Raw genomic sequence first — 72,089 nt, 5'->3', positions numbered from 1 at the left:
TGGGGTGTGGATTACCTAGCGTTTAACAAGCGTTTACCCTGCGGAAATTCCGCAGCATAAACGCTTGAAAAACGCTACGTGGGCACCCAGCCGAAATGTATGTCGCATGATATATGTTTCTTGCAGTGGTCCTCTGATAACAAAAGCGCAGTCTGCTGTGTGTTCATATGCAGTTAAACAAACATTAGGCAGACGCATGCCAGTCAGATGGAGGCCAAAAGCACATACTTTCGGCCTCTATTTCGTGAATGGTCACCTATGACAACATTACAGTATACATTGGGAAAGACTCCCAACGTATACTGTAGGTTAGGTGCACAGTCACAGTGTGCATCTAACCAAAATACTGAATTTACAGTGTATGTCCAGCAATTATATCTCTGTGACACATCCTCACCATGCTCTGTTCAAACTGCACATATATAATCAATCACAGGACACTTGGGGATCAGAAGTATTTAACATATTAACTACTTACGCATAAGGAAGGGGGGGGTGTCCCAGCAAAATGTGTGATGGAGCCAGGGTCTCGGTGCATGAGGCAGCAGTGCTTCAGTGATACTAAACTAAGCTCAGTTTGTTTGCTTACAGTTATATGAAAAAGTTTGGGCACCCCTATTAATCTTAAGCTTAATGTTTTATAAAAATTGGTGTTTTTGCAACAGCTATTTCAGTTTGATATATGTAATAACTGTTGGACACAGTAATGTTTCTGCCTTGAAATGAGGTTTATTGTACTAACAGAAAATGTGCAATCTGCATTCAAACAAAATTTGACAGGTGCATAAGTATGGGCACCCTTATCATTTTCTTGTTTTAAATACTCCTACCTACTTTTTACTGACTTACTAAAGCACTTTTTTTGGTTTTGTAACCTCATTGAGCTTTGAACTTCATAGCCAGGTGTATGCAATCATGAGAAAAGCTACTTAAAGTGGCCACTTGCAAGTTGTTCTCCTGTTTGAATCTCCTCTGAAGAGTGGCATCATGGGCTCATCAAAACAACTGTCAAATGATCTGAAAACATAGATTATTCAACATAGTTGTTCAGGGGAAGGATACAAAAAGCTGTCTCAGAGATTTAACCTGTCAGTTTCCACTGCGAGGAACATAGTAAGGAAATGGAAGAACACAGGGACAGTTCTTGTTAAGGCCAGAAGTGGCAGGCCAAGAAAAACATCAGAAAGGCAGAGAAGTAGAATGGTGAGATCAGTCAAGGACAATCCTCAGACCACGTCCAGAGAGCTGCAGCATCAACTTGCTCCAGATGGTGTCACTGTGCATCGGTCAACTATACAACGCACTTTGCACAAGGAGAAGCTGTATGGGAGAGTGATGCGAAAGAAGCATTTTCTGCAAGCACGCCACAAACAGAGTCGGCTGAGGTATGCAAAAGCACATTTGGAGAAGCCAATTTCTTTTTGGAAGAAGGTCCTGTGGACTGATGAAACCAAGATTGAGTTGTTTGGTCATACAAAAAGGCATTATGCATGGTGGCAAAAAAACACAGCATTCCAAGAAAACACTTGCTACCCACAGTAAAATTTGGTGGAGGTTCCATCATGCTTTGGGGCTGTGTGGCCAATGCCGGCACCGGGAATCTTGTTAAAGTTGAGGGACGAATGGATTCCACTCAGTATCAGCAGATTCTTGACAATAGTGTTCAAGAATCAGTGATAAAGTTTCAGCAAGACAATGATCCAAAACACCGCTCCAAATCTACTCAGGCATTCATGCAGAGGAACAATTACAATGTTCTGGAATGGCCATCCCAGTCCCCAGACCTGAATATCATTGAACATCTGTGGGATCATTTGAAGAGGGCTGTCCATGCTCAGCGACCATCAAACTTAACTGAACTGGAATTGTTTTGTAAAGAGGAATGGTCAAAAATACCTTCATCCAGGATCCAGGAACTCATTAAAAGCTACAGGAAGCGACTAGAGGCTGTTATTTTTGCAAAAGGAGGATCTACTAAATATTAATGTCACTTTTCTGATGAGGTGCCCATACTTATGCACCTGTCAAATTTTGTTTGAATGCAGATTGCACATTTTCTGTTAGTACAATAAACCTCATTTCAAGGCAGAAACATTACAGTGTCCAACAGTTATTATATATATCAAACTGAAATAGCTGTTGCAAAAACATCAATTTTTATAAAACATTAAGCTTAAGATTAATAGGGGTGCCCAAACTTTTTCATATAACTGTATATAAATGTCCATTTATAATGTCATGTCTCTGCTCTTTTGTGTATACATTTGTGTTTCTTCAGATACTTTGTTATGCCATGCCTGATGAAGAGACCTAAAAAGTCTCAAAAGTTTGCTTTTTAACGCCACTTATATTATTTTTGTTAGCCATTAAAAGGTATCATAACTACAAGGTTATTATTTTGTTTTTCCCACTGAGTAATACTAAAGTTCTGTGAATATTGGATGTGGAATAAAGATAAACAAAGTCCTGTAATTTGACTACTTAAAAAGCACTCCTATCAAAGTTTTCATCCTCTTAACCCCTTCCCGACCCGTGTCACACCGTTTGTGACATGGAAAACAGTTCGTTCCCGACCCATGTCACAGCGTCTGTGACATGGAGGGAAAGAGCCCCTGCAGCGCCTGCGAGCGGGGTCGCTCAGGTGTCACAGTTGCTACTGCAACTGGACATCCTGAAGTCGACCCCCCGGGGGATGGATTAACCCCCCCGTGCCTGGGACCCCTCCGATTGGCTGTTTCATTTTCACTTTTAGTGAAACTGCCAATCGGTATGAATTAAATATTTCACCGATGAAAATTGGTGTAATATTTAAATCTGGGCATTGCCTCATGCTTACAGCATCAGCCATTGGCTGGGGGGAGTGTCACCTCTGTTCCCCCCCTCCCCCCAGATCTGATTGGGGGGCTAGCGTCACATGGATACTAGCCCCAATCAGATATGGAGGGATGGCTGAAACCTCCCAGCACCTACCCAACCCTAGATCGTCTGCTGTGGACCCCCTGCTGTGGACCCCCTGCTGTGGACCCCCTGCTGTGGACCCCCTGCTGCGGACCCCCTGCTGCGGACCCCCTGCTGTGGACCCTGTGGATCGCGTCTGCCGCCGCCACCGCTGATCAGCGGCAAGTATTGCCGCCACTCCCCCCGACCCCCCCCCTCCACCTCCCCCCCGTGACGCCCCCCTCTCCACCCCCCCCTCCACTTTCATACCTGCACCCCGACCTCCGCTCCCTCTCCCACGTCTTCATCCACCGGCTGCTGCTCTCCTTCTGACAGCCGGTGGACTGTGATCACAGCAGCAGCAGGCTCAGTGTAAATGCCCTGCTCCTGTGATCAAACCCACCATCCCCCAGTCCCAGTGATATCACCCCCCACCTCCCAATAATCACCCCCTCCCCCAGTGTTCACCCCCCCTGTCCCCAGTGTTCACCCCCCCCAGTATTCACCCCCCCCTGTTCCCAGTGTTCACCCCCCCTGTTCCCAGTGATCACCCCCCCCCGAAAACCCAGTAATCAGCCCCCTGCTCCTGCCAGCTCCTGCTCCCCTTTCTGCCCCAGTAATCACCCCCCGATGCTGCCGGCCTCCTACCCCCCCTTGCTGCTGCCGGCTCCTGCCCCAGTGATCACCCCCCTTGCTGCTGCTTCTGGCTCCTCCATCTCCTCAGCCCCCTCCTACGTCTGACCGCCCCCTACGTCTGACCGCCCCCTACGTCTGACCGCCCCCTACGCCTGACCGCCCCCTACGCCTGACCGCCCCTACGCCTGACCCCCCCCTACGCCTGACCCCCCCTACGCCTGACCGCCCCCTACGCCTGACCGCCCCCACACGTGACTGCAGAAGGTTACACCAAGCACACACACGTACACTCACACTATAATAAAGTTTTGATTTTTTTTTTTTTTTTTTTTTTACACACGCACAAAGCACACAAAATGTCCCGCCCGTCCCGCTCATCCAAGTCTAGGGCGTACTCAGCTGAGGAGGCTATGTCAGGTTGGTGTGTGTGTGTTGTAGTGTATGAGATTGTGTGTGTGTGTGTGTGTGTGTGTGTGTGTGTGTGTGTGTGTGTGTGGTGTATGCACTACAATATACCACACCGCACACCAACCTGACATGCACTACACAATGGTGTCCGCTAACAAATTGGAACCCTTTGCGTTTGGAGAGTCCCTGTGTGCCCAAACATTGGAGCTTACCAACAAGTGACCCCATTTTGGAAACTAGACCCCCCAAGGCACCTATATAGATGCATAGTGAGCACTTGGAACCCCCAGGTGCTTCACAAATTGATTGATAAAAATGAAAAAGTGAAAAAAAAAACACTTTTTTATTTTTACGGATTAATTTCCTAAGGACCTAGGGGTCCCAAGTGCTCACTATGCATCTAGATAAGTGCCTTGGGGGGTCTAGTTTCCAAAATGGGGTCACTTGTGGGGGAGCTCCAATGTTTGGGCACACAGCGGCTCTCCAAACGCAACATGGTGTCTTCTAACAATTTGAGCCGACAATTTGTTAGCGGACACCATGTTGCATTTGGAGAGCCGCTGTGTGCCCAAACATTGGAGCTCCCCCACAAGTGACCCCATTTTGGAAACTAGACCCCCCAAGGCACCTATCTAGATGCATAGTGAGCACTTGGAACCCCCAGGTGCTTCACAAATTGATTCATAAAAATGAAAAAGTGGAAAAAAAAACACTTTTTTATTTTTACGGATTAATTTGTGAAGGACCTGGGGGTTTCAAGTGCTCACTATGCATCTAGGTAAGTGCCTTGGGGGGTCTAGTTTCCAAAATGGGGTCACTTGTGGGGGAGCTCCAATGTTTGGGCACACAGCGGCTCTCCAAACGCAACATGGTGTCTTCTAACAATTTGAGTCGACAATTTGTTAGCGGACACCATGTTGCTTTTGGAGAGCCGCTGTGTGCCCAAACATTGGAGCTCCCCCACAAGTGACCCCATTTTGGAAACTAGACCCCCCAAGGCACCTATCTAGATGCATAGTGAGCACTTGGAACCCCCAGGTGCTTCACAAATTGATTCATAAAAATGAAAAAGTGGAAAAAAAAACACTTTTTTGATTTTTACGGATTAATTTGTGAAGGATCTGGGGGTTCCAAGTGCTCACTATGCATCTAGATAGGTGCCTTGGGGGGTATAGTTTCCAAAATGGGGTCACTTGTAGGTGAGCTCCAATGTTTGGGCACACAGCGGCTCTCCAAACGGGACATGGTGTCCGCAAACAAATTGAATGGAAAATCGGCTCAAATTGTTAGCGGACACCATGTTGCGTTTGGAGAGCCCCTAATGTGCCTAAAAAGTGGAGCTCCCCCACAAGTGACCCCATTTTGGAAACTAGACCCCCCAAGGCACCTATCTAGATGCATAGTGAGCACTTGGAACCCCCAGGTGCTTCACAAAATGATCTGTGAAAACAAAAAAGTACTTTTTTTTTCACAAAAATTTTCTTTTAGCCTAAATTTTTTAATTTTCACATGGGTAACAGGATAAAATGCATCATAAAATGTGTTGGTCAATTTCTCCTGAGTACACTGATACCTCATATGTGGTCATAAACCACTGTTTGGGCGCATGGCAGGGCTCAGAAGAGAAGGAGCGCAATTTGACTTTTGGAGCTAATTTTCCATTCAAAAAGTAAAATGGCGCTCCTTCCCTTCTGAGCCCTGCCGTGTGCCCAAACAGTGGTTTATGACCACATATGAGGTATCAGTGTACTCAGGAGAAATTGACCAACAAATTTTAGGATGCATTTTATCCTGTTACCCATGTGAAAATTAAAAAATTTAGGCTAAAAGAAAATTTTTGTTAGAAAAATAAAAATTCATTTTTTTCTTCCATGTGGCTTTAGTTCCTGTGATGCACCTGAAGGGTTAATAATCTTCTTGAATGTAGTTTTGAGTAGCTTGAGGGGTGCAGTTTTTGGAATGGTGTCACTTTTGGGTGTTTTCTGTCATGCACACCCCTCAAAGGGACTTCAAATGTGATGTGGTCACTAAAAAAAATGGATTTGCAAATTTTGCTGGAAAAAAGAAAATTTGCTGATGAACTTTGAACCCTTCTAACTTCCTACCAAAATTTTTTTTTTTTTTCCAAAATTGTGCTGATGTAAAGTAGACATGTGGGAAATGTTATTTATTAACTATTTTGTGTCACATCACTCTCTAGTTTAGCAGAATAAAAATTCAAAATTTGAAAATTGCAAAATTTTCAAAATTTTTCCCATATTTTTGATTTTTTCACAAATAAACGCAAATATTATCGACCTAAATTTAATACTAACATGAAGCCCAATATGTCACGAAAAAACAGTCTCAGAATCGCTAGGATCCGTTGAAGTGTTCCAGAGTTTTTACTTCGTAAAGGGACACTGGTCAGAATTGACAAAAATGCCAAGGTCTTTAGGGTCAAAATAGGCTGGGTCCTGAAGGGGTTAATATATTGCAATCATATTATATAGCACTGTGTACTTACAATTGCTCATTTTGCCCTTCTACCCATATAATTCATATCTTTTCTCTTCTGTAAAAACAGGAAGTCTCTTGTCCCTGCATTTATCATTCCCCTCTTCAACTCCTTACCCAGCTGCTCCGCTCCTCCCCCTGCCAGGGACTTTTGCAGTGACTCATGACTCATACAGGAAAAATTGACCTGTGTAACAACCCTGGCGGCGGGATGGCATGGCTTACCACCTCCCACCATGCAAGACCGCCATCTTACCTATCAGTCCAGGCTGCACACTTTGCTCCAGTACCTGCTGTGTGCATGTCTCTTGTCTGATTGCTTAGGGCGGCGGCGCGGTTACTGCCTGTTTCTCATAGTTACTATGTGCACAGTCCTAATGCGTCCCCAACCTATTGCTGTGAGTCATTGGATACTTAAACCCCCTCCACCCAGTAGGAGGTGCCTGAGCAACACTTTCTTTCAGTGTGTTCTGTGCAACTGAGTTGCCAGGTCCAGTCCTGTATCTTGTCTGTTTCCGCCACCCTGGGGGCTGTATACCCAGGCCTGTTACCTGTATCTGTGACTTCTAGTCTGTTCCGCCACCTTGGGGGCTGTATACCCAGGCCCGTTACCTGTATCTGTGACTTCTAGTCTGTTTCCGCCACCCTGGGGGCTGAGTTCCCAGGCTCGTTCCTGTATCTTGTTCCTGGTTCAGTTCCTGTCTGAACAGTGTCCTAGCCCGTTACTTTTTTGTCTCTATGTCCGTATCTTCCCTTTTCCTGCAGTGTCTGAACCTGCACCTAACTCCAACTCATTGTCTCTGTACTTCTGTTTGTGAGTTTAGCGTCCACTCGCTACTTCATTGTAAGTACCTTGTGTGTATTTGCACTGCTTGTCTACCGCACTTGCAGGTTTTGCTCTGCTCTGCTTGTCTACCGCACCTGCGGGTTTTGCTCTGCTCTGCTTGTCTACTGCACCTGCGGGTTTTGCTCTGCTCTGCTTGTTTACCGCACCTGCGGGTTTTGCTCTGCTCTGCTTGTCTACCGCACCTGTGAGTTTTGCTCTGCTCTGCTTGTCTACCGCACCTGCGTGTTTTGCTCTGCTCTGGTTGTCTACCGCACCTGCATGTTTTGCTCTGCTCTGCTTGTCTACCGCACCTGCGGGTTTTGCTCTGCTCTGCATGTCTACCGCACCTGCGGGTTTTGCTCTGCTCTGCTTGTCTACCACACCTGCGGGTTTTGCTCTGCTCTGCTTGTCTACCGCAGCTGCGGGTTTTGCTCTGCTCTGCTTGTCTACCGCACCTGCGGGTTTTGCTCTGCTCTGCTTGTCTACCGCACCTGAGGCTCTGTTCCTGTATCCCAGTCTGTACTGGTCCCTATCCTGCCTGCGTTCCTACCTGCCAGTACCCACCTGCCTACATACCAGCCGTGCCTGCCAGTACCCACCTGTCTGTATGCCAGCCTAACCTGCCTGTTCCTGCATTCCCTGGTGTGGGTCAACAGCTGTGACTGGGGTCTGACCTGAAGTAGCACCTGGTCCCTCTGCTCGGTTCCTCCCTGGTTCACGGAGTCGACTGAGCTGCCGTGCGAGTTGATACTTAGTCACGCCCCTCCAGGCACTCCTCGGTTCATGGTCCAGTGGGATCACTAACCACGCTCACACCAGTCAGTCCGGGCATGTGCGTAACAACCTTTTTCTACATAGAGCGTAGAAGGATTCAGCTAGTCAGTTTTTAATCATGTGATGACATAGACCGAATGGAAAAGAGAATAATTGGCTGGGTAGAAGGGGAAAATTATCAATTATAAGTAAACAGTGCTACATAATATGTTGATTGCAATATAAAAAACAATACAAACTTTGATGTGAGTGCTTCTTTAAAGGGAGCCTGACAGCTGATATATGCTGTCCGATCCATGGTCAGCTTGTATCAGGCACCGGCTGTATGAACTCAGCCAGGTATGTCTGACTCTGAAGCCGCTGGGGATCGAGCTGCATTATAGACTTCTCCCCACTTACTGCCCATCGAGGACCGAGCCGCGTTATAGTCTTATCCCTGCCCACTGCCCTAGATTGATAGGTCTCTGCCTATAGGCAGGAACCTGTCACTCTAGGGCAGCAGGTGGGGAGAAGCTGCCGGGGAACCACCTGTCCGACTAGAATACAGGGCTGTACTCAGCGGCTTTTGAAGCATGTTTTTCTCTGAAACATCATAGTGAGTAAGAGTCACACATATCCGGATTAGATCACACAGCCAGTGCCTGATACATGCTGTCCACAGATTAGGCATCATGTATCAGCTGTCAGGTTCCCTTTAAACCAGCTTCATGCTACTGTATTTTACAGTTTGTGTACGGACTGCGATTCTCTTGACCATAACTCAACAGCCTCATATATGCCTAATCATTTTGTTAAATACTAATGATCCCTAAAGTGTTCGGTGGATGACTATACAGTATATGTATTAAGCATACACATAAAAAAGCTCCCAGCTCTAAGGTATAGAAGTGTGTATTTTTGGTACATCAGGGAGGTATGCATTCAGTGTCGGACTGGGGGGCCAAGGGCCCACCAGTAACCAACTCCAGGGTCCCACTTTTCAGCCACATTTTAATGTAAAATTATCCTCAATCACAAATGTGTATAACAATGAACTGGGTAGATTGTTAAATGAATAATCTTCACTGTCCTTTTAAAGGAATAGAGGAATCCAAGTTATCAGTAAACAGAAAGATTGTGAGGGAATATTTAGCTAACATAAATGAGTTCAAGTCTCCAGGTCCAGATGAATTACACCCCAGAGTACTGAAGGAGATTGTAGAAGAAATTTTAGAACCACTCTCCATAATCTTTGAAAATTCTTGGAGAACAGAAGTCCCAGAAGACTGGAGAAGAGCAAATGTTGTTCCTATCTTCAAAAAGGGGAAGAAGGTGGACCCAGGGAACTATAGGCCGGTGAGTCTGACTTCTATACCAGGAAAGATCTTTGAACAAATTATTAAACAACATGTATGTAAGTACATGGATAAGAATGAAGTGATTAACCAGAGTCAGCATGGGTTTGTAACTAACAAGTCATGTCAGACTAACTTAATTTCCTTCTATGACAGAATCACTGACTGGGTGGATCAGGGAAATGCTGTAGATATAGTATATCTTGACTTCAGCAAAGCATTTGACAAAGTATCTCACATCATCCTTATTGAAAAAATGACCAAGTATGCAATGGACCAGGCAACTGTTAGGTGGATTCATAACTGGCTTAGTGATCGGACTCAAAGGGTTGTTGTAAATGGCTTCACATCCAGCTGGATGAATGTCTCAAGTGGGGTACCACAGGGCTCCGTCCTGGGACCTGTATTGTTCAACATCTTTATCAATGATTTAGATGAAGGAATTGAGGGTAAACTGATTAAATTTGCTGATGATACAAAGCTACGAGGGATAGCTAATACTAGAGAAGAGAGAGAGAGGATTCAAAAAGACCTAAATAAACTGGAGCAGTGGGCAGCAACCAACAGAATGGTTTTTAACAGGGAAAAATGCAAAGTACTACATCTGGGCAATAAAAATGAAAAAAGCATATAGAGAATGGGAGGAATAGAGCTAAGCAACAGTACATGTGAAAAAGACTTAGGTATACTAATAGATCATAGACTGAACATGAGTCAACAGTGTGATGCAGCAGCAAAAAAGGCAAATACAATTCTGGGATGTATTAACAGAAGCATACAGTCTAGATCACGTGAAGTCATTATCGGTCTTTACTACTCTTTGGTCAGACCTCATCTGGAATACTGTGTACAGTTTTGGGCACCACATTTTAAAAAAGACATAGACAAACTGGAGCAAGTTCAGAGAAGAGCGACCAGAATGGTGACTGGTCTGCAAACCATGTCCTATGAGGAACGGTTGCAGGATTTGGGAATGTTTAGCTTGCAAAAAAGAAGACTGAGAGGAGACTTAATAGCTGTCTACAAATATGTCAAGGGCTGTCACATTGTAGAAGGATCATCTTTATTCTCATTTGCACAAGGAAAGACTAGAAGCAATGGGATGAAACTAAATGGGAGGAGACACAGATTAGATATTAGAAAAAACTTTTTGACAGTTAGGGTGATTAATGAGTGGAACAGGCTGCCACGAGAGGTGGTGAGTTCCCCTTCAATGGACGTCTTCAAACAGAGGCTGGACAGACATCTGTCTGAGATGATCTAGTGAATCCTGCTTTGAGCAGGGGGTTGGACCAGATGACCCAGGAGGTCCCTTCCAACTCTACCATTCTATGATTCTATGAATAAGATGCTGCTTTTGTCTTTACATAGTGAATCAAGTATATAGTGCCAAGAACTGCTCATATAAGAGGGTGGTGGTCCACTCCTGCACAGGGGCCCACCGGAGGATTCTCATGTTCGCCAGTGGGCCAGTCCAAGCTTGTATGCATTTCTATATCTTCTTTCTAACTGTATAGGCTAGCATAGTGCTATTCTATACAAAAGCATTTCACAAAAATGTATAGAGGGAATCAGGGCCGGCATCAGCACCCGGCGCACCCGAGCAAGTGGCGGGGCCCTGATCAGGCGGTGGGGGCACATTCGCCGTCTGGGACACTGCCGCGCTATGGGGCCCGTGATTGGAGGAGTCCGGGCACAGCGCCGTGAGTGGGTTCCCCCTGCTTGCTCACGGCCCCGGCACAATATTTACCTCTCTTCCACGTCTCCTAACTGTGACGTCTCAGGTAAGAGAGCGCGTTGACGTATTTCGAGTGCACCCTCTGCTGAGCAGTCACGGCGCAGAGAGCAGGAAGACGGCGACACTGAGGAATTCGGAGCAGAGCAGCGGCAGCAAGGAGAGGCGAGTATTTTATTTTTTTATGTATGGAGGCATGGAGCATTATATAGGGCCCATTATGTAGGGAGCATTATATGGGGCCCATACAGCATGGAGCATTAATATGGGGCTCATATAGCATGGAGCATTATATGGGGCCCATACAGCATGGAGCATTATATGGGAGCCAGTATTCTGCATGGAGCATTATATGGGGGCCAGTATTCGGTAGGGAGCATTATATGTGGGCCAGTATTCTGCATGGAGCATTATATGGGGCCAGTATTCTGCATGGAGCATTATATGGGGGCCAGTATTCTGCATGGAGCATTATATGTGGGCCAGTATTCTGCATGGAGCATTATTTGGGGGCCAGTATTCTGCATGGAGCATTATATGTGGGCCAGTATTCTGCATGGAGCATTATATGGGGCCAGTATTCTGCATGAAGCATTATATGTGGGCCAGTATTCTGCATGGAGCATTATTTAGGGGGCCAGTATTCTGCATGGAGCATTATATGGGGGCCAGTATTCTGCATGGAGCAATATATGGGCTCCATTATTCTGTATGGAGCATTATATGAGGTCCATTATTCTGTATGGAGCATTATATGGGTTCATTATTCTGTATGGAGCAATATATGGGGCCCATAATACTGGATAGATGACTATGTGGTACCCATAATACTGTATGGAGGAATATGTGGGGTCATTATACTATATGGATGAATATGTGGGGCCATTATACTGTATGGAGAAATATGTCGGGCCATTATACTGTATGGAGGACTATACTGTCCGGTCTGCATTGTGCGCTGAAAGGATTCGCCGGTTTCTGAGCTATTGTAGAATTTACAATAGATATCACTCATGTAATGTAAGAAGTGAAATCTTCGGCATTGTACTATATATATATTTCTAGGCGGTATCTGTGCATCATGAATCGTGGTATGTGTTAAAGGGGCCCACTGAGACTCTTTCGCCCAGGGCCCACAAAAACCTGGAGCCGACCCTGGAGGGAATGTAAGCAGAATATGTGGCATTCTTCAGATGCTTTCACCAGTGGTATATATCAAGCATGTTTCCTGACATATTGCCTACATACCTTGCAAGCCTACAGCTACTAGACCCTGTTGTGGCACACGGAAAATGGAGGTCATATTACATTTCACATTGAGGCCTGGAGCCTTTAGTTACCACTTTGACTACATCATTGATAATATCCTGCAGTTGAAGCAGAAGCAATAAAAAGTTGCAGCATTCATTTATTGTTTGAGAATTCGCAATGTTTCCCCTCATGTGCATCCGTCTTTTACCTAACAAATGTGCTAACAGATGGCTTTCATTCCAAACAACTAAAGAGCATACTGATAACATATGATGGTTTTAAATACTTTCTTTGTCCCCAGAAATCTAAGACAACTGTTTGGTTGTTTACTGAAACAAATTGGAGCAAGTAGACTATTTATATTGCGGGTTGTGAAAGGAACATAACATGCAGGTCCATCTGTATGGTGGCTAATGTCAGACGTATCCGGGTGTTTGGTGGGTGACCCCAGGACTTGATTATACTGCTTGAATGTTTAATGTATATTGGTCTCTATTTTTTATGCATGAGTGTTTTGTGTTACGACTGGTGATTTTTATCTATTAAGTTGTGTATTTTTCTATATTTGCACTTTAATTATTAATTATTATTTATTGACGTTTTTAATTCTGTCTGGTTCACCCATTGTTTACTTGTATCTAGTTTGTTGCAGGGTTTTTAGCTAAGGATTTTAATTTTTTTGTACAGATATTGTTGATTTTCAATCTGTCCAGCACTTGATCAGTTGAACTTGAAAAACTATCATATTAGATGACTGATGTGATGACCCACCATTAATGTTTGGAATCAAGTCGGCCGTGTCATTGAACAATTATGGCCAGATTGAACAGCAGTGCCCAACATGGAGTAAAATGTGTACAGCTGAAGTAAAGAAAACTAAGCAGCGTGAAAGGAGTTGTCCACTACTCGGACAACACCTCCTCATTCACTGTTTTCCCCCAGTAAAATAATAGCACATATATTCTCCTCCGGTGCCGGCACTGTTCCAGCGGTGTTGGTACCGGCTCTCCCTGAGCTTGCGTGACATAATGTCATCACTGTGGCCAGTCAGCGCTGGCTTTACTCTTTCCTCCTACGGATGTACTTGACATTCGGAGCAAGTAAGAGCTGTGGCTGCTCACTTCCTCTGGATATCTGATTTGTCAGACAAAGGGGAGAGTGAAGGCAGTGCTGCTTGGCCACAGGGACTGCGTGACATTATTATGCCCCAGAAGAGGCAATGCTGACATTGCTGGAACAGCAGTGGCACTGGATGAAAACATAGGTTTGAGAAGGGGTTGTCTGTGTAGTGGACTACCCTTGTAAGTAGAATCTGTTATCATGAAATCCCCTCTGAATTACTTTAATATGTGGAAAGTTGAAGAGACAGGTTTCAAAGTTGTAATTATTATCTCTATACTCGCTTTTACCTCCCTGTGCAAAATACAATGTAAGGCCTCATTCAGACATCTGTGAGTCACATATTGCTTCTATGCACATTTTGCACAGATAGAACACGTATCCATTATAGTCTGTGGGGCTATTAACATGTCCGAGTTTTTTTGCGAACCAAGTGCAAAAAATCTGGCCTCATGTTTGAACCATAGATCAAAATTACTCATATAAGTCTATGGGTCAGTGAAAATCACAGTCATTAAACGGATGATATGCATGTGCTGTCCATGATTAACACTGTAATGGATAGGAGAAGCTTTGTAATTATTTATCCACACTGTAGGTGAAAAACACTGATGGTGTAAACTGACACAGACCAAATGATGAAAATTGGATAAAAAATACTGAAGAACAAATGTCTGTGTTTTTACACACAAGAAAAAAAAATTATTAAGCCCTAAGAAACGTGTAGCCAATATATCCAGATATCATGATTTTACGTTGCATGACTAGAACATTGTGGGAGTTATTCATCGATGCAAACAGCAGCATAGATCTCACAGGAATCAATGCACTATGATAAACCCCAGGTATTAATAATGGTCTCCAGTCCGATTATTAGAGATTATTAGACTTTCCTGTATAATTTGCCCAACCTTCATAAATGCTATGTTAGGCTGTGTCAGGCACCATACATGTCCACACAGTACTGCAAGGATGAAAAAGTAGTTTCTCGCATAGAACAAAGCTCTTATGCCAGCTATCCTGCACAATGTGGTTGCATAACTCTGATTACAAGTGGTGTCATCCAAGCAGGAGTCATTTTAGCTGACAATCAATAGCACAGCAGCTCGGAGACAGGACTGAATGAAGGGAAACACAATAAGTGGCTATGTTCGCCCCACACGCTCCCCACGTTCAGGCTTCTTTTCCCATGTGTTGCTTTCTAAATATAGATGCAGTTCTCCTAATTGACAGGAGTCCATGCTGTGTGTGCCAATCTCCTAATCTCCATTTCACACATTCCTTGTAAGGCAGAGCGAGACAGCCAATTGGATCCAGATGATTATTACAGTATACTGAGAGAACAAGGGTTGTGATCCTCACCCTATATTTATTCTTCCCCCTTTGTCAGGCTAACCACTTTATATGAAGCAGTATCCATGGAGAGAAACAGATGAAGATCAGCGCTGACAGTTTACATAAGCATTCTTCATAAGTAAAGGATAAAATGAGAAACATTTAGCGGAGTAGAATTAACAGAAAAGAAGACATAGATTAGGAAGAAGCAATTGACACAAGAGCTGATGGGTAATTTTAGCCAAGTGGTTAAAGGGGTTGTCCACTACCTGAACAACACCTTTTTAAATGAAATAATTCCCCCTGGTAGATAGAAATATCATATGCTCCACCCCCCCACACACACCAGGTCTACCAGAGTTCGTGTGACATTGTTTTGCCACATGAGCTCAGCAACCACTGATTGACTGCAGAGCTCACGTGGCCTAATAATGTGATACAAGTCTCTGCACCTACATCGTTGGTACCGCGCCAGTCCGGGAGGTTAGTATCGGTTACTTCTATAAGGGGTTGTTCACGTAGTGGACAACTCCTTTAAGTAAAAAAAAAAAAAATAATAATAAATATATTACATCATATATCATACATCATTCTGCATCATATATTATATATATATATATATTATGATACAGAATGCAGATCAGCTGTTAGAGAATCAATTTGTGCCATTTGGAGCACTTCAATTCCACTGTTTTCTGCATGCGATTTGTAACATTCTTTATCCCGTATTAAAGGATATTTCCACAATTGTTTTTTGTATCTAAGCTGCTGAAGTTAAACAAACCGGTCTCTCTAAGGTACGTCCTGCAGCTACCTGGAGGAATATGGCAATGATGACTTCTGTTTTAAAACTGAATACCCATATGTGATTGCATGCCTGTGTACCCTCTTTATTTATCCTTAGCTGTACTGGCTGTAGGGTTATTAAAGATAAACAACACCTTTAAGAAGTATTGTCAAAGCAATGTCTAATTATAAGTCTATGAAGACGGCAATGTTGTTTGCAGAGTTTGTATCTTTAGAGGATTATATATGTGAAATACAGCATCCAAGCATGCAATAAAAACCAAAGGAAAGCTTCTTTATAAAATCTAGGACACAAAAACACAATATGGGCCCACAGCAGCTTATTGCCATTCCTCCAAATGTACCAGAAGCCGTTTTTCAATACAACACCAGGCTACAAATTAGTCGTCCCACTGTGAGCAGCCTTCATGGTCTAAATGTGCTGCTATATCCTGCGGCATCTCCAGATTTCTCTCCCATTTCTCTCCCATCAAGCATCTGGGATGTCATTGGTCGACAATTGCAAATGGAGATGCCAGCAGCGGATCTTGATGATTTGGGTGCCCAAGTGCATTCATCACGGCAGAACATTCCTCAGACAACCATTAAAACCCTCATTGATAGCATACAAAGGCTATAAGTGTGCATATTTCTGTGTGGCACGCTCATTCTCGACACTCAATAAATCAAGATGCTTTATAAATGTTGTTTCTATTTTTTCATCTATTTTTATTGTCTACTCATCCTGTAAATTCCATGATGCCACAACTTTTCCTTCTTGGTGTTGTAATTTCAATATCCATCTACTCCCACAAATATGGTCCATTGATTGCAAACAAGATTTTTTTTTTTGCACACCCCAAAAGTAATTTTCCTAACAAATTCATTCAAGACAATGTTGCAGAAATGAGTACACCCTAACGAAAGTCTTTGGCGCAAAGCTAAAATTTAGACTACAAATTAATTAACAATAATTAAGCCACTGGTAAGTCTAATTATTCATTAAACACATGTCCAGCAGACAGTTGACTATGAAAGGTCATTACTTAAAGGGGTATTCCCATCTCCAAGATCCTATCCCAATATGTAGTAGGTGTAATAATAATAATATTAGCAAATACCTCCAATTAGAAATGTAGTAAAGTATTTTTGATTCGCTGCTTGTGGTCGTAATCATGGATTCCTAAGGTCCTGCAATGCCTGCACATGAGGAAAGAGACATAGCAAATCAAAAATACTATACTACATTTCTAATTGGAGGTATTTGCTAATATTATTATTATTACACCTACTACATATTGGGATAGGATCTTGGAGATGGGAATACCCCTTTAAAGAAATCTCCTTCCTATTTCATGCTGTCAGCAATGGCACCACTTGGAAGAGAAATGTCACAAGACCTGAGAAAGAAAATAATTTCTTTATACAAGAAAGGTGAAGGCTATAAGATCAGCAAAGCTTTATCAGCCAGAATACTGAAGCAAAAGTGATCCAAAAATTTAACAAAGATGGAACACAAACTGAACTCATCATGGACAAAACTAAAATCATCATTTTTCCTTTGTCTCAATCAACCCTTACCAGACCTAACCATCATGGTAATTTACATCACACTCGCTCTCAAGCACGGATTATGGCACACACACTGCGCAAGCGTGGCTCAGACTAAACGGGATTTGAATACGAGGATTCAGGTGATGTCGCCACAAACACTGGGACAGAAGCAGTGAAGCTGTGTTTTAAACACTGGGACAGAATTCAAATTGAGTGGGTGGCAACCACCATGACTGAATACAGTAATGAACACCCCTATGACTGAACGAGCAAGTAAGATATATCTATATAAAGTGGTTTTGGCATATGATTATAGCATCGATTTTCATTAAAAAAAGGCATGTTAATGATGCACATTGCAGCACTAATTATGACCTGGGGACAGTTTACTTGAAACAAATGACATGACAGGTTCCCTTTAAACTGGATTTGCAGAATTCCCTTTAAATTACTAACCAATAACTTACAATGCCATCCATAATCTGTCTCCTCCATGCATCTCCAAACTACTCTCCTAATACTTCTCCTCATGTAATCTCCAATACTCACAAGATCTCCGTATTTCCTTCACATTCCTCACCAAACCATGTCCAAGTGTGACATGCAGAAGTAGGGCTGTTGCTTCCAAAGCATCCAGCAACTTTTACAAATAACACAAACACAGGAGACAGGAAGTGTTGTGCTTCAGAAGCATCAAGCAACTAGAGGGGTTAACACAGTCACAGGAGACAGGGAATGATTTAGCAGAACCCCAGGGGGATTGTGGGGAACTTGTTATTGTAGTCTGGCTAAAGCCAAAGAGAAAGGTGGTGTGTTATCTGGATCTGACAGAAGGCAACTGAACAGGATTCAGATCAGGAGAGAAACTAAATACAGGTCTGATAAACTCCCTGAACTAACAGTGCAGAGTATTATCGGGCAGGAAGATGAGGACTGGAAGGAATTGTGTCACAAGGATCATCTCCCACATCAAACCCTCCCCCCCTCCATCTCCATGCAGGATAAAGAATGCTGTGTACTATGGTGTCCTTGTGAAAGAAAAGCCTGTGGTTGTGTATGCACAGAAGTGTGCTGCTAAGAGATCTAATCTATGCTGATTATGCTACTGAGGAGACTGTAATACTGTGCCTTGTGAAAAAAACTACTGTATTGTTACTGGAGCCGGTTGCTCAAGAAACTCAAACTGTACTGTAATGAAGATTGTTCCTGTAATATCCCTGAATTGCACTGGCAGTGCTTCAGATTAAATTTTGTTGAAAAAGACTCTTGTCAGATGTGTCTGGTCAGCAATTGAATCTATCGTGTGCCTAAGAGAAGCTGGTCGTCCTGAGAAACGGTTCCCCCAGAATTCCAAAGAATTCATGAAACCTGTCTCGCCCTATCTGAACTTAGCGGCATGCGTCTAACACAAGATTTTTCCCAAGCATCCCCCATCTTCTGAAATTCAGCACCTTAGCACACCTGATTGCGTCTGAAGGTTTCAGTTGTGAGAGATAATCTATTCAGGTAAGCCTTCACCTTTGATGCCACTTCACTACCCCCAGGCTGATTTGGAGGCTCAGATGTAGCAATCTCTGCTGGCCATGAGATATTTACTATATATAAGTTTAACCTTGTCCATTTCTTATTAATATTAAATGTATAGGTGTAGAGGTTTAAAAATAAAATTCTATCTGGGTGTTTAATGTAGTCCTACTCCATTAATTGCTCTTAACGGAACACGCCGCAAAACATAAATATATATATATACATATATATATATATATATATATAAAGTACAGACCAAAAGTTTGGACACACCTTCTCATTTAAAGAAGGCATCAAAACTATGAATTAACACATGTGGAATTATATACTTAAAAAAAAAGTGTGAAACAACTGAAAATATGTCTTATATTCTAAGTTCTTCAAAGTATCCACCTTTTGCTTTGATGACTGCTTTGCACACTCTTGGCATTCTCTTGATGAGCTTCAAGAGGTAGTCACCGGAAATGGTCTTCCAACAATCTTGAAGTTGTTCCCAGAGATGCTTAGCACTTGTTGGCCCTTTTGCCTTCACTCTGCGGTCCAGCTCACCCCAAACCATCTCGATTGTGTTCAGGTCTGGTGACTGTGGAGGCCAGGTCATCTGGCGTAGCACCCCATCACTCTCCTTCTTGGTCAAATAGCCCTTACACAGCCTGGAGGTGTGTTTGGGGTCATTGTCCTGTTAAAAAATAAATGATGGTCCAACTAAACGCAAACCGGATGGAATAGCATGCCGCTGCAAGATGCTGTGGTAGCCATGCTGGTTCAGTATGCCTTCAATTTTGAATAAATCCCCAACAATGTCACCAGCAAAGCACCCCCACTCCATCACACCTCCTCCTCCATGCTTCGCGGTGGGAACCAGGCATGTAGAGTCCATCCGTTCACCTTTTCTGCGTTGCACAAAGACCCAGTGGTTGGAACCAAAGATCTCAAATTTGGACTCATCAGACCAAAGCACAGATTTCCACTGGTCTAATGTCCATTCCTTGTGTTCTTTAGCCCAAACAAGTCTCTTCTTCTTGTTGCCTGACCTTAGCAGTGGTTTCCTAGCTGCTATTTTACCATGAAGGCCTGCTGCACAAAGTCTCCTCTTAACAGTTGTTGAAGAGATGTGTCTGCTGCTAGAACTTTGTGTGACATTGACCTGGTCTCTAATCTGAGCTGCTGTTAACCTGCGATTTCTGAGGCTGATGACTCGGATAAACTTATCCTCAGAAGCAGAGGTGACTCTTGGTCTTCCTTTCCTGGGGCGGTCCTCATGTGAGCCAGTTTCTTTGTAGCGCTTGATGGTTTTTGCAACTGCACTTGGGGACACTTTCAAAGTTTGCCCAATTTTTCGGACTGACTGACCTTCATTTCTTAAAGTAATGATGGCCACTCATTTTTCTTTACTTAGCTGCTTTTTTCTTGCCATAATACACATTCTAACAGTCTATTCAGTAGGACTATCAGCTGTGTATCCACCAGACTTCTGCACAACACAACTGATGGTCCCAACCCCATTTATAAGGCAAGAAATCCCACTTATTAAACCTGACAGGGCACACCTGTGAAGTGAAAACCATTTCCGGTGACTACCTCTTGAAGCTCATCAAGAGAATGCCAAGAGTGTGCAAAGCAGTCATCAAAGCAAAAGGTGGCTACTTTGAAGAACCTAGAATATAAGACATATTTTCAGTTGTTTCACACTTTTTTGTTAAGTATATAATTCCACATGTGTTAATTCTTAGTTTTGATGCCTTCAGTGTGAATGTACAATTTTCAAAGTCATGAAAATACAGAAAAATCTTTAAATGAGAAGGTGTGTCCAAACTTTTGGTCTGTACTGTATGTGTGTATATATATATATATATATATATATATATATATATATATATATATATATATATAGTTCCAAAAAAAATTATATATTTCAGTATATATACTGAAAAAAAAGGCAAATTGGACATCATTTCACCGAAAACACCCAAAATGGGCAGGACAAAATTGTTGCCACCTTTCCAAAATGTGGGTAAACAACTTTGTTTCAACCATGTGATGCTCGTTCAAACTCACCTGTGGCAAGTAACAGGTGTGGGCAATATGAAAATCACACCTGAAACCAGATAAAAAGGGGAGAAGTTGACTTAATCTTTGCATTGTGTGTCTGTGTATGCCACACTAAGCATGGAGAACAGAAAGAGAAGAGAATAGTCTGAGGACTTGAGAATCAACTATCTCAAGGTTACAAAGACCATCTCCAGAGATCTTGATGTTCCTTTATCCACGGTGCGCAACATAATCAAGTTTACAACCCATGGCCCTGTAGCTAATCTCCCTGGACGTGGATGGCAGAGAAAAATTGATGAAAGGTTGCAACGCAGGATAGTCCAGATGGTGGATAAGAAGCCTCAATCAAATTCCAAAGAAATTCAAGCTGTCCTGCAGGCTCAGGGTGCATCAGTGTCAGAGCGAACTATCCATCGACATTTAAATGAAATTAAATGCTATGCAACAAGCCCCAGGAGGATCCCATTGACAGAGACAGACGAGAGTATGTCACGTATGCCAAACTGTACGTGAGTAAACCTAAATCCTTCTGGAAAAGAGTCTTCTGAACAGATGAGAGCAAGATAGAGCTTTTTGGTAAAGCACATCATTCTACTGTTTACCGAAACAGTTGTTTTGCTGCCTCTGGGACTGGGTGCCTTGAATGTGTGCAAGGCATCATGACATCTGAAGATTACCAAAAGATCCTGGGTCGCAATGTAGTTCCCAGTGTCAGAAAGCTGGGCTGGCGTCCTAGGTCATGGGTCTTCCAGTAGGACAATTACCCCAAACATACTTCAAGAAGCAACCCGAAATGGATGAAAACAAAGCACTGGAGAGTTCAATATGTCTGGATCTAAATCTCATTGAACACCTGTGGAGAGATCTTAAAATTGCTGTTGGGAGAAGGCACCCTTCAAATATGAGAGACCTGGAGCAGTTTGCAAAAGAAAAGTGGTCAAAAATCCCAGTGAGAGGTGTAAGAAGCTTGTTGATGCTTATAGGAAGTGATTGCAGTTATTTATTCCAAAGGGTGTTCAACCAAATAATAAGTTGAGGGTGCCAACAATTTTGTCCGGCGCATTTTGGGGGTTTTGTGTGAAATTATGTCCAATTTATTCTTTTGTTTTGTTCCAATACACACAAAGGAAATAAACACATTTATAACAAAACATGTGTAATTGCAATAATTTTCTGGGAGAAATACTTAATTTCCTGTTACAAATTCAAAGGTGCCAACACTTTTGTCCATGACTGCAATATATATATATATATATATATATATATATATATATATATATATATTGTAAGGTGGCTGCCGGACAGGTCGTGGATGGGAGGTATGTGTCCCCGAAGTGCCAGGCTTTGGTGATGTAGGACCCGGAGAAGCATGCTCCAGCACACATGGTGCTGAGAGGAATTTAATGGGCCCAGATTACAGGGCTGGGTTTTACGAGCAGCTGAAAGAGCTGGGGGGGACAGCTGCTCACTTACCTCCAGTCCAGGTCTTGGAAGGCTGATTTAAGACAGCTGCGCATGTCTCAGTTGGTCTGTGTGTGTTGGGCAAGTTGAGCAGACCTTGCATGTGCTGCTCAGACTCTGCTGGAGGCAGAGGAAGGCACTTTGTTTAAACGGCTGAGGCCGTGCTGCATGGACTTGTTATTTTGAGCTTTGTCCTGTTATTCCTGTTTGTGCCAGGAAAAGGCTGTTACTTTTGTTTCCTCACTGGTGTATGGACACTAAATAAACCACCAGTTTGTTTGAACCCGCGGACTGCATCACTGTGTGAACCTGTGCCTACCTCCAACGCGGCTCAGTGAGTACAAATCCCTACAATTGGTGGAGAATGCGGGCACAGATCCCAAGCAGCAGTGTGACTGCTACAAGAAGACGTATATGTCCTGGGTGAAGTCAGCCATAAGCCAGCAAGTGTCACTGGACAAAATGGAGGACCTGCTTAAATATCTGTTGCAGGCACAGCAGGCGCAACAAGCGCAGCGCCAGCAGCAACTTCAGCAACAGAAGGCCCAGCAGGTGCAGTTCCAGCAGCAGTACCTGCAGAGCCAGCAGAGCATGCAGCATTGCATGCAGCAGCAGCACCTACAGCAGCAACGGGAGCAGCAGCAGGAAACAATTAAACTTCTGATGCAGCAGATCCAGCAGCAGGAAAGACAAATGGAAATCCTGGCGGAGCAGATCTGTGGCAGGACAACCGCCACATCCTCAAATCCAGGTGATGACTCACACGTCAGGAAGACGGTAAGAAGAGCATTACAAAAGATGACCCCAGGTGATGACGTTGAGGCGTTCCTGACCGTCTTTGAGAGGGTGGCAGAGAAGGAGAAATTGCCTCCAGAGCAGTGGGCGGAGGTACTGGCGCCATATTTGACAGGCAAGCCGCAGAAGGCCTATTATGACTTGGCCTTGCAAGATGCGAAAGAGTACGCTAAGTTGAAAACTGAGATTTTGGCACGCTTGGGAGTGACTCTGACTGTCAGGGCGCAACGGGTGCACCATTGGGCCTATTGCAGTGATAAACCTCCCCGGTCCCAGATGTTCGACCTCCTATACCTGGTCCAAAAGTGGCTGCAACCTGAATCTTCCTCCCCAGTACAGATGGTGGAGAAGGTCGTTATAGACAGGTTTATACACTCTCTTCCGAAGTCGGTGCAATCCTGGGTTGCCCAGGGAGATCCCCATAATGCCGATAACTTGGGGTTGGTGGAAAGATACCAGGCGGTTGAGAGTTCGTTGGGAAAACAAGTGGTCGTAGCCTCTCATTACTGGGGTTCCCAAAAGGGGGTGGACACCCAAAAGAAGGGAGCTAGAGCCACACCTGGGGGGCGTCCTAGAGTTCAGGAGGGGTATGAGTTGCTGCCCAAGGTCCCACCCCATAATATAGTGTGTTGGAGATGTCATACCCCTGACCATATTGCCGCCTGGTGTCCCATAAACTCTGAGCCAATGGACTGCAACATGGGCTGGCATTGCTCCTATTTTGCCTACCCCACCTGCAGCGCGGTTCCTCAACATGGCGAGGGCCCTCAGGCATGCTCAGTGTCAGTAAACGTGGTACAAGTCTCTGGACTATTGGACTCAGGAAGTTTGGTGACCCTGATAAGGGCCACACTCCCTCATCGACTGGGTCCTGGGAAGGTGGTGGGTGTCCGGTGGCCCAGGTGGATGTAAACACGGACTGTGGCACCACATCTCATGAAGTGGCGGTCGTTAAGGACCTATTGCATCCCATAATAATTGGACGTGATTTTGCATTATTCTGGGAGATGTGGGGGAAAGCGGGGACACCTGGTTGCTCGGATGACAGCCAGATCGCCCCTAAGGAAACTTACCCGCAGAACATGGTAAATGAGTTTCCCATGTGTGTGTTTGTGGGCGATGAGGATGAGGCAATATCCCTTGAGGCCAATATCCCTGAGCTGGAGGTGTCCGAGGGAAACTTTGCAACTGCCCAACTCAGGAATTTAACTCTGAAAGGGGCCTTTGAAAATGTTACTGTGTTAAATGGGGTGCCTCAGGAATCGGGGGCTGACACTGGGTTCCCTCATTTTGCTGTGAATGGAGATTTGCTGTACAGAGTAACCAAGCCAAGGGGTGAGGTAATAGAACAGTTGCTGGTGCCAGGGCCCTATAGACGCAGGGTGTTAGACATGGCTCATTCTCATGTGTTGGGTGGTCACCTAGGTGCAGATAAGACTCAGGAACGGATCCTCCTGAGATTCTACTAGCCAGGTTGCTATAGAGAAATAAAGAGTTATTGTCGTTCCTGCCCCACATGCCAGATAACCTCCACAGTGGCCCACTTACGCTGTCCCCTAGTGCCTCTACCCGTCATCAAGGTTCCATTCGAACGCATAGCAATGGATCTAGTGGGGCCCCTGGTCAATTCCACCCGAGGGCATCAGTATATCCTGGTAGTATTAGATTATGCTACACGGTAAGCGGAGGCCGTACCACTACGAAACTCCGCCGTCAGGTGTATAGCCCGGGAGTTAGTCCACATGTTTTCAAGAATGGGGTTGCCTGAGGAGACCCTAACAGACCAAGGAACTCCATTTATGTCGAAGGTCATGAGGGAATTGTGCAAGACATTGCAGATTTCACAACTGAGAACCTCTGTGTACCATCCCCAGATGGACGGACGGACTGGTCGAGAGGTTTAACAAAACTTTGAAAGCAATGTTGAGGAAAGCAGTGGAAAAGGATGGCCGAGACTGGGACTGTCCGCTTCCCTATCTGTTGTTCGCCATCAGGGAAGTTCCCCAAGCTTCCACAGGTTTCTCCCCATTTGAACTACTCTATGGACGACACCCTCGAGAAATCCTGGATGTGGCGAAAGAGTCCTGGGAAGCTGAAACCACTCCCTATAGGAGCGTGCAGGAGCACATTGCCCAGATGCAAAAAAGGAATGCCCACGTGTTGCCCATTGTGAGAGAGCACCTCCTCAAGGCACAAGAGGCACAGTCCAGGGTGTATAATAGGTCGGCTAGTGTGAGGCCGTTCAACCCAGGAGATCGAGTGCTTGTGCTAGTGCCCACAGTGGAGAGCAAGTTCATGGCCAAGTGGCAGGGTCCCTATGAGGTGGTAGAGAAAGTGGGGGAAGTCAACTATAAAATCCACCAACCGGGGAAAAGGAAGCCCTACCAAATTTGCCATGTTAACTTGATTAAGCCATGGCAAGATAGAGAGCCCGTGGAAGCTCCCTGTTTAGTGGCTAAGGCTGATGCCGATGTGAAAGAGGTCAAGGTGGCAGAGTCACTATCGCGTGCCCAAAAGCAACAGTGCAAAGAGTTTCTACAGCAAAATAAAGACCTGTTTTAAGAGTTGCCAGGACTCACTCAGGTCATAGAGCACGAGGGACTCACAGAGTATCATGTTCAAGTCAATCTAAAACCATACAGGATCCCAGGGGCCCGCAGAGAGGTGATCTCAAAAGAAGTGAGGCGGATGCTTAACTTGGGAGTCATTGAAGAGTCCAAAAGTTGATGGTCCAGTCCTATTGTCTTAGTGCCGAAACCAGATGGGGAATGGCGGTTTTGCAACGACTATAGGAAGCTGAACGAGGTCTCAAAGTTCGACGCCTACCCAATACCTAGGGTAGATGAGCTTATTGAAAGGCTAGGACCCGCTCGGTAAATCACCACCCTGGACCTCACCAAAGGATATTGGCAAATTCCCCTGTCCAAAGAAGCCAAGGAGAAGACAGCCTTCTCGACGCCAGATGGATGTTATCAATACATCAGGATGCCGTTTGGGTTGCAGGGAGCTCCAGCCACCTTCCAGAGAGCCATGAACTGGATCTTAGCACCCCACAAAAAGTATGCAGCAGTCTATCTAGATGACATCGTCATATTCAGCCAGGACTGGGAAAGTCATCTGGACAAAGTTCAAGCCATACTTGATGCCCTAAGGGATGCGGGCTTTACCATCAACCCGAAGAAATGTGCCATGGGGATGGAGGAAGCCAAGTACCTAGGGTACGTGGTTGGTAGAGGGGAAATAAAACCACAAATAAATAAGGTCGAGGCGATTTTGAACTGGCCACAGCCCCTCTCGAAGAAGCAGGTCAGGGCGTTTCTAGGCATTGTGGGCTACTATCGAAGATTTGTCCCTAACTTTGCCCTGATAGCAGCCCCGCTATCTTCTGAAAGGGTCGGCTATGGCTCAGTGGTCCCCGGAAGCAGAAGCGGCCTTCCCGGAATTGAAACTGGTCCTCTGTAAACAGCCAGTCTTGGTGGCGCCCAACTTCTACAAAGAGATTGTGGTCCAGACGGATGCATCGGATGTTGGGCTGGGAGCAGTCTTGTCCCAGGAGATTAACGGAGAAGAACTCCCTGTAATATACATCAGTCGGAAGCTCTCCACTTGTGAGAAGAACTACTCCATTGTAGGAAAAGAATGTTTGGCCATTAAGTGGGCGTTAGACACTGAGGTATTACCTGTTAGGTAGAAGGTTCAAGTTAGTGTCAGACCATGCCCCACTGAGGTGGATGCGAGAAAAGAAGGGGAACAATGCCAGAGTGACTAGGTGGTTCCTGGCTCTACAAGATTTTAGTTTCCGGGTAGAGCATAGGCCTGGGAAACAACATCTGAATGCTGATGCCTTGTCAAGGGTTTATTTTATGGGGACAGAAGGTGCCCAGCCCCCCGGCTTTGGGCAGAGGGGGAATATGTAAGGTGGCTGCCAGACAGGTCGTGGACGGGAGGTATGTGTCCCCGAAGTGCCAGGCTTCGGTGATGTAGGACCCGGAGAAGCACGCTCCAGCACACATGAGGCTGAGAGGAATTTAATGGGCCCAGATTACAGGGCCGGGTATTACGAGCAGCTGAAAGAGCTGGGGGGGGGTTGGGGGGGGGACAGCTGCTCAATTACTTCCAGTCCAGGTCTTGATTGGAAAGCTGATTTAAGACAGCTGCACCTGTCTCAGTCGGTCTGTGTGTGTTGGGAAAGGTGAGCAGACCTTGCATGTGCTGCTCAGACTCTGCTGGAGGCAGAGAAAGGCACTTTGTTTAAATGGCTGCGGCCGTGCTGCAAGGACTTGTTATTTTGAGCTTTGTTCTGTTATTCCTTTTTGTGCCGGGAAAAGGCTGTCAATTTTGTTTCCTCACTGGTGTATGAACACTAAACAAACCACCAGTTTGTTTGAACCCAGGACTGCATCACTGTGTGAACCTGTGCCTACCTCCAACGCGGCTCAGTGAGCACAAATCCCTACTAAATATTCACTGCTCTCCAAAATTTTGGAGGAAAGTGAGTGGCGCATCTTATAGTCTGGATATACCTGCTGTGGCTGATTGGGGGAGCGGCGACGGGAGGAGCAGGTAACAGAGGCAGGAGCCGGCTGCTGTAGCTAACACTGTGCCTGCTGTTATAGAAAATTAATATTCACTGCTCCCCACACCTATGAGAGTGGAGAGTGTTGAATATTAATTTTCCTTAATTGCTGGCAAGGTGTTAGCCGCAGCTACCGGCTCCTGCAACTGCTGTGCGATCACGTGTGCCCGCTATTAAAGAAAGTGAATATTCACTACTCTCCACTCCCATGGGTGTGGTGAGCAATGAATATTCATTTTCTTTAACAGTGGGCACACGTGATCGCCAAGCCTCTTCAGGAGATGGCGGATGCGGCTAACATCGTGCTCGCTATTACAGAAAATAAATATTCACTGCTCTCCATGTCCATAGTACCGGCATGGAGAGCAGTGAATATTCCGGCAGCTGACCTCAACGTCTGTGGGTGCATGGCAGTGATGTCATGTGCTGCTTACACGGTGAGATCAGCTACTGGCAGAAGAGGATGCAGTCCTGGAGAAGTGGGAAGGAAGGTGAGTAGAATCGTTTACTTTATGTGTGAGGCGTGTTGGGGGACATGCATACCAGGATGGGGATGAGGGGGCCATGTATACCAGGATTAGGATGGGGGCCATGTATACCAGGATGGGGATGAGGGGGCCATGCATACAAGGATGGGGATGAGGGGGGTCATGCATGCCAGGATGGGGATGAGGGGCCATGTATACCAGGATGGGGATGAGGGGGCCATGCATACCAGGATTAGGATGGGGGCCATGTATACCAGGATGTGGAGGAGGGGGCCATGTATACCAGGATAGGGACATATATCTACCAGTATGGGGGATATTAGTATAGAATTGGGGGACATTACCCCTATAACACAGTGTCAGCAGTAGACCCCACCCTTCCCCCATAACAGTGCATCATGACCACATTTTTTGCTTCAATTTTTCTATTTTCTTCCTTTAAAACCTAGGTGTATCATATGGTCCGATGCATCTTATATTCCAAAAAATACAGTAGATATTACACATCCTTGACAGAAGATGCATGAATGTTGGAGAGTGGGAAATGGAACTGTAAATATGCTGGAGGACGGGGGAAGTACAATTAAAGAAAGCAGCCAAAATAAGTTAATATCCATGTAATAGATCCATTAGGCTTCCTTTTGCAAAATCTTCCGTTCCCAATCTTTCCTCTTTTTAATGTAGTTACAAAATCTATTTACAGAGAAATTAAATGTGTCTAATCTCGTTTCATGCATTTCCCTTATATGTCTTCAAATAGGAGTACCAAGTGCATATTTGTTGTCTCCAACATGATACCCAGTTTGCTTTTTCGGTTCATGCTTTGTCGTACCTCTATAATCCAGTGGACATGAACATTTGAAAAGAACAATAACCCCTGTTATTCTGCAATTTGCAAACAGTGGTGGCAGTTATTAACGCTCCCTGTTGGGATGAGGAAATGTGATCATCATTGCATATCTTTATTGGTGATTACTTTGGAAATATATTAAAAGCATCATTGTGCTGGCATGATATTTTTTTTTGTATCTTGTACTCCTAATATTCACATTTTTATCGTTTTCAAGGTTGAAAGTAGACAATTCCATCAAGATCAACCTATAGCCTAACATGTTGAACCACAGGAAGGCAAAAAAAAACACTATGAGGCAGATGCCAATTGCTCCATAATAGGTAAAAAGTTCCTCCCGACTCCACATATGGCAATAAGACAAGTTCTCTGGATCAATATCCCATTGTAGAATCTAGCACCCATAACCTGTAATATTATATTTTTTTCAACAAAAGTATCCAGGCTCTCCTTGAACTTAGTTATTGAATCAACCATTACAACTTCATGTGGCGGAAAGGTCCATAATCTCACTGCTGTAAGGGTGCTTTCACATTGAGTTCAGGCACCCGTTCAGTGGCCCCGCCGGGGCTTACGTTCGAACCCCCCGCAACACTGGATTCGGACATATGCATCGATGGGGCTATAGATTATAATGGTGCCGGCAGAGCAAACGTAGTAGACTGAATCTGGGTGTCAGACATATGCCGTGATGGGACCACCAAGCGTGTAATGAAATGCGGTGTGAAAGCCCCTTTACAGTAAAGATCTGCTGCCTTTGATTTCAAGTGAAATCACTTTCCACTCGTTTGTTTTAACAGCAAGGTATCACATCCCAATGTTTTAACATCAAGGTATCGTATCGTCAAGACAAATTAATAAGCGAAGGACAATATAGCTGTAAATACAAATAAATAAATTTATAGTTCATGGTTGCTCTCTGCTGTCCAGTAACAGCTTATTAAAATCCTATTACTTCTAATTTATTTGCCAAATCTTGAAGAGTGGGATGAAAAGAGTAGAAAACCAGAGATCATCAGCTAGTTGGCTGTGAGTCAAAGAACAGAGTGTCATCTATTAAAGCCTACTACTTGCAATGGGAGAAAAATGTATATTTCCTTTAGAATGCTCCTCCAGACTTGGAAAGTAAATAAGAGAATGATTTTCATGCTGCACTTGTTTAGATGATCCTATTAACATTTGACGAATATAAAATGAAAAATATCAGAGAGACAATCATAACATAAAAGCAGGAATTAAAATAATTGGTGTATATCCTTATACCACACTTATAACGAACATTAAATCCACCCGCCTAAGGCCTCATTCAGACATCAGTGATTTTTCATGTATCCAAATAAACAGTCCAAAAATCGTCAGTGTTTTTCATCAGGGTTTGGCCAGTTTTTACCATCAGTGATTTTCACGTGTAAAAAAAACAATTACAAAGCTTCTCTTATTCATTGCAACGTTAATCACAATCACCACATGGACTGCATACTGATGCCAACCATTTGCCGTTTGGGATTTTCACAGACCCCTTGACCTCTATGGGCAATTTTGATGTGTGACTCCGATCACAGATAGGTTTCCCTGATTTTTTGGTTTACACATGGTCTGCAAAAAAAACGCTGACATGTGAATTGTAGCAGATTATAACGGGTACTTGTTCCATCAGAAAAAACATGGATAGAACATGTACGTAAAATAGATGTCTGAATGAGGCTTAATACCAACCAAAATAGCCCTGACTTGTCAAGGCAATGGCTCCAAAAGAACTCAAGTTGTCCTGTTGTATCTGCATCAAGATGTTAGCAGCAGATTATCGCATCCCGCAAATCCTCGATCAATTCCAAATCTAGGAATTGGGAGGAAAAGTCAACACCTTGAATGTTTTGGCTCTAATTATATTCTTGATGAGACGGATATAGCAACCAAAAGTTCCAAATACAGAGTTTCAGCTCAATTTTAGTTGTAACCTACAAGTTAGCAATGAAAACACAACAAATTATAAGTGCACAAAAGAAAACTAGTTTAATATAAAAAAGAATTTTAACAAAATTAATCTGAGCCGTGTGGAGTGGAAGCTCATGGAATACATTATATCAAGCAAAGTCCAAGGCAAAGTGTGACCTCTAACCTGTCAGTATTTACCATCAGTGATTTTTATGTGTGAAAAAATAAATTACAAATCTTTTCTATCCATTACAATATTAATGAGACAGCTGTATTTTCTATGAATACCTATGTCAAAATGGGTGCATAACCCTAATATGAAGCGGAGCATTTTACGAGTCCAGTTGTAGACTGAAAAGGATTCATGAGCTAAGTGTATTCACTCTTCACCTAACCAGACTGACTTACAGCTGCAGCTTGTACTGAGCAGTGTAAGATCTCAGCAGCAGGATGACACTGAAGAGCTGTTAAATGGGCTGGCAAGGGGGTGAGGGAGGCGAAGATTGAGTTAAAATTTCATACTCCACAATTTCATTACCATCATTATTAAAAGGTTTCTTTTTTTCGCACCGTTTAAGAAAATCGTGTGCAAATTCGTATTCTTTACATAATTCCTCGATGATATTGAGATCAGGGTTCTGTGGGGACCACATCATCAATTCTAGGACTCCTTGTTCTTGGTCAAATTCGGAGTTGCGTTGCTGCAGAATAAATTTGGAGCCAATCAAATCCTTCCATTATGGTATTGCATGATGGATAGTATCTACCTGTATTTCTCAGCACTGAGGACACCAAGAAATGGGCAACATTGAGGACCATAGATGCAGTGGTCCGCCAAGGAAACTTAGCGCAGAAGATGAAAGACACATCATGTTTACTTCCCTTTGAAAGCGGAAGATGTCCAGCAGTGCTATGACATCAGAACCAGTGGAACCCATCTACACCCATCAACTGTTTGGAAGTAATCGTCATGGAAGAACTGCAGCCAAAAACCCTACTTCAACATGGAAACAAAGCCAAGAGACGCATAACATAAGAACTGGGTTGCACAAAAATGGCAGGTGCTCTAGCCTGATGAGTCAAAAAGTGAAAATTTTGGCTGTAACAAAAGGCAGAAGAGCTGCACCATATTGAGGGTTTCTAAGTAACAGTGAAGCAGTGGAGGTTCCTTGCAAGTTTGGGCCATTTGTCAACAAGAGTTGGAAATTTGGACAGAACGAATGGCGTCTTCAATGCTGAGAAATACAAGCAGATACAGGTGCATCTCACAAAATTAGAATATCATCAAAAAGTTAAATTTATTTCAGTTCTTCAATACAAAAAGTGAAACTCATTATATAGAGTCAATACAAACAGAGTGATCTATTTCAAGTGTTTATTTCTGTTAATGATTATGGCTTACAGCCAATGAAAACACAAAAGTTATTATCTCAGTAAATTAAAATAATAAACAAAAAAAACCTGCAAAGGCTTCCAAAGCGTTTAAAAAAAGCCCTTAGTCTGTTTCAGTAGGCTCCACAATCATGAGGAAGAATACTGACTTGACAGATGTCCAGAAGGCAGTCATTGACACACTCCACAAGGTCCCAGAATTCCAATTTTCATTTGGAAATCAAGGTCCCAGAGTCTGGAGGAAGAGTGGAGAGGCACACAATCCAAGCTGTTTGAGGTCTAGTGTGAATTTTCCACAATCAGTGATGGTTTGGGGAGCCATGTCATCTGCTGGTGTAGGTCCACTGTGTTTTATCAAGACCAAAGTCAGCGCAGCCGTCTACCAGGAAATTTTAGAGCATTTCATGCTTCCCTCTGACGACAAGCTTTTTGGAGATGGAAATTTCATTCTCCAGCAGGGCTTGGCACCTGTCCACACTGGACATCTCTAATTTAGCGAGATGCACCTGTATTTATCGATCATGCAATACCATCAGGGAGGTGTCCAATTCTCTGAAAATGTATTAGGCAGAAGGATAGTGGCCCCAAACATAAGCCAATATGATTAAGCACCATCCTCAGAAGAAAAAGAGTCCTGGAAGTGATGATACAGCCACTACAGAGCCTTTATCTCAACATGGAGTATGTGTGGGATAACTAAGAAAAGGCAGTATTTGCACAAGCCTACATCTACAGAAGGTCTGCCGAGCTCCTTCAAAACCTGTGTGTAAATGTATCAAGAAGAATTTTATGCTTTGATGCGGTTTTTATGGCCTCTTTCACACGTCAGTGTGTCCAGTACATGTGGTGACAGTTTCCACAAATGAATGGGGTTGCGTTATGTCAGTGTGTTTCCACCGACCATTTGTCCGTGGGCAAAACACGTTGACATTTCCGTTTTTTTCCACGCTGTATGGCCGCAAAATGTCCCGCACACATGCACACTGATGACATCCGCGTGTCATCAGTGTGACACGTACCAATGCCTGGGAATCAGCGGTACAGTTAGCGCTGTTCCCAACGCTGCCCTCATCATTGTCCCCTGCTTGTGCTGAAATCAGCGTGAGAAAGGGACAATGATAAGAGTAGTAGTCTGCTCCCGTTGTGTCCTTGTGTAAAAATAAGAATAAAACAAAAAAATCCTTATACTCACCTGTCCTAAGTGTCCCCCGCTGTAATCCACTTAACTCCTCATGCCGAGGAGTAGCAGAGAATGACTCACTGCATCGAGCGGCGTCATGTCACTCACTGAGCTCAGCACAGAGCAGGGTTCCGCTCGCTGGAGTAAGCCATTCTCCCTGGCATGAGCGGTCAGATGGAATACAGTGGGGGACACTTTCAAACAGGTAATTATAACGATTTTTTATTTTATTCTTATTTACTCTAATCATTGTCCCTTGCTTGGTCTGATCGCATGATCGCAGCGCCGGAAGGGGACAATGATGAGGGCAGCGTTCAGCACCCGGCGCTTGGAAACAGCACTAACTGTACTGTTTATTCCCAAGCACAGGCACGTGTGCTCCTGATGTGGTACACGGTTGCCACACACGGACATGGATATCTCCGGTAAGGGTTTTTCCAGTACAGGAAATATCAGGACGTGTGAAACCGGCCTAAGACAAGGGTGGTCACACCAAATATTGGTTTGATTTATATTTCTCTTTTGTTTATTCACCTTGCATTATGTTTATAAAATTCATTTCTATTTTTGAAAGCATTCTTCGCAGCACTTTTTCCTCACCTGCCCAGAACTTTTCCGAGGTACTGTATATTTGGAGTCTTCTCCCCAGGTATAGTTAATGTTGCTACGTTCTGTTAACTGTATAATGTGATACCAATGGTTACCTTCGTGTATAATATACCAGTTTGTTTAAAGCACCACTCCAGCGTTTTTTTTCTTGCACCTCTGGAGTGGTGCTTTAAATATAATTCACCTGCCCCTTCATATACTTACCTTCCGCTACCTTTATCGGTTTCCCTGCCGCTCCAGTCCTTCTCTTGTGAAAAATGGCCAGTCAGCGCACTCCAGTATTTCATGGAGCTGAGCGGAGGTTGCTTTTCAATGTAACTCTATGAGAGCCTCGTTCTGACTCTCAGACTTTTCTTGAGAGCGTGTGAGAGGAGCTTCAGACTTCCAGCTGTCAGAAGCTGCGCTCACAAGATGGCGCTGCGGGACTGGAGTGGTGCTGAAAACCGGGAAGACACCGGAGGGTGAGTATAGCACTGGGGGCTTACACTTAATGCGCCACTCTAGTGCTGGAAAAAAAAAAAACGCTGCAGTGGTGGCTTTAAACATGTACCATATTTCTCCCATATTTCCATCGAACTTAACTGGACTTAAATATCTATCAATAATAATTCACTGAACCTGGTTTTATGATTATATTATAGCCCAGAACTGCCAGGATTCCTTACGTCCGGATCTGGGAATCCCCAGAACTCAGCAACAAGGCATTTTTTCACTGTTTTTTATGGTTTTTATGCAAATTTTCAGCTGCGTTTTACAGTACCAGCAACGTCTATGAGATTTCAGAAATCTCATGCACACACCTAGGTTTTTGTGTAATCAGTATTTTTTGCACAATATGATCACTATATATTTTTTATGAGGACGCCATAAGGTGTCACCATTTGTGGTAGAACAGGACAATAGTTATATTAGCACATGCCCCCCAACATGTTTCACCGCTATAGCAGCGTCATTAAGGGATGGGACACATTCACACCAGTGTCCCATACCCTGATGACGCTGCTATAGCGGTGAAACATGTTGGGGGGATGTGTGCTAATATAACTATTGTCCTGTTCTATCAAAAATGGTGACACACTATGGCATTATCAGAAAAAATATATAGTGATCTATATATTTATATATATATAAATATATATAAGCAAAACAATTTTGGTAGATTAGGGACAATCTTTTAATACCCCTGTGCATTTTAATAGAATAATCTAATAAAAGTTACATTTTATAGCCCTATAGAGAGGGATATTATATGGGGTTTACCCATCTGGTAAATAATCTAATATGGTTTCACATATGTCTTGCATTAGTGACCTGTGTTAATGCTTCTGTGGCGGAAGCAAAGCTGAACTTTGGGATTCTGAAAAACGCACCAAAAAATGCACGAAAACCTGCATTTTTGACGCAGCTTCTTTCCTGCCAAGAGATCGGGCTTTGCTGCAGGAAAAAAAAAACCTGAAAAACCGCCTAGTGTGAACATACCCTTAAAGTAATGCCTTCCTGTCAACAGTAAACTGATTGCATCCTGTAGGTGTTTTGCTGTGTACAGTCTTCAGCCACTTCAGTTTCAATAAGTGAATGACTTGGTTTCCATTGTAAAGACAGTATTCTAGGAGCATGAAAGTAAAAGAAGTGGAGGATGAAATTTAATAGAATCACCAGAGCAATGGAACATGTTTACCCGGAGCAGCTGTTCAGTTTATACATTGAAGATATGATCGCTTATGACAGGCAAAACCCGACAGACAATGCAGCTGCAGCCTGCTAAGGAATAAGGCAATCGCCATCCATGAACATCATGTGTCTTTTAGAAAGAGCACATGGTAAAAGGGTGACGGCAAAAAAAAAAAAAAAAGATCATAAAGTTGTAGTGTATGTCTTATATAGAGCGCCATTACGATTATACATTGTACCAACCAAACTATAGAAGGAAAACATTTTAAGTTCTACATCTGAAGTATCGTTAATGCATAGATCAAGTAATTGCGTACACATGCACGCACGCACTTGGCCTAGCCTAGAAAAAACTATGGCACAGTATTTTGCCAGAAATGGTGTAAAACACTGAGAAATTACACATTTTTTGTATAACTCAAGGTTCCGCAAAAAAATTAGCAATTTCTGGCATTTTTACGCCAGTTTTGCCAAAATAGTTGGAGCTGGGGTGGGACATGTGATGCCACAGCCCGCCTAATTCATGCAGAGCTTTCGCGCACCTTATGCCACAAATCTTACTCCACTTTCTGCCTGGAGTGGTGAGGCGAGGTGCACACCTGATTCATGAATCAGGAGCCTCTGACTCCAGCCCTTCGCCTCACCAAGGATGGCATGAAGAATGCCAGTCTTAATTAATCGGGGGCCTAAATGTTTCAAAGTAATACTAGATTATTCAATGTGATCACCTTTCAACTCGCATACATTGATTTAAAATTCTAATCTTTAAAAAAAAATATATATATATATATATATATATATATATATATATATATATATATATATATTACAGTTAGGTCCATATATATTTGGACAGAGACAACATTTTTCTAATTTTGGTTCTAGACATTACCACAATGAATTTTAAACAAAACAATTCAGATGCAGTTGAAGTTCAGACTTTCAGCTTTCATTTGAGGGTATCCACATTAAAATTGGATGAAGGGTTTAGGAGTTTCAGCTCCTTAACATGTGCCACCCTGTTTTTAAAGAGACCAAAAGTAATTGGACAATTGACTCTAAGGCTATTTCATGGACAGGTGTGGGCAATCCCTTCATTATGTCATTTTCAGTTAAGCAGATAAAAGGCCTGGAGTTGATTTGAGGTGTAGTGCTTGCATTTGGAAGGTTTTGGTGTGAAGTAAACATGCGGTCAAAGGAGCTCTCCATGCAGGTGAAACAATCCATCCTTAAGCTGCAAAAACAGAAAAAACCCATCCGAGAAATCGCTACAATATTAGGAGTGGCAAAATCTACAGTTTGGTACATTCTGAGAAAGAAAGAAAGCTCTGGTGAACTCATCAATGCAAAAAGACCTGGGCGCCCACGGAAGACAACAGTCTCTACCATAAAGAGAAGACTGGATGAAAGTAAATACAGAGGGTTCACTGCACGGTGCAAGCCACTCATAAGCATCAAGAATAAAAAGGCTAGACTGGACTTTGCTAAAAACATCTAAAAAAGCCAGCACAGTTCTGGAAGAACATTCTTTGGACAGATGAAACCAAGATCAACCTCTACCAGAATGATGGAAAGAGAAAAGTATGGTGAAGGCGTGGTACAGCTCATGATCCAAAGCATACCACATCATCTGTAAAACACGGCGGAGGCAGTGTGATGGCTTGGGCATGCATGGCTGCCAGTGGCACTGGGTCACTAGTGTTTATTGATGATGTGACACAGGACAGAAGCAGCCGAATGAATTCTGATGTCTTCAGTGCCATACTGTGTGCTCAGATCCAGCCAAATGCAGCCAAACTGATTGGTTGTCGTTTCATACTACAGAAGGACAATGACCCAAAACATAAAGCCAAAGCAGCCCAGGAGTTTATTAAAGCAAAGAAGTGGAATATTCTTGAATGGCCAAGTCAGTCACCTGATCTCAACCCAATTGAGCATGCATTTCACTTGTTAAAGACTAAACTTCAGACAGAAAGGCCCACAAACAAACAGCAACTGAAAACCACCGCAGTGAAGGCCTGGCAGAGCATCAAAAAGGAGGAAACACAGCGTCTGGTGATGTCCATGAGTTCAAGACTTCAGGTAGTCATTGCCAACAAAGGGTTTTCAACCAAGTACAAGAAATGAACATTTTATTTACAATTATTTAATCTGTCCAATTACTTTTGGTCCCTTTAAAAACAGGGTGGCACATGTTAAGGAGCTGAAACTCCTAAACCCCTCATCCAATTGTAATGTGGATACTCTCAAATGAAAGATGAAAGTCTGAACTTTAACTGCATCTGAATTATTTTGTTTAAAATTCATTGTGGTAATGTCTAGAACCAAAATTAGAAAAATGTTGTCTTTGTCCAAATACATATGGACTTAACTGTATATATAAATTACCATCTCGTTTGTTGTAAATTTTCATCCTTTCAATGATTTGATGAGTTTCTGAGATGATCAGATGGGGCTAAATAAGGAGAATATGGCAGATTTCATTGAGTTTTTGCAGGGCAATATCAGACTTGTGGGTATGCGCATTATTCAAACAAGACGCCTTCGGGAAGATTTTGCTGAAGTTCCAGTCTTCCCCTGACGTGGTTTACTTTACTTAATCACAATGACATTAATATTTTCTGCTAAGACTAAGCAGATGCAGTTGTCAAAGTTAATACTTTTTTCCATAGCAATGGATTTATTTTTGTCTGCTAGTAATATTTAAGGCCAACCATTTTTCAATAGCTCCACGTATGGATTATCTGAAACATCCCCTTTTAGCTGTAGTTAAATAACCTCCAGGTATGTTCTCAGTGATATGAAATATCTGGCGTAAGTAAAAACTTTTAATCTATAATAAAAAAAAACATTGAGAAAAAAAAAGCCAAAAAACATTTTAAAAAAGGCTGCAGGTTAGAGAACAAGCATCTCCAATGGAAAGCAGGGCTGTCAAGCTGAAAATTCCTGGGGCTACAGAACCTGCTCCACTTTACTCTTATACGGCCCATCGAAAGGGCCCTAAATCGAACCGTGGTCGGAACTCAATGCACGAACTGGCTGGCGGCTCTCCCGACCGGAGTTTGACAGCTTCATGTATTTCTATGTAGCAGTCACGCTCGAGTCAGGAGAGTCACCAGCCAGTCCGTGTACTGCGTTCCAATCAAGATCCAATTTATACGACCGTCTGACTGCGCCCTTAGAATCATGAAGGACACATTTCTTCAGTCACCACTTTGGTTAACAGTCATGCTTTAAGACATAAGTGCAGAGCTAAGAAAAGTTTACATGTACATCATATGTAGTAAGATATGTCTCTTTTGCTTTTTGTCATAAGAACAGATTTGTGGAAAATTTGGTAAGCAGGTGCCATAAAGTGAAAAATTTTATTTTTTAAATATTGAAATGAATCAATATTATGTAGAGATCCACAATGAACCAACCTCTCAATCCATAAAGACACAAATGTATAGATGAGCACCATTTGCATGAAGCATTACCTCATATTTCTATATATGCTGGAAATGTGCTATACTGATGACGGACTTAGGTTTTGTCCACACGTTGCGTTTTTGCTGCATTTTTTTCTGCAGGCAAAACCTGCTCTCTTGGCAGTGACGAAGTTTACAAAAAGCAGGTTTTGCTGCGGATCATGCGTGTCATTTGTCTACAGTACATGTTTAAAAAACGTTTCATTCACCAAAAAAGCATGGTTGCATTTTTTTGCAGTCTCTCATTGCTTTCTATGTTGAAAAAATGCTGCAAAAATGCTGAAAGAATTGATGTTTTTGAAAACTGCAGCATATCATTTTCCAAAAAAAAAAAATCAATCGTGTACATGAGATTTCTGAAATCTCAGCTTTTGCTGGTACTGTAAAAATCAGCTTTTAATTTGCATTAAAAAAAATGCAGCAAAACCTCAACGTGTGAACTTAGCCTTACGTGTGAACTAATAAAAATCTACAGCTGCAATTTCTGTCAAGGGACAAATTTCAAACTGTTAAAAAAAAAAAAAAAAAACACACTAAAATAATAATTCACGTACCAGAATGTCCTCTTCCATGAACCCGCAGAGCCCTGTGTACTGCTGTACTGGCTCAGTAATCATCCGCATGTACAGAATTATCCACCCAAGAAGCAATGCTTCTATGAGACAACACATCAATATATAGAGTCTCTGATGGCGCCTGCCACTATTTCGGATATTTCATTAGAGAAAACCTCTATGAAAGCTGGAAACTATGAAGATATGACATAGTAAAAAAATAAGTGCTGCCAATGAGAACACAAAAAAAAATTCTGTTAGTTGATTAAGGCGAGCGATTTAAGGCTGAGTTCACACTTTGCAGCAGTGCTGCTTTTTTTTGTTGTGTTTTCCAAAGACAGAGCAAAAACTCTGCGACTTAAACAAAAAAACGCAACATGGCCACATTTGAATGCACTCTTAGAAAGAACATCCCAGTTCCTGATGATCCTATTAAAGCATTTTTTCCACGAACAAAGTTAATTTTAATCAACATTTTAATAAATAGATGTTTGCATCCAATTGTGGAATTTATTCATTTTAAAAAAATGTTCCTGTGCTGAGATAATCTTATAAATGTGCCCCTGCTATGTACTGTGTAATAGCTGTGTCTGTCCGTACAGGAACATCTTCAGACTATGCTAATAAATTGTAATTGAATCAAGTGGGTCAAGTGGTCAATATTTGTTCACTCAGGAATCAGCTCAGAATTAGTTATGTTGACAAGATATTGCCGAGATTTTCGTATCTAGCGCTCCTTTGATGTCTCAAGTGGGCCACTGTAGTCCTGTTGTCCGAATAAACTCTGACATGGGTCCCCTGAAGCAGAGATGTTGCGGCTTCGAGGGTCTCTTCTATTGCCTTTAATTCCCTGAAGTTCGAGGACTGACTGGCGATCTCTTGTGGCCAGGTTCCCTGGAAGGCTACTTGGGAGATTACCGCTCCCCAACCTCTCTTGCTGGCGTCCATCCTCACTGGTGTCAGAGGATGTTGAATCCATGGCGTTCCTTTCGCCAAATATTCCAGACAGAGCCAGCAATTCAGGGATGCTTTTACATGGTACGACAGACGGATTCTGTTGTTGAGAGAATCGGAGATCTGTCCCAGCGGAAAAGAATATAACACTGCAGGATTCTTGTATGGGCCCGAGACCAAGGAACAGCTTGGATGCAGGATGTCATGGACCCCAGGACAGACATAGCAAACTTTATAGAGACCGTCTTTCGGTTCTTCAGAGTATGGACACTTAATCTTAACTGTATTTGCTTTTTCTTTGGTAGAAAAGAGGTCTGCTTTTGGGAATGTAAAGAAATTCCCAGGAAAATTTTCTTAGTAAAAGGATCCAGATCTGATTTTTTTCGGATACACAAGCCATCCTAGAGATACCAGCATCTTAAGAGTGGTCTGCAGATGTTCCTTGAGCTGTGTAACAGAGGGAGCCATTAATAAGAAATCGTGTAAGTAGGGGACGATACAGATGTTTTTCCCAAAATGTTTTCAGTGGGATCGTGGATCTTATAGATTCCATCTTGAATTTCCTGTCAGTAACATGGTGGTTCAGACGTTTCAGATTTAAGATTATTCTGCAAGCCCCTGTTGGTTTTCCTATTAGAAATAAGCAAGAATACTGGCCTCCGCCCTGTTCCATCACTGGAACGGGCGATATCACAACTGACTCTTGAAGGTCCTGAAGACCTGATATCAGGATCTCTTGTAGTCTTGGGAATGACAGATGTTATTTCTAACCTCCGGGGAGGATAAGTTGAAAAATTGATTTTTGCCCCTATTCCAACGGACTCTAGAATCCTTTGGTCTGATAAGATTTCTTGCCACTGCAAGAGAAAATTCATGATTCTGCCTCCGACACACCTGGAGTCATTGCCTTTCTTGTCACTGGTTCTGGAAAATATTCTTTCCTATTCCTCCTTTACGATAACTCCAGCGACCCGATTTACCTTTTCCTCTGTACTGTAGGGTTTGGGTCTGTGATGAAGTAAAGGACCTTTTCTTAAGGACGTTTGGCTTGGGTAGAGATTTTTTTCTTATCCGACGCCTTTTCAAGAAGATCATCAAGGGCTGGTAAGAATACATATCCCCCTCTGAAAGGAATGGGACAAAGCATGGATTTGGAAACTCTCTCTGTCCCACATCTTCAACTAGAGTGCTCTCCTTGAGGAGTTCAATAAGACCGAGGATCTTGCTGCTATCCTGACAGACTGCTGAAGCATCCGCTAGAAATCCCATAGCTTTTTGTAGCAAAGGCAAGTAGATGCTCCCTAGGAGTACCTCTACTGAGATGCTCTTCCAGCTGATGCAACCTATGGAACATGGATCTTGCTACACAGGTTGACACGACATTCATCTTTAATGAAGCTGCAGATGTTTCCTAAGACTTACTTAACCCCGTAACGACCGCCATAACGCATTTTCACGGCGGCAGTTAAGGTTACTTATGCCTCAGCGACGCTCTTTCACGTTGCTGAGGAATAAGGCTGTAGCGCCCCCCAGAGTCGGAAAATCTCCGGGGTTTCAGCTAGCTGAGACCCTGGAGAACATGATCAGGGCCATTTTTTCCGGTCCCCGATCACAAAATCGCCACTATTAATAACGGCAATCAAGTGAAAAAAAAATGCACCGAGTATCGAGGGTGTTCAAGTGACATGCTTGAGTCCCCGCCCCGCATGTTTAGCGGCTGTTAGACCCAGAAAAAAACATGCGGGAATTGCCCGTGTATGGCAGGCAATCCCCGAATGTTTTTTTTGGCTATCTAACAGCTGTGAAACATGTGGTGCGGGGACGCGAGCATATCACTTTAGCACCCACGATACTCAGTGCATATCCGAGCACCCGATGCAAACTCGAGCAGCAAGCACTTGCGCTCAACAATAATGAACTTTTTCAATATGATGACCTAATTCTGTGTCGTACGTGTGGATTGAAAATGCTCACTATACCCATGGATAAAATATAGTTTCCAAAATGGGTTCACTTGTGGGGGGGTTTCCACTTTTTAGGCACATCAGGGGCTCTTCAAACGCGACATGGGTCCGCTCTCGATTCCAGCCAATTTTGCATTCAAAAAGTCAACCGGTGCTCCTTCTCTTCCAAGCCCTGCCGTGCGCCCAAACACTGGTTTTCCCTCACATGCGGGGTATCGGCATGCTCAGGAGAAATTGAACAACAAATTTTGGGGTCCATTTTCTCGCTACCCTTGTGAAAATAAAATAATTGGGTCTGAAGTAAAATTTTAGTGAAAAAAAGGTAAATGTTCATTTTTTCCTTCCACATTGCTTCGGTTCCTGTGAAGCACGTGCAGAATTAATAAACTACTGCAATGTAGTTGTGAGCACCTTGAGGAGTGCAGTTTTTAGAATGGTGTCACTTCTGGGTATTTTCTGACATAAAGGCCCCTCAAAGTCACTTCAAATGTGATGTGGTCCCTAAAAAAAAAAAAAGGTTTTGCAAATTTTGCAGGAAAAATTAGAAATCGCTGGTCAACTTTTAACCCTTATAACTTCCTAACAAAAAATAATTTTGTTTCAAAAATTGTGCTGATGTAAAGTAGAGATGTGGGAAATGTTATTTATTAACTATCTTGTGTGACATAACTCTCTGATTTAAGGGAATTGAATTCAAAGTTTAAAAATTGCACAATTTTCACTAAATTTCCATTTTTTCCCCAAATAATAGGTTATGTTGAAGACATTTTACCACTATCATGAAGTACAATATGCCACAAAAAAAACAATCTCAGAATCAGAGAGATCTGTTGAAGAATGGCGTTATTACCTCATAAAGTGACAGTGGTCAGAATTGTAAAATTTGGCTTGGTCATTTAAGGACATAATTGGCTCCGTCACTAAGGGATTAATAAATAATCCATTTTCCGGTCCATGGGATCTTTGAGCTGAGAGGAGTCCTCAAATGGTAGAGCAGTCTTCTTTGCCATTCTAGCTACCTGAATATCCACCTTTGGAATATCTGACCAACATTTGGCTATATTTTCCTCAAGGGGAAATCTAACCTTCATTTCTCCTGGAATGTTCAGCCATTTCTCTGGGAACTCCCATTCATTCAGTATTAAACTCTGTATATTATCATGAATGGAGAATACCAACGTCCTTTTTGACGTTAACCCTCTGAATATCTCATCTCGAACGTTTTGAGTGGTCTTCTTTTCCTCTACCTCCATTCTATTTATTCCTTACAGCAGACAACAGTTCACCCATATCTTCTGAGGAAAAATAATACTTTTCATCTTCCTTTAAGTTACGATTCGAGCTTAATTCTGCTTCTTTCAGCCACTTGTCTGAAATGGAAATGTCTGCCTCAGAGAGTCAGAACTGTCCCTGGGATTGTACTCTCTTTATTGCTGATGACAGGCCCAGAGAGGCAGAGTGAGAGGCGGAGGCTAGTCAGGATTGAATCTCCTGCCATACCATTCCTCTTACATAAGGGAAGGCTGTTCCTCTTTTATAATCTTCTCCGCACACCCCTGGCATAAAAGTTTTTTTTATGAGCAGATGGGAGCTTTTTAACACAGATGGCACAATTGGGGTTTGTAGTTTTCTCCCTCACTCTTCGTGCAAGAGCCTTGTTTCCCTAAAACAAAAGAGGGGAGACCACCTAAATTTGGATCCTGCCCAAAAGAGTGGGGACTTGCCCATATCAGCAATACCTACTGGGCCTGGGTTTGCACTGGACTCTGCAGATGCAGATCTTAGGGACACCACACCCTCCATAGTCAAAGACCTTCTTATCAGAGTCTCTTATAAGGGCAGAGACCGTTATCAGCGTGCCAGCATCCAGCTGGATGAAAAGATTTCCTCTTCATTTGAGAAAAAAAAACGGCTCAGGGATCCTTTAATATGTAGTTCCAGTGGTCCATTTTCAAATTCCCAGCTTGAGACGCCAAGCATTCCACGCTGGAACACACCCGTAAGTGAAGTCAAGCACGTAGGATCCTGGGAACTTGCGGTACTTCCTGCATGTGCAACAATCGCTAACATGGAGGGAAGGAGGAAGACTGTGGCTGAGGAGCTACAGGAGGACCCCAGCCCCGACACCATTCAGCATTACCCTTAGGCACAGGAGAGTGATGAGGTCCCGCCCCCGAAGTAGCGGGAGCAGCATGAGGAGGAAGGCAGCGCGATTGGCCTCTGCAGCCTGGCTTAAAGGAGTTATTCACTACTAGGACAACCCCTTCTTAAACTAAACATTAGGCCCCGATAAAATAAAAACACCTATACTCACCTCCCGTGCCGGCTCCAGCTGTGTCGGCACTCGCGGTCCCGTGGCTGTGATGCTGTGAAATGACACGTGATGCCCAGCGCCCAATCAGGGCTGGTGTCACTGTCCCCACCTTTGCACGAACTGAACATGAAGAGGAAGCCAGGGTTCAGCGGATCCCGGACTTCCTCTTCATGCTCAGTTCGTCCGAAGTTGGGGAGTGACGCCAGCGCTAATTGGGCACTGGGCATCACTCACGTGTCATTCCACCGCATCACAGCCCCAGGACCACGAGTGCAGACATCGCTGGAACGGAGCTGGCAAGGGAGGCGAGTATAGGAGGTTTTTTTTATTTTTATCAGGGCCGAACATTAGTTTAAGAAGGCGTTGTCCTAGTAGTGGACAACCTCTTTAATCCTGATAAGCTTCCGAAGTGACTGCTCGCTGGCCACAACCACTGCTGCTCCGCTGGTTGGATAAACCAACTTCAATATGTACCAAAAGGGAGAAATGTGGGTGTGCTGCGCTGATGGTAAGGAATTCACAGGATTCAGATGAATAGAATAAAGATTGTGATGCCCCTGAGGAACAGGTCCGTTCAAACTAAACATGCATTGGAAATAAACTACAATCTATTTCTATAGATCTGAATCTTGTGAATTCCTTACCATTAGCGCAGTACACCTGCATTTCTCACTCTGGTGCATTATATGAAGCTGACACTTTAGTGGGAAATGTATTATCCATGGAACCAAAGGATAAAACTTTTATGCTTTCCGAAAACAGCGGCCATTGTCAAGAGCATTGTTCTCATATGCGCAATTTGTAATATTTTGAGGTGTTGCCTTTTTGACGGTGTCTACCCATTGATTGCACGACTAAATGATATCTATTCCACTGTTGTAGGCATGAAGTTGGCATTTTGAATTGGGAAAATGAAAAACTGTTTCCCCTAAATAAACATTTGTGAAATAATAGGCGTTGCCTTCTGCATCCTGATAGAGAGGAACCTGGCATCCCGATTTTCAGGATTGTAGGGGGTTGGACATTTATGGCATGTCTAATCTGTAAGCCATCACTATTTTCTAGTGTGAAACCCTTTAAAGACAAGGTCAACTATTCATATGACAGAATACGAATGATGAGCTTTTCCGAATCTTCATAGAAGCAAAAAGTCTCAATCAATAAAGGCAAAAAGGGACATACATTTTATTCTGAAATGATCTCTGGCCACGACAATAAAATTTAACAAATATTCACTGGAAAGTCATACTTTCATCATAAAACTGGCCACTGATTCTAGTCCACTAGAACATCTCCAATGTAAAAAGTGGAGCCAGCAGCATCGCACAGAAAATGTACACAAAATATACACAAATCCACATTCAATCCAAGTGTTTCACATATCAGTACACACAATTGCAGCATATTACAGTCACATGTCTAAGATGTTGCTCAAGAAGCAAAAGCGAAAGCCTAAGGTCGTGGTTATTACAATCAATCCCAAAAGCGAGAATGCTTTGAAGACCTTGTAAGAAGCAGGTTTCGTGTATTCGATCCCTCATGTGGCATTCAACATTCTCTATTTAAGATGCTGGAGGACTCGGATTAATAACCACAGACTTTAAACTACTGTGAGAATTCACATAGAAGTCTTCGGAAGAAAATATCTGCCAAGATGTAAAAACAAAAAAAAGAAACTTCAATAAAAGATAACTCACATTGTCATGTTTATTATAGACGTGAACATGGGGCTACATTGTAATCTAGAGAAAAGCATGAATCCATTAGAAACCCTTATAATAAAGGGTACTAGACTTACCGACTGTCCATCTGGATTACAGTACAGCCCGATGTAAGAGCATATGCACTCCAAGGTCAGACACGAAAAGAGGCTCAAATGCCTTGCACCTAGTATAAGTCCCCGGCTCTGTTCACGAGGCCAGGTTATTAGAAAAGGAATGCACTTTGGTTCTTACCAAATGTCCTGGGATTGAACACACTACAAAAACTGAAAAAAATATTTGAGGTAATTCTGCCAAAAAAAAGAAAAGACTTCCCACCGAGTGTAGCATAATAAAACATTGTACAAAAAGAAGGAAGGATCGGTGTACCAACGTAGGGAACCAGTAAATCATGGATTGTACCTGGAGATTGACTTAGAGCTTCCTCAACACTTCAATAGCATGGAAGGAATTTCCAGCAGTCTGGTCAGCGAGAAGAAAACAATACTATTGTTATCGTTCCTTGTAAGGCCTCGAAGTAAGATGGTGATATTAAGACAAGTCCTTCCAATCTGTAATAAAAATGCCTTTACCGTAAAAAGTAAAATGAGGCCAAAACATGCCATCAATAACAGAAAGGCACATGGTTCACAAAGGGCACAATTTATATCTGGTATTGTTAATGCCAACTCCTTCTGTTGCTGCACTTTAATTATGAACACGCTTATGTGTTACATAAACCCCAGAGGGTTCATAAAACTGAGCTAAACAAGGCTGCAACCAAAGAAACAGCAACGTATTGTGCCATCACGACCGATGTGAATAGTCAAGGCGTCCCTCGATAATGGGAACCTGTGAGACGCAATATTGTTTCCAGGACAACTTTTAGCAGCTCAGCCCTTAAGAAAGTAATGACAAACTTGCACTTAACATGCTTAGTGTTTTCCGCTTTACACTACAAAAGGCTTCAAAGAGAGCAGCTATAAATTGAGACATTGCATGGCTGTAAGTTCAAAAGTAAAAATAGAAGTGTTCAATGAGATTAGAAGAATATGGCTTCTTCCTTTGGGAAATAGCGCCACTTATGTCCTCAAGCTAGGTCTGGTACAGCAGCTCTTCTCCATTTACTTGAATGGGGCAGAGCTGCACTACCATACACTGCCCATGGACAATAGTGGCGCTGCTTCTCAAAGAAGGCAACCATGCTTTTCTATATAATATACAACTCCTTCAAAAGAGTCCCGGCACTCTAAGCTACAGACACAAAATAGATGACGAAATAAGTGCATTCAATGCCCAGCGGGCGTAGGACACATACAACATATTAATGGGCTCATAGTTAAATTAGAATTTAGAATATATAGTCAGTATTCTGCTGGCCCCGTCAGTGACGGCCAGTGATTTTTTCACTAAACACAATGTGCAAATTACCAGTGTGAATATTTAGTCTGATAACTATATAGAAATAGCCTTCTATAATAAATACATTCCTATAATTAGAGCAGAGGGCTAGGATTTCTTCATATTAACTAAGAATATTAACTCTGAAATTAGGGATCAACACAGTTTACCTGTGAAAAGATTACAAACACTGTAAAACAAAGTGTTACAAAATACATGTTGCCTTGAATCAGCGCCGACTGAACTTTGCCTTTACTAAACGTTTTTAAGAAAATGGACCACCAGCAGATTTAGTGGTATTGGGGGACCATGCTTTAAGTGCAACTAGAAAAATACAGCTGCAGGTTTACAGAGTAAAGAAAAAGGGTTAACAGTCATTCCTTCAAAGGATCAGTCTTTTCAGTATTCTACCATCTGGATATATTGGGCTATGGTCGAAATATTAGAGGGATTTATAGATTTTTTTTTGTAAAGATTTTAATTATAAATGTCATTAAATGTAAGCTAACTGCTACTAGAATTTAATGGTATTCTGACAGTGTCATGAAAGCAGGGAAAGACAATATCCAACTTTGAACTGTACAATCCATTTCACATAGAGGGTCTCCCGACCAGCAAATTCTGACAGGTCAGACTACCTGGAGCACCAATGCTGAAAAGGGAAGCCATGGGGTAAGTTTTTTTAATGCCTCAACTAAAGCCCCGCACATACTAGATTATAGTCGCCCAAAGCTAACAATTTAAAGGGAATCTGTCACCCTCCTGGGACCTATCAGACAGCTAATATGGCCATACAGGTGACAAGTTTACATTTCTATCTGTATGGCTCATATTAGCAGTTTGATTGCTGTGTAATACCTTTTTATTAAATTATTTCTGCCAAGCTTCGCGTCCGGGGGACGCCAAGAAATGCCCTCCTACTAGCTTCATTTATATAATCACCCCACCTCCCCTGCACGTCACAGGGTCCTGTGATGTGCAGTTCCCTGCCGGATCCCGCGTCTGCTCAGTTTCCCCTGTATGAACGGCGCACTTCTTCATGCTGTCAGTGTAGTGTTGTGGAGCAGGGAACTTGTGCGCAGGCGCTGGGAAGGCAGAGTGACTCACCAGCGCCTGCGCACAAGTTTCCAGCAGCACAAGGCTATACAGACGGAAGGAAGAAGAGCGCCGTCCGTACAGGGGAAACTGTGCAGGCGTGGGATCCAGCCGGGAACTGCACGTCACAGGGCCCTGTCACGTGCAGGGGAGGTGGGGGTGAGTATGGAAATGAAGCAAGTAGGCGGGCATTTCTTGGCGTCCCCCTGACGCGAAGCTTGCCAAAACTAATTTATTAAAAAGATTTTACACAGCAATCAGACAGCTAATATGGGCCATACAGGCAAGTACAGATTCACATTTCTATCACCTGTCTGATAGGTCCCAAGGGGAGGGGGGGGTGGTGACAGATTCCCTATAAGCCAACTGTCTAGTATGTACTGGGATCTCGGACTCTGCCTCCCAGATAATGTCGGGTGAGATAAGGATTGGGCACTTTGAATTAAAATACCAGACCATTTTGTTCTCTACCAATGCAAATTTGCAGCAGCTTACTCTGCTCTCCCTATAGAGAACACATGAACACTCGACCCAGCTAAGCATTCATGTCCATGGAGGAGAAAGCTGTTGGCTAAGAACTTAAGGCGTTTGGGCACCTTAAGAACTGTGAGGTACTGAAATCCATAGCCATCCAAAACCTAAAGTAATTCCTACTCATATTTTGTATACCTTGACACGATTAGTACAGGTCCTAAATGGGGGTGGTACATAAAAGGGATTCTCTCCTTAGGAATGAATTAGTATTTGTGAAACACCAGTTCAATTTTTATTGCAGGACAGATGAGTTAAGATCTTGCAGCACCTTACACTTTTTAATCTCAAGGGAAGACAAGGAGCCTGGAAGACCCCCTTTCCTTCTTAATCAAATTACACTTTGGAACTTGTAAATGCACTTACATTTTTCTACTTTCCAAATGTTTAACTACTACACTAGCATTCTCTTTCTTTTTTGCTTCTTCTGCAGGGATTCTCTCCTTAGTGGTCCCGGTGTCATACCCCACTCCATGACACTCTGAACTATGCATAACATAGCAGATTGCTGAATAAAAAGTGGGGTTGCTTGGGCATATAAAATAAAAAGTTGGTGTGTACCTGACAATCTCTAAGTACCTAAAAATAATAAATACATGTATCGAAGTCTTTAAAAAGGTTCACTTTCCCTCATACGTGTTTACTTGCTTAAAAACCTTGTCCATCAATTCATTAAAAGACCTCAAAAAAATATGCAAAATGCATACCCAACAAGGCATCTTTTCACTCCAACTGGGCACCGCATATGTATACCATAGTGTGTGTCTGTACGAAGTAGCTGAAATAATACAGGGCTAGATTGTTGTAGTACGACAGTCACGGCTTTAAAAATGCATCAATGCTAGTTAAACCATCTGAAAACAATAAGTTAGGTTTAACAGTCACCAAGTCAGTGGCCAGCCACTGATTTTGACACTTTCTAGGCAAAGCCAATTATAAACTATATACTTTAAAAAATGATAAAACCTTAAAGCATCGTCCCCAAAGTTTAAATACAAAATTGCATTGTTACTAAAAAAAAAAAAAAAAAGACAATGGCTGAACAGAAAGTTGGTACAAACAGAGCGATTAAAAATATTCTGAATGTGAGCTGTAAGCATAAGGCTCAACAAGGTGTTCAAAGAGTTGTTCATTAGATCAGCTAACAAGCTTTGGCAACACAGTCCTCTGCTGAATATTTCCATTGGCATCAGTCATTTGGGCCAAATTAGTTCTTAGTTTTGCAGCTGAGCCTGATGTGGGAGGTAACTTAGAAATGGATGTTATAGCACCAGAGCTTTCAGTTATTCTTTTGGAAGAGGCCTTTTCTCCAGTTGGAGGCTTTGGCAAGCGTCTACGTAGCCAATGGTGTCGTAATGCCTGGCTGGGCGTCATGCGCAAAGCAGGATCCCATTCTAAACACTGTGCTAAAAAATCAAGAAACAAGGGATCATCACAGCCTTTCAATGCAGTTACCCAGTCCCTACTCCCAGGAGGGCCTCGTAGTTTTCCTCTTCGAGAACGGCTGCCATTGAGAACCACAGACCCATCTGGCAGAGTTGTAACAGTGCAATAACGAGGGTAACCTTTGGAGCTAACAAAATTCTTGCCTCGTTTTGAAGAATCAAGCAATTTTTGAGATGGCATCCCAAGTAATTCAATCATACATGCCAACTGATCTCCTTCATCTTCACCAGGTAAAAGTGGATAACCAGTCAACAATTCTGCTAGAATGCAGCCCAAGCTCCACATGTCAATAGGCATGCCATAGCGACCACCAAGTATAACCTCTGGAGCTCGATAAAAGCGGGACTGTATGTATGTGTACACACGCTGATGCTCATAACAGCTGGAACCAAAATCAATCACTTTGATGCCACTTCTACCCTGTTGTTTCAATAAAATATTTTCCGGTTTAAGGTCACAGTGGATTATTCTGTTTTTGTGCAAAGCATCCAAGCACTGTAAAATTGAGTGCGCAAACTTGCGGACTAAAGGCAGGCTGAAGCCTTGAAATTTGTTTTTCTTTATGAGCTCGTAGAGGTTCATGCTCAGCAGCTCGAACGTCATGCAGATATGATTGCGGAATGTAAAGTTCTCCAACATGTGGATGACATTCATGTTGTTGTCTTTATCCTGCTTCTTTAGGTGCTCCAAGATCCGGATTTCTTCTGCAGCTTGACGATGGAAACGTTTCTCATTCCTAACCATTTTTAAGGCCACGTGCTGATGGAGTTTGTGATCATAAGCCTTCACAACTTGCCCAAAGCTTCCTTTGCCAATTACCTTAAGAACTTCGTAACGGTAAGCGACATGATCATGTGGCACTTGCACATACGAACCCTGTTCATCATCGTAACCACCATTATTTGAACCACCAATCACACCTTGACGCTTCTTTGCATTTGGACCCAAAAAATGAATTTCAGGATAGTTGAAAATTTCATGGTGTTCGAAAGCAGTCAGTTTTTGCATGTATTGCTTCATTGCTTGTTCTGGGGTTAATGAAGAGGACTTTACTTTGGTTGTCCCATCTGAGGATTTCAAAGAGCTAGAACTTCCTTGTCTACGGTGTGTGCTTTCGAGTTGTCTATCGGAAACAACAGGTAATCCAGTTTTACTAACAGCTGTGAGCCCGTTGGGTTGTGTTGTCAGAACAGTCCTTTTGTTGCTATTGTCTTCAAACAGCTGCTGAACCTGGATCTGTCCATGGCTGCTAATGTGCAGATGTTCATTCATCGTGTGCTTATTGCCTCCAATCTGAAATACACAATTTTATGTGTTAAGTTTTTTGTTTAAAGGAAACAATTATATTAACCATCTCAGAAAATATATCAGCATTGCTGTGAACCTTGCTCTGGCACATTGCTTGCATACCTCAACCAGGCAAAATGATAATGCTGTTTACTTTACATATCTGTTCATACACAGTGATAGATCCCGACACCTAGTCACCATTGTTTTTCCTTCAAATTTCCAAGGCATTAAAAAGGGGCTGTCCGAATAGGACAATTCCAAAAAGGGAAGTTATCATCAGAAAATGACCTATTGTTTAAAGGGAATCTGTCAGAAGATTTCACACCCGAACTATTTATATGAGCATGTATAGTGCCTTGAAAAAGTAATCATACCCTGTGAACTTTTTGGGTATATGCACACGATGCAGAAATGCTCAGGATTTTTTCCTGAGCATTTCTGCATCTCTCTGGCAGGAAAAAACGCATGCGGATTGTACATGCAGTTTCCTGCCAGGGACATGCGGAAATGAAGCGTTCTTCACTTTCATTTCCGCATGCGGGTTGACAAGCGCTTCCCAAGTGATTTTAGCATCACTTGGAAAGTGCTTGTCAACTTTACACTATATAAATCCATGCAACCATGCATGGATTTATATAGTGTGTGAATGTCAAAAAATAAAAAATAAATATATACTTTACCCTCTTATGCCCCCGGTGTCCTGCTTCGCTCGGTCCCGGCTGCCGGCAGTAAAGACTTTAGGACCTTCCGACGTCAGCGTCACGTGACCCGTCACATGACTCTGACGTCAGCGAAGGTCCTTCTTCATTCAACCCCGAAGTGCCGGGAACCAAGCAGGAGCGCTGCGTGGGCCGTCAGAAGGTGAGAATATATATATTTTTTATTTTATTCTTTTTTTTTTTTAATGGTACCTGGGTCTGGATGAGAGTCCTCTCATCCACACCCGGGTACCATCCGCACATTAGACCGCATGAAAAGCGCATCAACATATACAGTGATGCGGATTCCATGCGGTCTAATGCAAGTCAATGGCGGCAAAAGAGCAGCGTTTCCGCAAAATTAAATGACATGCTGCGGATTTTTGAAAAATCCGCATCATGGGCACAGCACATGCGGATTTCAATTGGGTAACATTGCTGCCCTTCTACCATGCGTTTTTAATGCGTTTCCGCGGCGTTTACGCAACTGCAAAAACGCCGCGGAAACGCATGAAAAACGCATCGTGTGAACTCAGCCTTTCACTCACAAAATTAAATGTATTTTATGTGATATACCAACACAAAGTAGCAAATATTTGTGAAGTGTAAAAGAAATGATACATGGTTTTATAAATATTTAAAAATATAAATCTGAAAATTGTGACGTGCATTTGTATTCAGCCCCCTGTAGTCTGATGACACTAAAAATCCTGAGGGACCAATTGCCTCCAGAAGTCACATAATTAGTAAATGAAGTCCACTTGTGTGTAATTTAATATCAGTTTAACTACAGTTGTTCTATGGAGGCCTCAGAGGTTTGTTTGAGAATATTAGCGATCAAACAGAATCATGAAAACCAAAGAACACACCAGACAGGTCAGGGATAAAGTTGTGGAGAAAAGTAAAGCAGGGTCAGGTTATAAAAAAAAATAGCCCAAGCTCCGAACATCTCACGGAGTACTGTTCAATCTACCATTAAAAAATGGAAGAAGTATAGCACAACTGCAAACGTACCAAGACATGGCCGTCCACCTAAACTGACATCCCAAAGGAAAGAGAGCACTAATTAGAGAAGCAGCCAAGAGGCCCACGGTCACTCTGGAGGAACTGCAGACATCTACAGCTCAGTTGGGAGAATCTGTCCACAGAACAACCATTAGTCGTGTACTCTACAAATCTAGCTTTTATGGAAGAGTGGCAAGAAGAAAGTCATATCTGAAAGCAAGTCATTAGAAGTCCTGTTTGCAGTATGGAAAAAGTAATGTAGGGGACAAAGGGAGTGGGTGTAAGACGGTGCTCTGGTCAGATGAGACCAAAGTAGAACTTTTCGGGCTAAATGCAAAATGTTATGTGTGGCAGACAACACTGCACATTACCTTGAAAACAATATCCCCACAGTAAAACATGGCTGATGTCAGCATCATGCTGTGGGGAGGCTTCTCTTCAGCAGGTTAAGGGAAGTTGGTCAGAGTTGATGGGAAGATGGATAGAGCGAAATACAGGGCAATCCCGAAGGAAAACCTATTAGAGACTGCCAAAGATTTGAGACTTGATGCGTAGATTCTCCTTCTAGCAAGACAATGACCCTAACCATACTATCAGACCTACAATGGAATGGTTTAGAGCAAAACATATTCATGTGTGTGAATGGCCCAGTCACCGTCCAGACTGAAATCCCAATGAGAATCTGTGGCAAGACTTAATTGCTGTTCACAGACGCTCTCCATCCAATCTCACTGAGCTAGAGCTAGCTTGAAAAGAAGGATGTTCAAAAATGTCATCCCCTATATGTGCATAGCTGGTAGAGCATACATGTCAAACTCCAGCCCGTGGACCAAATCTGGCCCACAGGGTGATTATATTTGGCCCCCAACACCAGAACCACCACCCCTATGTGGGGCCCATTATTCTGTATGGAGGACTATGTGAGGTCCATTATACTGTATACTGGTTGGCCCCCAACTTTGTCCACGTTTTTCATTTTTGCCCTCTGTGTGTTTAAGATTGACATCCCTGTGGTAGAGACATACCCCAAAAGACTTACAACAGTAATTGCAGTAAAAGGTGGTCCTACAAAGTGTTCGGGGGGCATGGAATACAAATGCATATCACATTTTTCAGATTTATATTTTTAAAATATTTATAAAACCATGTATTATTTTGCTTTACACTTCACAAATACTAGCTACTTTGTGTTGGCATATCACATAAAATCATTAAAGTTTGTGGGTGTAACATGAAAAATTTCACGAGGTATCAATACTTTTTCAAGGCACTGTAGCTCTTCCAAAGATACAGTACAGACCAAAAGTTTGGACACACCTTCTCATTTAAAGATTTTTCTGTATTTTCATGACTATGAAAATTGTACATTCACACTGAAGGCATCAAAACTATGAATTAACACATGTGGAATTATATACTTAACAAAAAAGTGTGAAACAACTGAAAATATGTCTTATAATCTAGGTTCTTCAAAGTAGCCACCTTTTGCTTTGATGACTGCTTTGCACACTCTTGGCATTCTCTTCATGAGCTTCAAGAGGTAGTCACTGGAAATGGTTTCCACTTCACAGATGTGCCCTGTCAGGTTTAATAAGTGGGATTTCTTGCCTTATAAATGGGGCTGGGACCATCAGTTGTGTTGTGCAGAAGTCTGGTGGATACACAGCTGATAGTTCTACTGAATAGACTGTTAGAATTTGTATTATGGCAAGTAAAAAGCAGCTAAGTAAAGAAAAACGAGTGGCCATCATTACTTAAAGAAATGAAGGTCAGTCAGTCCGAAAAATTGGGAAAACTTTGAAAGTGTCCCCAAGTGCAGTTGCAAAAACCATCAAGTGCTACAAAGAAACTGTCTCACATGAGGACCGCCCCAGGAAAGGAAGACCAAGAGTCACCTCTGCTTCTGAGGATAAGTTTATCCGAGTCACCAGCCTCAGAAATCGCAGGTTAATAGCAGCTCAGATTAGAGACCAGGTCAATGCCACACAGAGTTCTAGCAGCAGACACATCTCTAAAACAACTGTTAAGAGGAGACTTTGTGCAGCAGGCCTTCATGGTAAAATAGCTGCTAGGAAACCACTGCTAAGGACAGGCAACAAGCAGAAGAGACTTGTTTGGGCTAAAGAACACAAGGAATGGACATTAGACCAGTGTAAATCTGTGCTTTGGTCTGATGAGTCCAAATTTGAGATCTTTGGTTCCAACCACAGTGTCTTTGTGCGACGCAGAAAAGGTGAACGGATGGACTCTACATGCCTGGCTCCCACCGTGAAGCATGGAGGAGGTGTGATGGTGGGGGGGGCTCTGCTGGTGACACTGTTGGGGATTTATTCAAAATTGAAGGCATACTGAACCAGCATGGCTACCACAGCATCTTGCAGCGGCATGCTATTCCATCCGGTTTGCGTTTAGTTGGACCATCATTTATTTTTCAACAGGACAATGACCCCAAACACACCTCCAGGCTGTGTAAGGGCTATTTTACCAAGAAGGAGAGTGATGGGGTGCTACGCCAGATGACCTGGCCTCCACAGTCACCAGACCTGAACCCAATCGAGATGGTTTGGGGTGAGCTGGACCGCAGAGTGAAGGCAAAAGGGCCAACAAGTGCTAAGCATCTCTGGGAACTCCTTCAAGATTGTTGGAAGACCATTTCCGGTGACTACCTCTTGAAGCTCATCAAGAGAATGCCAAGAGTGTGCAAAGCAGTCATCAAAGCAAAAGGTGGCTACTTTGAAGAACCTAGAATATAAGACATATTTTCATTTGTTTCACACTTTATTGTTAAGTTTATAATTCCACATGTGTTAATTCATAGTTTTGAAGCCTTCAGTGTGAATGTACAATTTTCATAGTCATGAAAATACAGAAAAATCCTTAAATGAGCAGGTGTGTCCAAACTTTTGGTCTGTACTGTATGTCCAACAATACCATTACATGGCAAGTCCATTCCTATGGTACCGAGAAATCACCAATTGTACTGATATGCAAATCGGGTTTAAGAGCAATTTGTAGATCTGAAGCCTCTGTCACTCCAGCTCTAATCCCTGCCCAGAGCCTCCTCAGACTTGAAGGATAGCCTCTGTGCTGTGTGACTGCAGGCAAAAAAAAGTTATCAGTCAAACAGAAGGAGGTGGCGCTGTGCAGGGAATAGAGCTGGAATGATGAGAGCTTCAGATCTATCATAGTCCTTCAGCCTCACCTGCATGTCAATTCAATCACTGATTTCTCAGTGACGCAAGAACTGACTGGCCATGTAAAGGCTTTGCTGGAGTTGTCTTTGAAAGAGCTGAATAAATATGTGGTGCGTGATTTAGTTTTTTTCCCTTTTGGGGGGGGGGGCAGAGTTTGGAGGTAATCCTGATGACAGATTCCCCTTAAATCACGTTTTTTTGTGTTACATGTACTGTATCTTTTAAACATTTTTGCCAGTGTTTCTTTTTGAGTTTTTTTCATATCACGATTTTTAGAAACTTTAAGCAATGCTTCATATCAGCAGAAACTATTATGACTGGTAACACCTCTATACACAGCTGATAACAAAATGAATCACAATAGATAATGTCACATATGAAGCGCCTCCCTTCACAATCACCTTTGCATAAGCTCATTAGTTGCTTCAATACAAAATATAGGGTCCATCTAACTATTTTGGTTAATGGATGTGTTGATTTCCTGAAACAGTAAGAAGTTAGAGTATAAGGATCTGTTTACATGAACCGATTTGCGGCACGATACGACTAACGACTGAAACTGTTAGCGATTGGCGGCTGTTTAAATACCTTTTTACACAGGCAGACCAAAGTAAACGATGCGCACTGAGCGATCTATAGTACAGGGTGGGCCATTTATATGGATACACCTAAATTAAATGGGAATGGTTGGTGATATCAACTTCCTGTTTGTGGCACATTAGTATATGGGAGGGGGAAAACTTTTCCAGATGGGTGGTGACCACGGTGGCCATTTTGAAGTTGGCCATTTTGAATCCAACTTTATTTTTTTCAATGGGAAGAGGGTCATGTGACACATCAAACTTATTGAAAATTTCATAAGAAAAACAATGGTGTGCTTGGTTTTAACGTAACTTTATTCTTTCATGAGTTTTTTTACAAGTTTATGACCACTTTTAAAATGTGTTCAAAGTGCTGCCCATTGTGTTGGATTGTCAATGCAACCCTCTTCTCCCACTCTTGACACACTGATAGGAACACCGCAGAAGAAATGCTAGCACAGACTCCCAGTATCCGTTGTTTCAGATGCCGCACATCTCGTATCTTGATGGTATGATGTGGTATATGGGGTACAAAGATAGTGGGGCCATTCTTCATCAATAGAAACCTCAATGCCACTGGATATCTGAAATTGCTACATGATGATGTGTTGCCCTCTTTATGCACTGAAGATGGCACGTTCCCTGAGGTTTTCCAACAAGATGGTGCACCACCACATTATGGGTGTCAGGTCCGAGCATTCCTACATGAACAGTTTCCTGGAAAGTGGATTGGTCGTCGTGGGCCAGTTGAATGGCCACCAAGGTCTCTCGATCTGACCCCCTTAGACTTTTATATTTGGGGTCATCTGAAGGCAATTGTCTATGCTGTGAAGATACGAGATGTGCAGCATCTGAAACAACGGATACTGGGAGCCTGTGCTAGCATTTCTTCTGCGGTGCTGCTATCAGTGTGTCAAGAGTGGGAGAAGAGGGTTGCATTGACAATCCAACACAATGGGCAGCACTTTGAACACATTTTAAAAGTGGTCATAAACTTGTAAAAAACTCATGAAAGAATAAAGTTACGTTAAAACCAAGCACACCATTGTTTTTCTTATGAAATTCTCAATAAGTCTGATGTGTCACATGACCCTCTTCCCATTAAAAAAACTAAAGTTGGATCCAAAATGGCCGACTTCAAAATGGCCACCATGGTCACCACCCCTCCAATATACTAATGTGCCACAAACAGGAAGTTGATATCACCAGCCATTCCCATTTAATTTAGGTGTATCCATATAAATTTCCCACCCTGTAGATAGCTCACTGCACATAAGCCGCCATGGTTCTCGGCAGTGCAAGTCCTGTTTACACTGGTTGATGCACTACCAAGAACGATGATTTTTTTGAGCGTTGCAAAAGAGCATTACACCCAATAAACTAGAAAAATGCTTGTTCAATGGGTATTCAGCAGCCTATTTACAAGTCAAGATAATTGTGAAGTGAGCATTAAGATCATTTCAGCCATAATCAAAGAGACTAGTCTGACAAGCCCATTGAAGACTTTAGCTGCTAGCTTTGGAGTCCACAGTAACCAAGCAATGTGAATGATTCTTCACTCATTCCATCATGGTGACTATGTGACATCTTTTTGTCATCAGGATAAAACTTGGAATTTATAAACAGCATTGCTAAAGAAACTAATTGGGATAACCATAACGTATTAGGCATCATAATTTATACAATTCTGTAATATAAAGGTGTCTCCAAGGTAACAGCTATTAACAGATATGAAAATGCCGTACACCAAGAAGAAAAGTTTGGTATTATTTATAATACTAGCTGGATCTACCATTGCAATATAATATATGCACCTCACAAAACAGATGGATCAGCTGACAAAGTCTTGTTTACTATGCATGCTTAATAAGTGCCCCCCGGACACGGATCAGACTGGTTGCTCTCCCAATCCTTGTTTCTCTGGGAGATAAATGGCATTTGAGGGGCCTGGCAGCTACTTATCCTTCTCTACCTATTGAAATAAACCCATGTGTAATGAGAAAGCGAGGCAGGATAGCGCTTTATCATTTACCTAAGCATATGGCCATCTTAAGTGTAACAAGAGAAGACATGCTTGAGGATATTGAAGGTATGCAACAGAATAGCACCAGAAGAAAACAAGGAAGTAAATAGATATTTACTACCAAATCCCTTCATTGTAGCTGGGAACTATATAGAGAAAGGGTCGCTGGACGGCCTGGTGAAACCATGAACACGACCGCCGAACAGCAGCAGAACGTCGAAGTGACATTTTATTCCTAAAATGTTTCAATACCGAGCAGCTGTCCGCCACCTGTCCGCCCAATACCCGGGCATCCAACAGCTGCTATACACTAAAAAGTAGAAAGGAGAAGTTTGTGTAAAACGGGCGCCACATGATATGACCCAATGTGACCCAGCATAGATAATTAACTAAAAACTCTGCATCCTCTAATGAATAATACAATGCTTGACTATAAAAAGCCATTAGCTGCCATTTGTATCTCTTAGAGAAAGTTCATAGAAGTCTGATCCAGAGTATGACAAAACGACTAAAACTGATTAATCTATAGGAAAAATCCGAAAGAACGCAAACGCAATATATACAAACACTAAAATAACACAAAACACAATATATACAAGCTCTAGAATAAAAATACTAAGACTGAAAAATGCCATTCATTCCTCCCTCCGGTAATGTACAGGAGAAGCCCTGGTGTACAGGAGCCTTGCAGCCTCCCCAGCAGACATGAAACAGAGACGCATCTGCTGCTTGGCTCTCACCCTCACTGTACCTTGCACATTTATTTCTATAAATATCAATGTCTTGGCTCAATTTAGAAGCCAAGAAGACGGTTAACAGACAAATTAGGAACGTGATAGAAAACAGGCAGGAGTGAAAGGCTAATATATGACCTGGCCATCCAAGACGCTTACCGTGTGTGCTGCGTTGCTGGTTCTTAAGGGCGGCAATGATATCGGTGACGACGGCCCTGTACCGGCTGCAGAACGGGGCAAGGCCGGAGATGGCTGCAATTGACTAGTACCTTCACTTCCTCTGCCTAAAATACAAGAGGAAAAACATGATTCAAAACAGTTATAGCAAATATGTACATCTCGCCAAACGTCCGATGCCGAGTGCAGTGCACCATGTGAGAGGCCTGCTATATCCAATATAACGGAAAACCGCCAGCGTCCAGCAGAGATGTATGGCCGTGATACACAGCACAAAAATACACTTTCAGTATAGTGCAGCATATAGAATGGATAGGAAAAGGTGCACAACATAAGAGATAAGACATGGGCCTACTGTACCCTACACATACGACCGTACCCTACAGAGCGTGGTCATAACTCACTGCCATGCCCTATGCAATATCGGCGCAGACAGCCGTGCCCCATGCGGAATAACGGCGCAGACGACCGTGCCCCAGACAGAGCGTTCATAAGTCACCGCCATACCCTACAGAGAATATCACCGCAGAAAAATGTGCCCTACACAGAGCGTTCATAAGTCACCGCCATACCCTACAGAGAATATCGCCGCAGATGGCCGTGCCCTACACAGAGCGTTCATAAGTCACCGCCATACCCTACAGAGAATATCGGCGCAGACGGCCGTGCCCCATACAGAGCGTTCATAAGTCACCGTCATACCCTACAGAGAATATCACCGCAGAAAAACGTGCCCTACACAGAGCGTTCATAAGTCACTGCCATACCCTACAGAGAATATCGCCGCAGACGGCCGTGCCCTACACAGAGCGTTCATAAGTCACCGCCATACCCTACAGGGAATATCACCGCAGAAAAACGTGCCCTACACAGAGCGTTCATAAGTCACTGCCATACCCTACAGAGAATATCGCCGCAGACGGCCGTGCCCTACACAGAGCGTTCATAAGTCACCGCCATACCCTACAGAGAATATCGCCGCAGACGGCCGTGCCCTACACAGAGCGTTCATAAGTCACCGCCATACCCTAGAGAATATCGCCGCAGACGGCCGTGCCCTACACAGAGCGTTCATAAGTCACCGCCATACCCTACAGAGAATATCGCCGCAGACGGCCGTGCCCTACACAGAGCGTTCATAAGTCACCGCCATACCCTACAGAGAATATCGCCGCAGACGGCCGTGCCCTACACAGAGCGTTCATAAGTCACCGCCATACCCTACAGAGAATATCGCCGCAGACGGCCGTGCCCTACACAGAGCGTTCATAAGTCACCGCCATACCCTACAGAGAATATCGCCGCAGACGGCCGTGCCCTACAGAGAATATCGGCGCAGACAGACCATGCCAGGTGCCGACCCCAATGCCAGCCACACATCACAGACATATTGTGCGGACTCCAGACTGGGCACATGGGACAGAACACACTAGGACCAGCCATTCGGCCATTGTTCCGGACTTCCCATTGGATGGACGCTTTCCTTAGTGACAGGTCGCCCGGTCACCGCCGTGCCCAGCACCGTCTCCAGGTGCACGGACAAGAGAAAGCGGGGAAGGCAGGTGGTGACCCCTTCAGGCCCCCGGCAGGCCTGGAGGAACATGTCTGGAGAGGGTGGCAGCACAGGAAATGGCCACAGATGGGAGCGTGCAGCAGCAGGCGCCGTCCGCTCACCGACACCATATCCTCGGAGCTCACACTCCATTGTCCCCCGATCAGCTCTTACCGCTCGGATGCACCGCAGCAGCCGCACACGGTTTCCTCGTTAACATGGCGGCTGAGCAGGGCGAGCACAGCCGGGAGCAGGGACCTGAACCCCGGACTCGTGATCCCCCACCGTCTCCACGACCTCCGCTCCCCGGCTTCGTCTCCGACCAGCGCGGCAGCGCCCCGGCATCCCCGACCTCGTCACCGACTCACACACAGCACGGGCAGCCCTCCGCTCCCAGGCGATCACCCAGGGGAGTCAGTGTGGGAGGAGAGCAGCCGGGAACACAGGCTCCGCCCCCCGCAGTGCAGTCACTCCCACACACTGACCGCCCACACGCCTCACCGACACTCGGACAGGCAGAGCGGCGGCCGCTGGGGCTGCTGTAGAGGCCGTACTGGCCTGTCTGACAGGGAGGCGGGCGGCGGTCATACGCCCTGGAGCTGGAGGAGGAGACGCGACTTCTGGTGACCAACCGTTGGCGAGCGGCTGTAGTGTTGCTAAGCAGCGACATGACACAATATGTACAGACTATCAACAAGAAAAAGCCGTGCGGGAGGGCGTTTGTTTTTAAGAATTAAAGTGGCAGGAGGCGGTGGCTATTCATGCAGATGGCTGTCACACGATAGGAGACGAGGACGGGCCCGAGAAGCGAGAAGTAGCTGCTGACAGAGGCAGAGGCTGTGAGTGGTGCGGTCCTGTAGCCTCTCCAGCATGGCGCCCCCTAATCCCCAGGCTCACACACTGCACCCAAACCGCCAGCACATGGGCAGAGGGCTGACAATGCTCTCTGGTGACCGTCACTATGGTGCTAGGGCTGCTTTGTTTAGTTTGGCAGCCATCCATTGTCACCTGCTGCCATCAGTGAAGTGTGTGGAGATTTCCCCACTCGTGTCATCCACAGGGCTGTAGAAGTTACTGGTTATTAGTTTATACTGGTTTACTGACAGAGCTATTGTGTGTTAGCAGCCCTGATAGAAGAGGCCTGATCCTGGAGACCATGGCTGGAGGGTGCATTATATATAATAATCTTTATTTTTATATAGTACCAACATATTCCACAGCGCTTTACAGACATCATCACTGTCCCTATTGGGACTCACACGCTAGATTCACTATCAGTATGTCCTTGGTGTGTGGGAGGAAGCCGGAGGAAACCCACGCAAACATGGTGGGATGACCTGTATATGGACAGTACAGGGCTCCCTATATAGCATTATGGCCAAGATCTATGCATTATGTAATAACCCTCATCTCTAGCAATGGCCCCGGACCTCCAGGGGTCTCACACAGGGCCGGCATCATCACCCGGGCAAGTGCCGGGGCCCTGAGCAGGAGGGGGGCCCACTCGCCGTCGGGCACCCCGGCGCACTATGGGACCCGTGAGCGGTGTGGTGCCGGTGTCAGTGCCCGCTCCCCCCTGCTTGCTCAGGGCCCCGACACAATACTTAGCTCTCCCCGTGCCTCTGCAGCAGCTCCGGTCTTTTCCGCGGCTGCTGCACTGTGACGGTCAGAGGGCGCGGTGACGTCTTTACACCACGCTCTCTCCTGAGCCATCACAGGCAGCGCAGAGCGGGAAGACGCCGGTGGGGGTGAGGGGTCCGGAGCAGCGGCAGCAGGTGAGAAGTGAGGTGTGTATTTGAATTTTTTTATTTGTATGGAGGCATGGGGCATTATATGGTGGGGGGAACAAGTGACATCCTGCATGGGGCATTATATGGTGGGGGGAACAAGTGACATCCTGCATGGGGCATTATATCGGGGGGGGTGACATCTTGCATGGGGCATTATATGGGGGGGTACAAGTGACATCCTGCATGGGGCATTATATGGGGGGAGGTGACATCTTGCATGGGGCATTATATGGGGGGGGATAAGTGACATCCTGCATGGGACATTATATGGGGGGGTGACATCCTGCATGGGGCTTTATATGGGGGGGAGTGACATGCTGCATGGGGCATTATATGGGGGGAAATGACATCCTGCATGGGGCATTATATGGGGGGGAAGTGACATCCTTCATGGGGCATTATATGGGGGGATGTGACATCCTTCATGGGGCATTATATGGGGGGGAGATGTGACATGCATGGGGCATTATATGGGCGGGAAGTGACATCCTGCATGGGGCATTATATGGGGTGGGTGACATCCTGCATGGGGCATTATATGGGGGTGAGAGGTGACATCCTGCATGGGGCATTATATGGGGGGGAGAGATGACATCCTGCATGGAGCATTATATGGGGGGAGAGGTGACATCCTGCATGGGGCATTATATGGGGGGGAAGTGACATCCTGCATGGGGCATTATATGGGGGGAAGTGACATCCTGCATGGGGCATTATATGGGGGGGAAATGTGACATCATGCATGGGGCATTATATGGGGGGGCGGAGAGGTGACATCCTGCATGGGGCATTATATGGGGAGGGGGAGGTGACATCCTGCATGGGGCATTATATGGGGGGGAGAGGTGACATCCTGCATGGGGCATTATATGGGGGGAAGTGACATCCTGCATGGGGCATTATATGGGGCGGAGAGGTGACATCTTGCATGGTGAATTATATGGGGGGGGAGAGGTGACATCCTGCATGGGGCATTATATGGGGGGGAAGTGACATCCTGCATGGGGCATTATATGGGGGGAAAGTGACATCCTGCATGGGGCATTATATGGGGGGGGAGAGGTGACATCCTACATGGGGCATTATATGGGGGAGAGAGGTGACATCCTTCATGGGGCATTATAAGGGGGGGTGACATCCTGCATGGGGAATTATGTGGGGGCCAGTATTCTGTATGGAGCATTACAAGGGGGCCAGTATCCTTTATGGAGTGTTATATAGGTGCCAGTATCCTGTATGGAGCATTATATAGGTGCCAGTATCCTGTATGGTGCGTTATATGGGGGCCAGTATCCTGTATGGAGCATTATATGGGGACCAGTATTCTGCATGGAGCATTATATGGGGGCCAGTATCCTGTATGGAGTACTATATGGCGCTCATTATTCTGTATGGAGCATTATATGGGGCCGATAATACTGTATGGAGGATTATACTGTCCGGTCTACACTGTGCGCTGCAAGGATTCCCTGGTTTTTGAGCTATTGTAGAATTTACAATAGATATCGCTCATGTAATGTAAGAAGTGAAATCTTTGGCATTGTCCTATACCTACAGTTATATGAAAAAGTTTGGGCACCCCTATTAATCTTAAGCTTAATGTTTTATAAAAATTGGTGTTTTTGCAACAGCTATTTCAGTTTGATATATGTAATAACTGTTGGACACAGTAATGTTTCTGCCTTGAAATGAGGTTTATTGTACTAACAGAAAATGTGCAATCTGCATTCAAACAAAATTTGTCAGGTGCATAAGTATGGGCACCCTTATCATTTTCTTGTTTTAAATACTCCTACCTACTTTTTACTGACTTACTAAAGCACTTTTTTTGATTTTGTAACCTCATTGAGCTTTGAACTTCATAGCCAGGTGTATGCAATCATGAGAAAAGCTACTTAAAGTGGCCACTTGCAAGTTGTTCTTCTGTTTGAATCTCCTATGAAGAGTGGCATCATGGGCTCCTCAAAACAACTGTCAAATGATCTGGAAACAAAGATTATTCAACATAGTTGTTCAGGGGAAGGATACAAAAAGCTGTCTCAGAGATTTAACCTGTCAGTTTCCACTGTGAGGAACATAGTAAGGAAATGGAAGAACACAGGGACAGTTCTTGTTAAGGCCAGAAGTGTCAGGCCAAGAAAAACATCAGAAAGGCAGAGAAGAAGAATGGTGAGATCAGTCAAGGACAATCCTCAGACCACCTCCAGAGAGCTGCAGCATCAACTTGCTGCAGATGGTGTCACTGTGCATCGGTCAACTATACAACGCGCTTTGCTCAAGGAGAAGCTGTATGGGAGAGTGATGCGAAAGAAGCCGTTTCTGCAAGCACGCCACAAACAGAGTCGGCTGAGGTATGCAAAAGCACATTTGGAGAAGCCAATTTCTTTTTGGAAGAAGGTCCTGTGGACTGATGAAACCAAGATTGAGTTGTTTGGTCATACAAAAAGGCGTTATGCATGGCGGCAAAAAAACACAGCATTCCAAGAAAAACACTTGCTACCCAAAGTAAAATTTGGTGGAGGTTCCATCATGCTTTGGGGCTGTGTGACCAATGCCGGCACCGGGAATCTTGTTAAAGTTGAGGGACGCATGGATTCCACTCAGTATCAGCAGATTCTTGACAATAATGTTCAAGAATCAGTGATAAAGTTGAAGTTACGCAGGGGATGGATCTTTCAGCAAGACAATGATCCAAAACACCGGTCCAAATCTACTCAGGCATTCATGCAGAGGAACAATTACAATGTTCTGGAATGGCCATCCCAGTCTCCAGACCTGAATATCATTGAACATCTGTGGGATCATTTGAAGAGGGCTGTCCATGCTCGGCGACCATCAAACTTAACTGAACTGGAATTGTTTTGTAAAGAGGAATGGTCAAAAATGCCTTCATCCAGGATCCAGGAAATCATTAAAAGCTACAGGAAGGGACTAGAGGCTGTTATATTTGCAAAAGGAGGATCTACTAAATATTAATGTCACTTTTCTGTTGAGGTGCCCATACTTATGCACCTGTCAAATTTTGTTTGAATGCAGATTGCACATTTTCTGTTAGTACAATAAACCTCATTTCAAGGCAGAAACATTACTGTGTCCAACAGTTATTACATATATCAAACTGAAATAGCTGTTGCAAAAACACCAATTTTTATAAAACATTAAGCTTAAGATTAATAGGGGTGCCCAAACTTTTTCATATAACTGTATATTTCTCTGCCGTATCTGTGCATCATGAATCGTGGTATGTGTTAAAGGGGCCCACTGAGACTCTTTCGCCCAGGGCCCACGAAAACCTGGAGCCGGCCCTGGTCTCACATAACTGGGTTCTGTAGAGATCAGGCACAAGTGGTCAGCCATACACAGTAGGAGGAGGAGGGAGACCTCCGCCCATTCCCTAAATGTTGCTGCTGCTTTCTAGAGTGATGCCAGAGTAAAGTAAGTGACAGTCCTTTAGCTGTGCCACAGGCAGAGCGCAGTAGTCAAGAAGAGTTTGTCATCAGCTGCTGCACTCTTCGTTGGCAACCGAGATGACAACGCTGACAGTATGATCAAATGAACTGTTGTCCTCTCATTCTCTGCCTAAGAAGAGAACACCAGCCAATGACAAACTCATCTTGACTGCTGCGCGCTTGACTGCAGTGGCTGAGATGGCAAAAGCTGCCCTTTACTGTCCCAGAGGTGCACTTGACATTTTGTGAGAAGGAGACAGAGACCTACTGGGAAAGCTATCCCGGATTTAAGTGACCCCTTGTAATAAACCAAAAAAACACTAAAGTTATAATAATTTTTAAGTTTTTACATAACATATGTAATTCTAATGAGGATTAGGGTTAGTGTTAGGAATAAAGTTAAAGGAAAATTCCCATCTCCAAGATACTATCCCAATATGTAGTAGGTGTAATAATAATAATAATATTAGCAAATATCTCCAATTAGAAATGTAGTACACTGTGTTCCAAATTATTATGCAAATAATATTTTCTCAGATTTTTCCAAATTACCTATATGAATTGCAGTCATTGTAATTTTCCAGTCAAATAACTATTAGAGTACAATTGAAAGGTTTTTGTACAAACTGCCTATGATAACAGTATATTTTTTAAAAAATAAAACACTCAAACTGCACTCAAAATGCATGTTCCAAATTATTATGCACAGCAGAGTTTTCAACCTTTTCATTTGAATAAAGAACAAAAAAATGGTCATTTTTGAAATTATAAGCATTAGCAGGTTATTACAAACTGAAATCAAACAGTTTTCAACTCAAAACTTTATTCTAGGTGATGTTACTTTTGCACATAGGACAGCTTGTTCGAAAGGAGCTTCTGAACTCTCTCGTCCATTGAATTTGTCAGGTTTTGGATGATTTCTGCTTCAATTGTTTTGCATGAGGACAGAATACCCTCCCAGAGCTGTTGCTTAGATGTGAACTGCCTCCCGCCATCATAGACACTCCTTTTGATGATGCTCCAGAGGTTCTCAATGGGGTTGAGGTCAGGGGAGCATGGGGGTCACACCATAAGTTTGTCCCCTTTTATGCCCACAGCAGCCAGAGATGCAGATGTGTTATGTGCAGCATGAGACGGTGCATTATCATGCATGAAAATGATCTTGCTGCGGAATGCATGGTTCTTCTTCTTGAACCATGAAAGGAAGTGCTGTTTGAGAAACTCAACATACATTATGGAGTTCATCTTTATCCCTTCAGGGATCCTAAAAGGGCCGACAATCTCTCTCCCCATGATTCCAGCCCAAAACATTACTCCACCTCCTCCTTGTTAGCGCTGTAGCCATGTTTGCATGGGGTGTCCATCAACCAGCCATCCTCCACTCCATCCATCTGGACCATCGAGATCATTTCATGCATGATAATGCCCCGTCTCATGCTGCACATAACACATCTGCATCTCTGGCTGCTATGGGCATTAAAGGGGACAAACTTATGGTGTGGCACCCATCCTCCCCTAACCTCAACCCCATTGAGAACCTCTGGAGCATCATCAAAAGGAGTGTCTATGATGGCGGGAGGCAGTTCACATCTAAGCAACAGCTCTGGGAGGGTATTCTGTCCTCATGCAAAACAATTAAAGCAGAAACCATCCAAAACCTGACAAATTCAATGGACGAGAGAGTTCAGAAGCTCCTTTCGAACAAGGGGTCCTATGTGCAAATGTAACATCACCTAAAATAAAGTTTTGAGTTGAAAACTGTTTGATTTCAGTTTGTAATAACCTGCTAATGCTTATAATTTCAAAAATGACCATTTTTTGTTCTTTATTAAAATTAAAAGGTTGAAAACTCTGCTGTGCATAATAATTTGGAACATGCATTTTGAGTTTTTTATTTTTTAAAAATATACTGTTATCATAGGCAGTTTGTACAAAAACCTTTCAATTGTACTCTAATAGTTATTTGACTGGAAAATTACAATGACTGCAATTCATATAGGTAATTTGGGAAAATCTGAGAAAATATTATTTGCATAATAATTTGGAACACAGTGTATAGTATTTTTGATTCGCTATTTTTCTTACCTCATGTGCAGGCAATACAGGACCTTAGGTATCCATGGTTACAACCACTAGAAACTAGCTACCTAACTGAATTTATCAGTGGACGTAACCATGGATACCCAAGGTCCTTCAATGCCTGCACATGAGGAAAGAGATAGCAAATCAGAAAAAATATACTACATTTCTAATTGGAGATATTTGCTAATATTACTATTATTACACCTATTACATATTGGGATAGGATCTTGGAGATGGGAATACCCCTTTAAGATAAAATAGTTACATAAAAAAAATGTAAAAAATAAAAAAGTGCAAAAAATATAACAATGTATAGCTTTATTTTTAAAATTTGATGTCAAAATTCAGCAAACAAGAAAAAAAAGGGTCAAGCTGATTACATTAGAATTTTGTTGAAATAAAATATATGTGCTTGGGGAATAAGGCGTTCAATACTGGACTGGTGGAAGGTACTTGATGTGTGACTTGAGTGGCTACTGGTTGGCGCCATATTGCTGAACAAAAAATTATTTTTCCTCCAGCAAAATAGCGCCCGTGCGTGTACAGTAGCGTCTATCGCTTGCCGATAGATGCCATTGTGCAAGCGCTGCTACTGCTCCATTTTTCTGGAGGAAAAAGAAATTTGCCTGCAGCAATATGGCACCACCGGCTGCGCTTGAGCAGTACAAGAGATGCTACTGCGCGGGCGGGGGGGTGTTTTTACTGCAGGCAAATTTCCTGATGTGTAACACGATTACACAGGCAGTATTTAAAATAGGAGGCAGGTCATTGAAGGTACAGTGACCTGTCAGAAGTCATACAGCTGAATACATAAGCAGAGCCCCACATAAAGCCCCTCCCCAAAGGCCGCCCCAAAGCACGTGCATATCATTATCTCAGGAATGAAAATAAAAATGATAAAAGAACCACAGCACAGATTTCATCAACCAAGGTATCATTTTAATCAGTCTAACGCTATGTGCCCATAAGCAGAAATGCTCCGGATTTTTTCTGCACCTCCCTGGCATGAAAAATGCATGCGGATTTTACATGTGTTTTTCCTGCCAGATAGAAGCGTTTGTCAAGCGTTTTTGCATGCATTTCTGCATGTGGGTTATCAAGCGATTTCCAAGCGATTTTAGCATCACTTGGAAAAGTGCTTGACAACTTGGTCACACTATATAAATCCATGCAACCAAGTTAATAGTTTAAAAAAAAAAAAAAAAAACATTATACTCACCTTCTTATGGCCCGCGGTCTTCTCTCTGCTGACGTCGGCGGTCACGTGACCTGTCACATGACTAAATTACGTCATGAAAGGTGTTTTTACACCATCACGAGCCGCCGAGGAGCCAGGACGCACCGTACAGGAGATCGGGGCCATCAGAAGGTAAGTATAATGTATATTTTTTATTTTAAATTCTTTTTTTTAACAGGTACTATGGTACCCGGGTCTGGATGAGAGTCTCCTCTTCTCCAGACCCGGGTACCATCCGCACATTGAATCGCTTAATATCGTGCATGTGCACATGTAGTTGTGCGGATATTAAGCGATTCAATGCAAGTGAGTGGAGGGCATTACGCCACCTTTCCGCAAAATTAATGGACATGCTGCGGATTTTTCCGCAATTATTATACGCAGCGGAAATTTCCACAGTATGTGCACAGCACATGCGGATTATCATTGGGAACCTTGGGGCACATATTACCAAGCATTTTTTAAGTGTTTTTGCTGCGGAAATTCCGCGGCAAAAACGCTTGAAAAACGCATAGTGGGCACGCAGCCTAATGGCACCCACCTGACAGTGTATGTGGTTTACTAAGCACAATCCTGCTGACAGGTGCGCTTTAAGTGTTTCCTACAACCCCTGGCAAAAATTATGGAATCACCTGGCTCGGAGGATGTTCATTCAGTTGTTTAATGTTGTTGAAAAAAAGCAGATCACAGACATGGCACAAAACTAAAGTCATTTCAAATGACAACTTTAGGGCTTTAAGAAACACTAAAAGAAATCAAGATTCAAAATGTGGTACTCAGTAGGGGTAATTTTTTTCAGACCAAACAGAGGGAACAAATTATGGAATCACTCAATTCTGAGGAAAAAATTATGGAATAACCCTGTAAATTTTCATTTCCAAAACTATCACCTGCATCAAATTAGATCTGCTCGTTAGTCTGCATCTAAAAAGGAGTGATCACACCTTGGAGAGCTGTTGCACCAAGTGGACTGACATGAATCATGGCTCCAACACGAGAGATGTCAATTGAAACAAAGGAAAGGATTATCAAACTCTTAAAAGAAGGTAAATCATCACGCAATGTTGCAAAAGATGTTGGTTGTTCACAGTCAGCTGTGTCTAAATCTGGACGAAATACAA

At 43.4% G+C, this 72,089-nt stretch overlaps 1 protein-coding gene across 1 annotated transcript; it reads right to left on the bottom strand.

The window, feature by feature from the left end:
• Positions 1-49,132: 49,132 nt before the first annotated feature.
• Positions 49,133-63,042, bottom strand: DYRK2 (dual specificity tyrosine phosphorylation regulated kinase 2). Its single transcript, XM_073651746.1, has 3 exons — positions 62,585-63,042; positions 60,841-60,965; positions 49,133-52,449 (listed from the first exon to the last, which is right to left on the bottom strand). The coding sequence occupies exons 1-3, from the start codon at positions 62,628-62,630 to the stop codon at positions 50,848-50,850; spliced, it is 1,773 nt and encodes a 590-aa protein (XP_073507847.1). The 5' UTR covers positions 62,631-63,042; the 3' UTR covers positions 49,133-50,847.
• Positions 63,043-72,089: the final 9,047 nt, after the last annotated feature.

Source organism: Phyllobates terribilis, unplaced genomic scaffold, assembly GCF_046119375.1.
Source record: "Phyllobates terribilis strain yellow unplaced genomic scaffold, ASM4611937v1 Scaffold_11__3_contigs__length_659146591, whole genome shotgun sequence".
NCBI classification, from domain to species: Eukaryota; Metazoa; Chordata; class Amphibia; order Anura; family Dendrobatidae; genus Phyllobates; species Phyllobates terribilis.
This window is presented reverse-complemented; position numbering and strand designations above follow the sequence as displayed.

Coding starts and splice junctions, on each gene's coding strand:
- DYRK2 (XM_073651746.1), bottom strand. CDS start 62,630: ATGTTAACGAGGAAACCGTGTGCGGCTGCTGCGGTGCATCCGAGCG. Junction 60,966..62,584: donor TGCTGCGGTGCATCCGAGCG/GTAAGAGCTGAT, acceptor CTTGTATTTTAG/GCAGAGGAAGTGAAGGTACT. Junction 52,450..60,840: donor CCAGCAACGCAGCACACACG/GTAAGCGTCTTG, acceptor TGTGTATTTCAG/ATTGGAGGCAATAAGCACAC.